Genomic DNA, 60,948 nt, shown 5'->3' with positions numbered 1-60,948 from the left:
ATTTTTGCTAATCTAATGAATGAAGCTAAAACAAATCTTATGTTTATTTTAATTTGTAGTTCTCAAATTATGATTGCATTTCTCTCATGTTGAGCATATTTTCCTAAGTTCATTGGATATTTTGTATTTTTATTTCTGTAAATTGCCTGTTCATTTACTTTGCCCATTTTATTTTTATTTTTATCCTTGGAGACAAAGTCTCACTCTGACATGCATGCTGGAATGCAGTGGGTGATCTAGGCTCACTGCAACCTCCGCCTCCCAAGTTCAAGAGCTTCTCCTGCCTCAGCCTCCCAAGTAGCTTGGGTTAAAGGTGTCCACCACCATGCCCGGCCAATTTTTGTATTTTTAGTAGAGACAGGGTTTTACCATGCTGGCCAGGCTGGTCTTGAACTCCTGACCTCAGGTGATTCACCTGCCTCAGACTCCCAAAGTGCTGGGATTACAGGGGTGAGCCACCATGCCCCATTGCCTATTTAAAAAACTGGGGTTTCAAAAATATTTTTCTTATTAATGTGTTGGAAATTCTTAATTCTAGTTATTAATATGTGTTGTATTTTGGCTGAGTGCAGTGACTCATGCTTGTAATCCTAGCACTTTGGGAGGCTGAGGCAGGAGGATTGCTTGAGGCCAGGAGTTTGAGACCAGCCTGGGCAACAGGCAAGACTCCTATCTTTACAAAATATAAAATAAAAAATTTAGCCAGGCACGTTGGAATGTGTGCCTGTAGTCCCAGCTACTCTGGAGACTGAGGTGGGAGGATTGCTTGAGCCCAGGAGTTCAAGGCTGCAGTGAGCTATGATCTTGCCACTGACCTCCAACCTGGGTGACAGACCAAACACACACACACACACACACACACACACACACGCACACAATTTTATTTTAATTTACTTTTTTATTTTTCTTTAGAGATGGTGTCTCCTCCTCTTGCCCAGGCCAGAGTACAGTGGCATGATCATGGTTCACTGCAGCCTTGACCTCCTGGGCTCAAGCAATCCTCCCACATCACCCTCCCGAGTAGCTGGGACTACAGGCATGCCACAATGCCCAGTTTACTTGTTGTATTTTAGCTGTTTGTCTTTCAATGTCCTTTACCATCTTCTATGATACAGCAGTTTCAAATTTAGATGTAAATATTTTGTCAATATTTTCCTTTATGGCTTTTGTAGTTACTGTCTTATTTTAAATCGCCATCTTTAGCCTGAAATTATTTAATTTTAACTCACAGTTTATCTTAACATTTTTAGAGTCAACTCTTAATTTCCTCTGGAATCTACGTTGTGAATAGTGTGAGATAGAAATAACCCTTTCGTGAAGTTTGGAGGGCCTCCCTGTCACCGTGGGTATCTGGACTATGAGTCTGATTTACTAATATCAAAGCACATCATTAGTGTTTTCATAATTTAGAAGCAAGAGGATGCAAAGCAACAGTGGGCATTGGGTGAGGTGAAGGAAGGGTGTGGCAGAGTGGGAGTGATGGGAGAGGACCCCTCGCAGGACTTGGCTGACTGGAGATATGAAAATGTCTCCCTACAAAGAGAATGGCAGGTGGCCCCCAGGGATCCTGGGGGGCCATCTCCACGTGCCCCTGGTGTACAAAACATCTTTCCAGTACACCCTGTGTCACATCATATAAATGATCTGTTTCCTTAGCAAGCAACCTCCTCCCAACTACAATGTCAGCTGGAGGGCCAGGTGTGGTGGCTCATGCCTATAATCCCAGCACTTTGGGAGGCTGAGGCGGGCAGATCACCTGAGGCCAGGAGTTCGAGACCAGCCTGGCTAATATGGTGAAACTCCGTCTCTACTAAAAATACAAAAAAATTAGATGGGCGTGGTGGCGCACGCCTGTAGTCCCAGCTATTCGAGAGGCTGAGGCAGGAGAATCACTTGAACCCAGGAAGTGGAAGTTGCAGTGAGCCGAGATCATGCCATTGCGCTCCAGCCTGGGCAATAAGAGCAAAACTCCATCTCAAAAATAAATAAAATAAAATAAAATAAAATAAAATAAAATGTCAGCTGGGGGACAGGGACTGTGTCCTCCTCATTTTTGTCTCCCTTGCACCAACACAGAGCCAGCACCCCCGGTTGAATGCGTATACACCTTCCCGTGCCGGGCACATGCCCACACTTCTGTGTGCTCAGGCTGGTGTGTGCGGGGTGTCTCTGGGTGAACATGGGCATGACAAGTGTTGGGAGTGCACATCGACACAGCCCATGTGCTTGCGTCTCAGTGTGGCTGTGTGCATGAAGCTAGCACACCTGAGCCTGTGGGCATGGGAATACACATGTGTCTGCCTTTCTTTCCTCTCCAGTTTTCTGCCCTCTACTTCCTTGGGTCAGAAAAAGCAGGAACTTTTTCTCTTGGCAGGAGGAATATTTAGTAACGGGGACAAAGTGAGGACACTGCAATCCTTGTAGTTTCTCCTGGGAAAGCCTCTTTCTTTCTGAGGCCTCTGCTCGCCTTCTTTGCTCTCTTCTCCCCTCCTTTTTCTATTGCACATCTCTTTGCTTCCCCCCTTCGGGAGGAAGCTCATCTGAGCTCAGCCTTTGCTGACAAGGCCATTTGGGCCCATTAGTTGCCTCCTAATGAGTGACTGCCTTCTCAGCCCCTCCCCCCACTGCAACTGGGAGGGAGGGATCAATTAGCTGCTGTCGTAAACACACACACACACACACACACACAAACACACACACCCCCTTACACATGTATTTATGCTTCCACATATATATGTACACGTCACATACTATATATGATCATAAATACACTCATAGCAAATACAAACACATCTTCTCTTCTTGACCAGTAATATCTCCTAGGGTTCCCTACTCTGCTCCTTGCTCTGTTCACCAAGAAGAACAACCATGGCCAACCCCACAATCCCCAGCTCAAACCCAGATTCCCATGATTCCAAATGAAGTTCAACTCTGTTTTACAGGCAGCCAAATTGAAGCTCAGAGTAGGCAGGTGACTTGTCCAAAATCCTTCAGTCAGAAGCCAAGCAACAAGGCATAACCCTATGCCATCTGATGCCCAGTGCAGTGCTACTGCAGCCAAGAGAGAAACGGGGTGTCCCACGTAGGCCCATCCTGATCATAACAGAGCTGTGGGACTTTGAAGGTAGCACGTCTAGGTTAAGGTGTGCAGACATGATCCTGAAGGTGATGGGGACTGGAGAGGCTCTGCCATGTACCAAGGAGGGAGAGGGTGGGCTTTCAGGGAGGACTGCCTTGTCCCCGGGTTGGCCTGGCCTGGAAATTGTGGAGAGAGGGGTCCAATCTCAGTCCCCCTCTGGCTTCTGCAAGTCTCACCATGGCTGTCTCTCCCTCCACTGAGTACTGACCTCAGGAATCCCCGATTCCTGGCAAGCTCACTCTTGGCCAGAGTACCCTGTTCCAAAGAGTGTCCTCTGGGGGAAGATAGGTTCCATCCTGGCCTTGGCCCTGGCCTGTCCTCCAGATTCCACACTAGGATGGGAGGTGTGAGGACGAGGTCCAGGCCTGAGGCACGCAAGACCCAGCAAGTCCTGCCTGACCAGCCTAGGCCACCTGGGTCAAAATGCCGTGGCACCACTGTGGCCAGCCGCTTGGAGACACTCATAACAAATACACATACATCCTCAGCAGCTGGGGTTATGGCTGCGTCTTAGCAATTTATGTCTCCTAAGGTCCCAGCCCTGCCAGGGACCCAGGCCCTGAATGAAAGAGCTGAGGATGGGTCTGAGGGGCCCTTGGGCCCTTGGGGAAACTTACCCAGGAGGGGTCACGGCAGGGGCAGGGGCTTCCAGAGCCTCCTTTCACCCCAGAAGCTGGAAATGATACTCTCCTTGCCCCCACTCAGTCCCTCTCCCAGAGGCGGATGTTGCGGGAGGGCTGCAGTTCTTGTCTACAGGCCCCTTTTCTCCCTGGGAGCACCAGACCCCACCTCCTCTCCCCATCCTGAGTCCCTGGCTGGGAGGTACTGTGGAGACCGAGGCCTGTCACCTGCCACTCTCCGTAGCCCTCGAGGCCTCAGTGAAGTCTGCCGGGGGCACGAGGGGGCATCCTGGGAGCCCATCACTTGGCTGATCTGGGTCTCAGTCAAGTCCCCAGGCCTGCTCCCTGGCCTCCCCCTCAGCAGGGCTCAGCTCAGCAAGTACTTCCCTAGATTAAGTTTCCAAAGGGAATGTCCTTTTCCAGCACAGCCCTCGCCCTATCCTGAAAGGCTCAGAGCAGCAGAGTCTTGGCTCTGGGGGTGCTGAGCCATCAGGTGCCAGCAGGGTATGGAGGAGGCAATGGGCCCTGGGGCAAGGGCAGGAGGGCACACAGGCTCCAGGTCAGGGAGACTTGGGTTGAAATCCTAACTTCCACTTAGTACCTGAGTGACCTTGGAGAGCTATGCCACTTTTTTCCTAGAGAGCTTGTTAAAATGCAGTACTGGGCTGGCGTAGTGGCTCACGCCTGTATTCCCAGAACTTTGGGAGGCCGAGGCAGGAGGATCACCTGAGGTCAGGAGTTCAAGACCAGACTGGCCAACATGATGAAACCTCATCTCTACTAAAAGTACAAAAATTAGCCAGGTGTGGTGGCACATGCCTGTAATCCCAGCTACTCGGGAGGCTGAGGCAGGAGAATCGCTTGAACCCTGGAGGCGGAGGTTGCAGTGCGCCGAGATGGCGCCACTGCACTCCAGCCTGTGGATGGAGTGAGACTCTGTCTCAAATAAAAAAATAATAATAAAATGAAACGCAGTACCCCACTTTTGAGAGATTTCTTTCTTTCTTCTTCTTCTTTTTTTTTTTTTTTTTTTTGAGACAGAGTCTTGCTCTGTAGCCCAGGCTGGAATGCAGTGGTGCGATCTCAGCTCACTGCAACCTCTGCCTCCTGAGTAGCTGGGATTACAGGCGCCTGCCAGCATGCCTGGCTAATTTTTGTATTTTTTAGTAGAGATGGGGTTTCACCATCTTGGCCAGGCTGGTCTTGAACTCCTGACCTCGTGATCCACCGGCATCGAGCTCCCAAAGTGCTGGGATTACAGGCATGAGCCACCATGCCCGATCAGAGATTTTTTAATGTGTAAAATGAGGAGAACAAGAGCTTCTCCACAAAGACTTCCTCGCAAGGATGAGAAGCCATGTATAATCTCCAATACTATTTACTTACATATGCATTGACCATTTTTGGAAGGGCGTACCTCCGGAAATGGGAGTAACAGAAGGAAGGAGGGAGCCTTTTACTCTTCGCTTTATTCCCTTCTGTCCTGTTTTAATTTTACTTCAAAGCGTGCTTTATTTTTATTTAAAGAAAGGAAGGGAAAGAAAAGATGAACCGCTGCCAGCCAAATAGTTGAGCCCCAGTTGAGTCAGTAAACATAGTCTTAATTGTTATCTGTTAAATAGTTAACAACCCATTCTTCACTGGGCATTGTTTCTGGGTGTGAAAGTGATTTGTAAATAAATTGCTGTATAAATGTTAGTTATGATGAACAACTAGGTAATGATGTATTTCTATGCACAATTATGTATGTATGTGAGGTGGCTTGTCCTAAATATGAGCGGGTGTGTATATCCTTCAGGGTAATTATGCAAATGTAAAGTGGTGGTGAAGAGCACGCTGTCAATGGCCATGCTGCCTGGGTTTGAATCCTGAATTCAGTATCTACTGGAGATACAATCTTGGGCAAGTTACTTAGCCTCTTTGTGTCTCAGTCATTCTGTCTTTAATATGGGGACAATTAGGCCAGGTGTCTCACACCTGTAATCCTAGCAGACTGGGAGGCTGAGGCAGGAGGATAGCTTGAGCCCAGGAGTTTGAGACCAGCCTGGACAAGATAGTGAGACCCCATCTCTACAGAACAAAAATAAATAAATAAATAAAAACAACAGGGATAATTAGCTGGGCATGGTGGGGTACCACTGCACTCCAGCCTGGGTGACACAGCAAGATGACCCCCTCTCTTTTTTTTTTTTTTTTTTGAGACGGAGTCTCGCTCTGTCGCCCAGGCTGGAGTGCAGTGGCGCGATCTCGGCTCACTGCAAGCTCCACCTCCCGGGTTCACGCCATTCTCCCGCCTCAGCCTCCGAGTAGCTGGGACTACAGGCGCCCGCCACCACGCCCGGCTAGTTTTTTGTATTTTTAGTAGAGACGGGGTTTCACCATGTTAGCCAGGATGGTCTCGATCTCCTGACCTCGTGATCCACCCGCCTCGGCCTCCCAAAGTGCTGGGATTACAGGCTTGAGCCACCGCGCCCGGCCAATGACCCCCTCTCTAAAATAAAAAAATTAAAAATAAAAAAATAAAATGGAGATGATACCGACTCCATTGGATTGCTGTGAAGGTTAAAGTGAACTAAGTTATGCAAAACTCTTAGAACATCCCCCAGCACATGGTAAGTGTTCAACAAATATTTTTTATTTTGTGTATCTATGTAAGCATGTTAATCTTTCTCATCCTTTTAACAGGAAGAGCAGGTGGCCAGGCACAGTGGCTCACGCCTGTAATCCCAGTACGTTAGGAGGCCAAGTGGGGAGGATCACTTGAGGCCAGGAGTTAAACATTAATAATAATAATAATAAAAGGAGGAACATTGTCTGACCCTTCCTCCATTAGAGGGGCTTTGTGACTCTGTCCATCCTTTCGGTCTGTTTGTAGACACTTAACTTTGGTAACTGCGAGCATCTGGAGTGCTTGAGGAAGCTGGGCTCGCTCACAGCCAGGGCCCCATTCTCACAGGGAGCCCTGGGAGGGGAGGAGCGACACACATCTAGCTTGCATCCCTCCATCGATGCTTCCAGGACACTCCTGGGGTGGCAACACACCCATTGTGCCCCTGGGTCACTCAGATAAAATATCAGCTGAGCCAGGAGGGAACCATTGAGGGTGGGAGTAGAGAGAAGTAGGTCACTCTCAGAGTCCATCCTAGAGCCAGGGGCAGGGAGGGGCAAGGCAGGGGTGGGAGCGGTTTATAAGGGAGGCTCTGCAAGCTCAGAGTCAGAGAGAGGTGTCATTCCAGCAGCAGTGGCAAGCTTAATTCCCCATCCTCTTCTGCAGGGTCAGCCTGCCCTCCCACCTACCCCACTCCCTTGCTGCTTCTGATGCTGCTGGGAGGGCTGTTCCAGTGCATCCCACCTCTGGGAGGCACCTCTGGGAGATGCTGGGCTGCCAGGCAGGTTGAGCAGGTTTGAGAGAAGGTGGGAGGGGCCCTGACTTGGGGGAGGGACCTGGGCCTGGGATGGAGCAGGGTTTCTCAGGCACCCAGGCAGGTGGCAGCCTGAGGAGGGGTGCACATGTGCTCAGAGCCACAGCATAGCCTGAAGGGGGATAGGGGAGCTAAGACAGGCTGACCTCCACCCCTGGGCTGCACAGCCCCGTTCCCAGTATAGGCCCTATGTCTCAGAGACCTGCAGAAGTCAGAGATTCTGAATGCAAAACTGGGATGTAGGGTCAGGCAAGGGCTTGTAAGACTCATGGGCAATGTAATTTAAAATGAGACCTACCACTCTACCCCCTCCATGAGGCATGAGCACATGCACCTGGGAAATCATCACATGTCAGCTTGTGTGTATTCATCACACAAACACACACTGTCACACACATCACCCACAGGCACGTGTACACAATCGTGAACACATAGATACTCGTGGGCACAGACACCACACAGGGATGGTGCTGGAGCCCAGAGTGCTCTCTCTTGCTTTCCAGGTTCAGAAATCAGATCCTGGGAGTTTAAATAGTGTGACCAAGGGCCACCTTTGGAGGGTCCCCAAAGAGAGGCCCTCTTCAGGCTTTTCTCTCTTAAGAAGCCACTCTTTTTTTTTTTTTTTTTTTTTTTAATTTTAGAGCAAACATCAGCCAGAAGCCACTCTTGCCTAATGCCCTGCAGCCATGCCCTCCCTCCATATGTCTTTTGTCCCTCTGTGGAGTGGCTGGCCTTCCAATACTGCCACATTTGTGTGCACACCTGAGGTCTGACCCCTTCCAGAACTCCGACTTGGGGGTTCCTGGAGGGCTAACTCCTCCCTGATCAGGGTTTTTGCCCCAGGGACACTGCTTTATATATTTATTTATTTATTTATTTATTTATTTATTTTTATTTTATTTATTTTTTTTGAGACAGAGTCTCGCTCTGTCACCCAGTCTGGAGTGCAGTGGTGCGATCTCGGCTCACTGCAAGCTCCACCTCCTGGGTTCACGCCATTCTCCTCCCTCAGCCTCCTGAGTAGCTGGGACTACAAGCGCTCACCACCAGGCCTGGCTAATTTTTTTTTGTATTTTTAGTAGAGACAGGGTTTCACCATGTTAGCCAGGATGGTCTCGATCTCCTGACCTCCTGATCCACCAGCCTTGGCCTGGGATTACAGGCTGTGAGCCACCACACCTGGCTGGGACACTGCTTTAGAAGGGAGTCAGTGAGTTCCGGCGAGGAGGCCAAGAAAGCTGAGGCGGAGGTGGGCAGGAGGGCTGCGGCAGTGAGGAGAGCCTTGGTTTGGGCAGGCGTCTCACATTGAGGCTGGCCACCCAGATCCACATGCCTCCTGCACACAGACACCTCACCTAGAGGGGTGTGAGGAGCAGAGAGGAGGAAGAGCATGGGGCAAGTTGGTGAGATGAGCCATATGGGCACATGTAGGGGAAGGTGCAGGTGACAGTCTTCCTATTTTATTTTGGGGGTAAGTGGATATATGTAATACTTGTACCCAGATACTCATGCGTATACACACACAGGTTCTCACACATATGAAAACATTCTTAAAGCAGACACACCATATGGACCTGGAATTTCACCCACAGATGCCCACTGTCACCCCTCACCCTCAGCCCCTACGCTGCCCTGCTTCTCACACACATGTGCTCACTCTCACATGCAGGCCGATGCCCAGCTTCTCTGGCTCAGGCTCTGAACAGACAGAAGAATGTGATAAAATCGACAGCTGAAAACTGTCCTGAGAGCAAAGCTGTACTTTGTTGAGAAACCTGAGCCCTTATTGGAGGAATACAAGTGTCTGTGTCTGGGGGCTCGGGGAGAGGGGAGGTGGTGGGGTGGTCTCCCAGGGTGCCTGTAGCCACTGGGCTGTTTCCATCATAAAAAAAAAAAAAAAAAATGATGAAAGAAGAAAGAAAGAAAGAGAAAGAAAGAAAGTAAAGACAAGCTGAAAGAAATGAACCTTGGAGGCCAAACCCACATCCCATGGGTCTGTCTCATTAGGGAGGGGCTCCTTAGTCCTACAGATCTAGTTCAGCTCAGCACCAGGGGCCCAAGTCCTGGCTTGGAACGAGGAGCTCATATGAGAACCCCTGTGTGAGGCTAGGGGACCTGTACAGGGAGTAGGGGGTGGAGAAAGGAACAGGGGATGTGGGAGGGGGTTGGATGATATGAAAGAAGGCTCTTGGTCATCAACCCCAACTCTGTCTGGGTTCAAACTTCAAGCACTTATGGCTGGGCCTCCCTGGACTCGTCTCTGTGGGGCCAGGCCAGGATCCTCTTCCGCTCTTGGGCTCTGAAACAAGCATGACCTCTGGGCCCCCTCCCCGCAGGGCTGACATTCACTTTATTCTGTAGTCACCTTGACTCTTACAGGCTCACCTGGTCCAGTTTCAAGAGAAGAAAGCACTTTGTGATGTGGCTCTGAAAGACTCCGGCCCTGCGTGTCTCTTAATCCTCTGTGGAGCCAGCAGCCGCTCCCTTTGTAGCCAGAGGCTACTATGTGGCCACTAAGTAGGTCCTGGAAAGTCCTATTTTGGCTAATTTTAATAAGTGATATGATAATAAAATGTAGCAATAAACAAAGTTTTCACCAAAAGACAAGAAGACTCCCAGGTTTTATATCAGGACATACAGGCAACAGTGACAAGAAACAGATCACTATACTTCCCAACCCTGCCACCCCATCTGTCCCTGACTTAGAAGGAGGAATAGAAAGAGGAAGTTCAAGAAAAGCATCCCTATTTTTCTGTAAGGGTGAGGTTGCTGGAGGAAGCCCAGCACAAGGACACTCCAGGCAAAACAGAGTTAGCAGGAGGCCAGTCCTCAGCTTGGGGGGCTGTCTCTGTCCCATAAGACATGCCTGCAGCCACATGCCCAGAACTTGGCCTTTCTTTATGCCCGAGACCCAGTGCTTATTTTCCTTGAATCCCTGAGAGTGACCTGGCTGGGTCTTTGTCCCTGGGGGAAATAGGGAAGCTGAACCCCCAAATGGGGAGGAGGAATCCAAGGTAGCTGACCCCTGTATGTTCCCACTGGATGCTTGGTCTGCACCAATGGCCCCCTCCTGGCCAAATTTCTCTTGCTGCATCAGATGAAGGAGAAAACCAGATGGGTTCAGCTTCAAAAACCAGCCAAAGACCTAGGAGACAGAGGCATCACAGAAGTCAATCACCATTTTTTGCCTCCCCTGTTAGAGTTCCCTCAACTCAACTCCAGCCTGAATCATCGCCAACTTTTCCTAAGTTACTCTGGGACAGACACTATTCTGTGGGCTTTACATGAATTTAACCCTCACAGGTGCTCTATGAAGAGGTGCTGTAATTATCCCCAATTCCAGATGAGAAAACTGAGGTCTAGAAAGGTCAAGTTACTGGTCCAAGGTCACCCAGTTATTGTTATTATTATTATTGTTATTATTATTATTAAGATGGAGTCTCGCTCTATCGTGAGGCTGGAGTGCAGTGGCGCGATCTCAGCTTCCTGCAACCTCCGCCTCCCGGGTTCAAGCAATTCTCCTGCCTCCACCTTCCGAGAAGCTAGGACTAGAGGCACCTGCCATCACGCCCAGCTATTTTTTTTTTTATTTTTAGTAGAGATGGGATTTCACCATGTTGGCCAGGATGGTCTCGGTCTCTTGACTTCATGATCCGTCCGCCTTAGCCTCCCAAAATGCTGGGATTACAGGCGTGAGCCATGGCGCCCAGCCCAGTTTCTATTTTTTTATTTTTATTTTATTTTATTTTATTTTATTTTATTTTATTTTATTTTTCGAGACGGAGCCGTACTCTGTGGCCCAGGATGGAATGCAGTGGTGCAATCTCGGCCACTGCAACCTCCGCCTCCTGGGTTCAAGCAATTCTGTCTGGAGTAGCTGGGATTACAGGCACACACCACCACACCTGGATAATTTTTGTATTTTTAGTAGAGACTTATTGGGCAGGCTGGTCTCAAACTCCTGACCTCAGGTGATCTGCCTGCCTCAGCCTCCCAAAGTTCTAGGATTATAGGCGTGAGCTACCGCTCCCAGCCTTGCCCGGTTTTTAAGTGGAGGATTGGAATTGGCACCCCAGTCATCTGGCTTCTAGGTGGCTGGCAGGTATCTGAGTCTGGTTTGGGGACAGGAAAGCACAGGCTCCGGATCAGATTGGAAGATGAGTAAGTATCTCCAGCTAGCTTCCCTGGAGCTCTGCTGCCAGGACCCCTATCGGACCCACAGCAGGTAGAGGCGCAGCCCTTTCACGAGCAGCACCAAGGTCTCCTCTGTGCTGACAGAAAGGTACAAACACATCCCTCTCCCTTCCCCATTTTACTGAACTCCTACCTTCTCAGCAACAAAAAACTTCATCAACATTAAACACCACCATGATGTATGTTTACATCAATCATAATGCTTCATCCCTTAATCTTTATTAACGTTAAAACCAGCAGTGGCTCACACCTGTAATCCCAGCACTTTGGGAGGCTGAGGCAGGTGGATTGCTTGAGCTCAGGGGTTCGAGACCAGTCTGTGCAACATGGTGAAACCCTGTCTCTACAAAAAATACAAAAATTAGCCAGACATGGTGGTGTGCACCTGTAGTCCCAGTTGCTCAAGAGGCTGAGGTGGGAGAATCCCCTGAGCCTGGGAGTTTGAGGCTGACGTGAGCTGCGATCATACTACTCCATTCCAGCTGAGCAGCAGAGTGAGACACGCACACAAGCTAAAACCTGTGCTTTTTCTGAGTTTAGCCTGTTAAAGTATACTGTCTTCTTCAAATTTTTAAAAATTTAACATGCTTTTTGTTTGTTTGTTTGTTTGTTTGTTTTTTAAGATAAGATCTGGCTGTATCGCCCAGGCTGGAGCGACGCCACCTTGGCTCATTGCAACCTCCACCTCCCAGGCTCAAGCCATCCTCCCACCTCAGCCTCCTGAGTAACTGAGACTACAGGCATGGCACCACCACACAAAGCTAGTTTTTGTATTTATTGTAGAGATGGGGTTTCGCCATGTTGCCCAGGCTTGTCTCAAACTCATGAGCTCAAGCGATCTGCCCACCTCAGCCTCCCAAAGTGCTGGGATTACAGGCATGAGCCACTGCACCCCACATGCATTGTTGGTTTTTATATTTTTTAAAAAATTGAGACAGGGTCTTGTTCTGTCTCCCAGGCTGGAGTGCAATGGCACAATCACAACTCCTGGGCTCAAGCAATCCTCCCACCTTAGCCTCTTGAGTACCTGGGACTACAGGCATGTGACACCACGCCTGTTTTGCCTATTTCTTTTTTTTTTCTGTAGAGACAGGGTTTCGCCATGTTGCCTAGGATGGTCTTGAACTCCTGGGCTCAAGCAATCTACCCACCTTGGCCTCTCATGGTTCTGGGATTACAGGTGTGAGAATTCCCCAATTCCCTGCCTAGCCTATTTTTATTTTTATATGATATAAAATAACTTAAATTTATTTTTAAACAGTAAAGCTTTTTGCAACACAATTTATTGGTAATGTTCTTTTCCCCATTTTCTAACACCTATATTAAATTCTTAGGTGCGATTATGTTTATTTCTAGGCTCTATTCTGTCCCATTGATTTAAGTGCCAATTTTGATACCTACTCTACATTGCTTCCATTTAATTACCCTAAAGCAAAATGTTTTAACATCTGGCCAAACTTGCTCTTCTTTAGAAAATTATTTGACTGCCGGGCATGGTGGCTCACGCCTGTAATCCCAGAACTTTGGGAGGCTGAGGCAGGCGGATCACAAGGTCAGGCGATCAAGACCATCCTGGCTAACATGGTGAAACGCTGTCTCTACTAAAAGTACAAAAAAAAAATTAGCCGGGCATGGTGGTGGGTGCCTGTAGTCCCAGCTACTTGGGAGGCTGAGGCAGGAGAATGACGTGAACCCAGGAGGCGAAGCTTATAGTGAGCCGAGATCACGTCACTGCACTCCAGCCTGGGCGACAGAGCAAGACTCCGTCTCAAAAAAAAAAAAAAAAAAAAAAAAAGAAAAGAAAAGAAAGAAAATTATTTGACAGGTTCACCGATTTACTCTTTCATGTGAAATGTAGAATCTTCTTGTTTTTCTGAGTTCCAAGAAAATGAGTTTTTGGTTAGTAGGGCATTAAGTCTATGAATTGCCTTGGGAAATACTGATATTTTATAATGCATGGCGTCTTCACCTAGAATGTGGCACACCGCACCATTTTCCTGTGTTGTGTTTAGCAGTTTGATGGGCTGTGTGCTATTCCTTTGTGCTGATGTCCCCTAGTTGACTTAACCATTTCCCCAGTGTTGGGTATTTGGATTGCTTCCAAGGTTGAACTATTATGAATAGTGCTGCTATAAACATCTTTGTACAAATTGCTTTTTCATTTTCTTGGGATATGGTCCCAAAAGTGGGATTATCTGATCAAAGGATATGAACAGTACTGTGGCTTTTGTTACATAACCCAGGGAGGATGGAACCAATTTGCAGCACCACCAGCAACATATGAAGAAATAGCTACTTTTCCCTTACAAACCCTTAAGCAGCATGAAGACTTAAAAGGGTAACTTGTTCCTAAGAGAAACAAACCACAGCTACCTGAGGACAAAAGGGGGAGTTTGAGAGCACAGGGTTTTTTTTGTTGTTGTTGTTGTTTTGTTTTGTTTTTTTGCTTTTTTGTTTTTTTTGAGACAAGAGTCTCTCTGTTGCTCAGGCTAGAGTACAGTGGCACGATCTCCGCTCACTGCAACCTCTGCCTCCCAGATTCAAGGGACTCTTGTGCCTCAGCCTCCCATGTAGCTGGGATTACAGGCATGCACCACGACACCTGGCTAATTTTTGTATTTTTAGTAGAGATGAGATTCGCCATGTTGGCCAGGCTGGTCTTGAACTCCTGGCCTCAAGTGATCTGCCCGCCTCAGCCTCCCAAAGTGCTGGGATTATAGGCACGAGCTACCACGCCCAGCTGAGAGCACAGAGTTCTAAGGAGCACGGATGTCACAGCCAGAGGCAGGTTGCCCACCTCTCTCCCTACCTGTGGCAGCCCTGCTGCCCCAGACCTTTTCAGAACCCAGTTCCTTGTCAGTGTGGGAACCTGGTTTATTCTTATTTATTAAGCATATATTTTATAATATTATATTATGTGATGGGTACTAGTCAAAGCACATTACAAATACTAACTCACTGACTTCTCATAATAAGCTCATGAAGTAGATCATAATTACTGTTATCCCGTTTTACTGATGAGAAAACTGAATCAGATAAATTTTCTTTTTCTTTTGTTTTTGAGACGGAGTCTTGCTCTGTTGCCCAGGCTGGAGTGCAGTGGCATGATCTCGGCTCACTGCAACCTCCACCTCCCAGGTTCAAGCAATTGTCCTGTTTCAGACTCCCAAGTAGCTGAGACTACAGGTACATGCCACCATGCCCAGCTAATTCTTGTATTTTTAGTAGAGATGGAGTTTTACTATGTTGGCCAGGCTGGTCTTGAAATCCTGACCTTAGGTGATCCGACTGCCTCGGCCTCCCAAAGTGCTGGGATTACAGGCATGAGCCACCACTCCCGGCTGAGTTAGAGAAATTTTCTCTGGGTCACACAGCTAGTAGGATTCAAGCTGGGGCAGTCTGACATGAAATTGTTAACCATGTGCACCACTCCATTGACTAGCAACAGGCACTTCAGCTTGTAGTTGCCCTTCTTTTTGTGGGTCCTGCCTTTGTCCCAGCAGCCCCAATCCTAAGGAGGACCCTAAGTCTTCTGGTCCTGGGTTTCAGACCTTCTTACACTGGCCTTCTAGTTACTTCTGTCTCTTATACAGCCACCATCTGTGGGATCCTGCCAAGTGCCAGGCATTGAGCTAAGCACTTTTACATCTTTCGATTTGTTTTAACTTCCACCACAATCATATGGGATAGGTAGCATATCTCCGTTTTATAGGGGAGGAAACAGTAGATCAGAGAGGTTAAGTGCGTTACCCAAGACCACACAGCTAGTGAAGTGGCAGAGGAAGAATTTGAGCCCAACTGGCCAAATATCAATGCCTTTGGTTTTTCAATTATACTTGGCTCCAATCTGGCTCCACTCTGGCTCCCTGAAGCCCCACCGGTTTACCCTAGTCCACTCCTCTGTCCTGATTGGTTTTCTTGAAGTACACAGAGGTAGAAACAAACTCTTTGGTGTAGCTCAGCTGTTCTTCCTAGCCATGGTCAGGCTTTATCAGGCATGGCCAGGCCATGATCAGGCCTGGTTTTATCAGGCCCCAAGTGGCCACACCTTCTGCTTTTTGGAACTGAGAGCTACTCCCTAAGAGAGGCCCAAATAGCTCCTTCCTTTCTTTTTTCAAAGTCCACACCCCACTGGAGCCTGCCCACTATGTTCCTATTTTCTGTTTTAAGCTCTTCAGTTGGCTTACAGAGTGCAGATGATGGGCAGGTTCTGATTCCAATGAATAGGCCACACCCCTCAGCACAGACTTTTGCTCTTCCTACTTCTCTAGGTTCTCCGGGATGACTCATAGCCCAGGTACCTTCTGGGGGGTGGTTTTTACCAATACTGTCATACAATTGCACAAGGCCCAAATACGTTGAACACATTATAATATGTACACAGAATTCCCATCAAGGATAAGAGAAACCACTTTCCTCAATCCTGGCAAACTCTGGGATATTCTGTGGCAGCATCACCTTTGGAAACAATGCTTGGCAGTTGATTGGTTGTGTATTTATGTGTGCGTGTTCTTTTGTGCGGACATGCACACCTGTGTGGTTGTATGCATCTCTGAGTGCATGCTTTTCAGTGGGGGATAGTACAGATGCGTGACTGCATAGCTGGACCCACTTCAATGATGGTCAATGTGTTACGCTTAGGAGTTTGCATACACATTTTTGAGAGTGAGGAGTCTGTATGTACCTCTGAGTTTGTGTGTGTGTGTGTGTCTGTGTGTGTGTGTGTGTCTATATACTATGTACAAGTCATGCGAAAGGCCTGGTTAGGAAGGTTTCCCATACCCAGAGCACTTAGAAAAGACTCAGGAAGAACACTGGCCAGAAGAGGTGGGGTAGAGAGAAGGTCTAATCCTTCATAAATAAGCAGAGGGATGTTGTGGTCAGTCAGAAATGTCCCCAGGTGGATTAAGGCAGGTTTTCAGCATTCAGCAAAGTCACTTGTAGCCCAGGGCAAGAATTGTGGGTGGGAGTTGGGGATAAGTGTGTGCTGGCCAGATTAGGTCTAGCCCCAGTTTTAAGGGGCAAGGGATAGAAGAATATAGTAAAGCATTCACTGTCCCCCCATTCAACAGGCTCTGGGCCCCATCCTGTCCCCTATGGCCTTTCAGAGGCTGGCACAATTCGACCTTGATGGAGAGGTGGTGGCTGCTGGAGAGGGGCTCCAGGAGGCCTACAAAGAGGCCTTGTTAGTGCCCCTCACTCTTCTGCTTGCTCCAAAGGCAGAGAGGCCTCTTTCTTCCAGAAGCTGCTCAAAGGTTTTGCTGACTTCAGAAGCAAGGAGGAGGAGGGAAGAAGGAGAGGAGGCCTCTGAGGTGGGGAAACTTTTGCTGAGATTGCAGGCTCCCCAGCCCCTCCCTGGTTCCTCATTACTGAGTCCTTGGGCATGAAATTTCTTTTATTTGAAGGCCGAGAAGAACCAGGGGTTGTGTTAATGACCAGCAAGCAGCAGGGCAAGAACTAGGCAGGGGGCTGGCTCTCTTGACCTTGAAATCCTGTCTGCACTTTTCTGTTGTGCCCATCTCCTATTTTCCCAGATCTCTGTCACCTTAGCCCTGCCCTCTTAATGGGACCCTAAAGAAGACTCAAGAAGAGGGGTTAGGGAGGCAAGAAAGGCACGCAGTATGTCTGAGGAACTCATCAACTGAGTCCAGAAAATTGAGCAGGACTGAACCAGTAGGGAAGACATACATCTTACATAAAGGTCAGTGCAATCACAAGAAAGATAGGAAAACAGAGATACCCCAAAAAATTAGGAAACATTTACACTGTTTCTTCTTTATGTTGATACTGACAATGGCTTGATGAATTAGAAGACAGAATTCACTATACCTCTCATAAGCAAGAAAAGCAAGAGTTAGAGCAGTTAACTGATCTGTTTACAAACACACTATAAAAGCGGTGTGATTATAACTATAACTCTATGTCCTGTGACTAGACCCATGTCTCTGTGACTCCAAATCTGTGATCCAAAAAAGGACTGTTTTGTTTTGTTGTGTTTTTTGAGACAGAGTCTGGACCTGTCACCCAGGTTGGAGTGCAGTGGCACAATCATGGCTCACTGCAGCGTAGAGCTCCTGGGCTCAAGGGTCCTCCCACCTCAGCCTCTGAAGTAGCTGAGACTACAGGCGTGCACCATCATGCCCAGCTACTCTTTTATTTTTTATAAAGATGAGGTCCTGCTATGTTGCCCAGGCTACTCTTAAATTCCTCGGTTCAAGCGATCCTCCTACCTTGGCCTCCCAAAATGCTGAAATTACACATGTGTACCACTGTGCCTGGCCAAAAACGGTAGTTTTAAAAAATTGTGTGCTCTTGGCCACTTGAGGAGGGACTCATGAACTGTGCTCTGAGAATGTGCAGGGAGGCGGAACTTTGACTTCGTTTTTGAAGTAGGAGTGGAAATTTTCTTTCCTTTTTGTGGGGCTGGGCATAGGGATAGGGGTTGTCAGGGCTTTGGACCCAAGGAATGACTGGGGAAGGTGTGAGCGTTTCTATCAGTTGGTACAACAGGACTAAGGGCAGCCAGCGACTGGGGCGAGGTACTACAGATGGAACGAAAGTGAGTGCAGCGCCTTGAATGGAGGGGGAAGGGGTTTGGATCCCCACCGCCAAGGCAATGCGAAGCCTTGAGCAATTTCCGAGCGGGGGAAGAACAAGGCTTTCTCCCCTTTAGGGGAGAAAACCTGGGCTCCTCCCAGCAGTGTGGATTCGGAAGAGAGGGGCTTAGCACTAGCTGGGACTAAACTGCTGCAGAAATAGACGATAAATGGAGGAGGTGAGGGTGCAGATGAGGCTCCCGGCTTCGGTGAGGCTGCCTCCGGAGAAGGGGCGCAGGGGTAACTCCTGGCCAAGAGGCCCGGAAAGGCTGGGAACCCAGCACCCCTGAAAGAGGGCGCAGGCCGCGGCCCCCAGCGTGAGGAGGCCACGCTTCGCTTGGGCCGTTCTTGCAGAGTGCGCGGCCCGGAAGCCACGGGCTCTGCGTTCTGAGCCTCGTGCCTCATTGAGAGGTTATTAATAGGGAGTTTGTCTGGTGTCAGAGCGCAGACATAAACTACATTAGCATTACCCCATAATCTTATTTAGTAAACGCTCATGCCGTTCCGTCTCCTGTAATTGCATTGGGAAGATGCAATATTTATGAAAGGGGAGAGGGGAATGTCACTGTTCATCTCGGTGCTGCAGTAAAAGTCCCAGGAAATACGGTGCTGGCCGCCCAGGCCTGGCGGTGGGCCTGCGAGCATATCCAATGTTGGTGCCGCATGCCCTCTGGGTGTCCCCCTGGCTGTCCCCAGCCCAGAGCTCCTTCCTCAACCTACCTCACTGAGCCTTGGGCAGCAGTGGAGGATGTGCAGGCATGGGCAGCAGCCACATCTCCCGGTGGTGTTACCCCTCCCAGGTAGTGGTCCCTGGCGAATGGGGCACAAAGACCTCAGAAGCACTGAGTTCTTCTGGTGGGTGGAAGGCTCAGCCTTTGCGTAACTCCCACCCTTAGTCCGGGTTTTCTTTTGCCAGGAGGCAAACTACTCCAGAGTTGAGTGGGGTGGGGCTAGGGGTAGCAGTGGAGGTGAGGAAGTGGGTGATTTGGCAAGTGGGGCGAGGGGGCAGTAGAGGGCAGCAGCAGGTGGGAGGGGTCCTGGCTGGGGCTGTGTTGGCCACTGGGATGATCCTGAATACCCAGTGCAGCCTGGGACTACTAGAATGGTTTCCCTCTTCCACCACCCTAAGAACCCGGAACCTGGATCCCTAGGGCACTTCACATGTACACTCAGTCCAGAACCAGGTTTCTGGCTTCGCAGTGGAGAAGGCAAATTGCCCCGTGGGACTCAGGGGCATGCCCATGCCCACCCCCCCGAACATTCTGGTCTGCACCAATCTTGGGTGGAGTTCAACAGCCAGGGAAGTCTCACTGGTGTCCAGAACACCTCTGGGTGGGTATCTGCGGGTGACAAGCAGAGACTCTGGTCTGCCCCTAGGCACTTGCAGTTCAGGGACAGACACACAAAGTCTCCACCCTAGGAGCCACAGGCCACCTAAGTCAGAGGAGCTATTTCCCAGCCACATATCGGAGGCTTCCTGTGTGTTGTGCAGTGGGTGGGGGAGATCTGTGAGCCTAACCTCAAAAGGGCTACAAGTACTGGAACAGTCCAGATATCAAGGATGTCAGGAGTGGAAGAGCTGAACAGAAACTGCTGGTGCTTCATCCCAGGAAGGTGGAGCCTATGGCAGGTAGGGGAGAATGGGAGAAGTGAGGTGCCAGGAGCCCCACTGTAAATTGCCAGTGGTCGGGTGTAGGGGTGAGGTGGCTGCAGAAATCTGGGCCGACAGGAGGGCAGGTGCCAGGCAGTGACTTTATGTGGGACCTAGGGCAGTGCTGGGATTCAGGCCCAGCTCCCTGGTCTTGAGGCTACTGTGGCTCCCAGGGATAGGAGCTTCATCTCCTTACAAATCCCATCCTTGCCTCACTACACACAGCTCTAATAATTCCTGCCCTGTAGTACTTGTGCACTTTACCTTGTCCACACCCCCCAGCATCCCACCCCACTGACAGGGGCTAACAGCTCTGGATGCTCTTGCACACTCGGGCACATGGCCGCACACCCAGACACACTCGCTCACCTCAGGCTCATACCACACTCAGGAAGGCCCCTAACTGGTCTAATTCCCAGCAGTGACCTTGCCGCACCCGCCCCTCGCCCCTCCCCGTTCTAGCTTCCCGACTTTGGTGGGGAAGGGGCACCGGAACGCAGGGCAGCTGAGAAGGACCGGGCGGAGGAGAGCCACGGCCCTCCCGGTGTCAGCTCCCTTGCCGCTGTCCCATTAATCACAGTGCCGCAGTCCAGTTGGGGATCCCGGGCGCCCAGGGCCGCCCGCAGCCCCCGGGACAATGGGATTATTTCCGGGGGGAGAGGCCGCCTCGGGCCGGAGCTCAGGCGGAGACGCCTCCTTCACTCAATCCGTCCCTCGGCACCCAAGGAGCGCCTGCGGCGGCCGGAGACGGGTGGCAGAGCGGACGCGGGTGGCGCGCGGGTGGCAGGGCCGGGCCGACCTAATTCAATTAGTTGGGCCGCCGTCGCCTCCGTGCGACTCCGGGCCCGCCGGGACTCCAGCTCTGGGCAGCTGCTCTTTGTGCGCGAAGACCATGCATATGGATGCGGTTCATCCCCCTTCGGCGCTCACCCCACCCACACCCACTTCTGGCACCTGCGGCTTGCCCCGCACCCCCCCAACTCCTTCCCCGCGAGGGAAGGCGACCGTGGACTCCCCAGGAAAGTTGGGAAACTGTGGTTGCTTTTGAGCTCCCTGTGGCCGTCTTCAGAGTATGTGTGAGAGGGAAGGGGGTGTTTTTGTTTTGTGTTTTGTTTTGTGTTATCTGAGCAGGAAGATCGGTGTGGAAGTGAGCATGCCTGTAAGTCTGTAGGAGTGTGGTTGGGTGTGTCTGTGTGTACCTGTGCACCAGCGACCCTAGGGCTGTGTGCATGGAGGGAGAAGGTTTCGTTTGGCTCTGGATCTGTGCTGCAGAGACTGAGTGGGGTGGGAGTGTTTGTGGGCATCTGCACATGGGTGCATAAAGGAGGTTTTGTGGGCACCTGTGGGGACTGCACACTGAGGAGTTTCTGCGTGTTCGTGTGCAAGGTGAGTGGGCATCTGTGCGTCTGCGTGTGAGGGTGTTGCCTCTGTGCCAAGCCTGTGTCTGGAAGTCTTTGGGAGTTGGGTATTTCTGTGTGTCACCATTGGTGTATATACTGTGCTTTAGTGTGCAGTCAGGACACCATGGGGAACATGTCGACCTCCCCGTCACACTACCACCGGCCAGCAGCTGTGTCTCCCCATCTGAGGCCATTTTCTCCACCACTCCCCACCCCGCCTTGCTTTTCTGGTGGAGGAGGAGCTTGGCAAGTTAATATAAAACCTGAACTCCATCCACCAGGCTCCGGGTGGAGGCAGAGGCCTGGGTAGCCAGTCCCTCTCATCTTGAGGGGGGGTCCCAGTCGGTTTTCCACACACAGCATAGTCCAGCTCCGGCTCAGCGGGAGCCTGCAGCTTCCAATGTGCAAACAGTCCTGAGCACCCCCTGAAACAACTTAGACCTGCCCATGTCAAGGAGGACCTAGCACCTAGGAGGGACTGCATGACCCCCACCTCCATGTCTTCAGCCACAGTTCAGGACTGGGTCCCCTGGGAGGCTGGGTTTCCTGTGCTTGGGCCTCTCCACCCACCCTTACTCTGAGGCCAAATCTGCACCCCCGGCAGAGGCAAGGAATTGAGATGAGAAATCTGGGTAGAGCTGGCCACTGCAGGGCCATCACCCACCCAGCTGGAAAGTTTGCCTCATTCCTGTTTTACTGTGCACAGGCAGAGTGAGGGATCCGCATACCTGTAGAGGTCCTTTCTGCAGACTGCAAAGGGAGCTTGCCAACCCCAGAAGGGAATAAGATGGCTCTTAGAAGGCAGAGGGGCCCTCAGAGGGCTGGTCCCACAGCCGGCTGGTGCTCTCTTGGCTTCTTTTCCCTCCCCCACACCTCAGTACAGGGCTTAGCTTCTGGACCCAGCACAGACCCACCTGGCCAGTAGAGTGGAGCCAAGGGAGACACCAAGGATGGGAGAGGTTGGGGCCGGTCCACAGCCCTGGGTCCTAGGCTCAGCTGCCCTACTGATGGGACTCACTGATGGGGCTCCTAACTCTGTGCCCAGGGAGCCCTTTGAAAGCCGTCTGGGGAGAGCAGGGCCCTGGGGGTCTGTTCTTCCTTGAACCTTCTCTTAGCCCACTCCTTACCTGCCCCTTTCCAGGTTTCTGGCATCCTTGGAGGTGACTCAGGATGGGAGAGTCCCTAATCAAGGCCACCATGGTCAAGACAGTGCTGGGTGGGTGGTGGAACCTGAGGGTCTCTGGGCCTCCCTTGGGAGGGAATTAGTCAGAGAGAGGCCCGAGGCCTTAACTCAATGCCCAGGGGTAATGAGGCCAACAGGTTCCTTTAGGGTCAGAAGCCAAGCAGGAAGGGGAGACAGTGAAGGGAAGGGATCCCTACAGAAGCACCCTATTTCTGAAGCATCTGCCTGCTGGGCTCTGATTGAGAGGAGTGGGCAGGGGAGGAGAAGAAAATTGCTTACCCCTACACAAGGTGACAGCTAAGTATGGCCTACAGCAGGGACATGTCTGTCTCCTGTCTGTCTGTCCTCTATCCATTCAGGGTCTCTCCACTGATGGGAAAATGTGTGCCTATCCACTGGTGTTGGAGAGGTCTTCCATATCTTATGTAAGAATTGGGCGGAGGGACGGGGGGGCTGGCCTTGGAACACCCCCCCAACCCTGAGGACTCGTTGAGCTGAGTCACTTGACCTACTCACTCCCTCCACCTCCTCAATCTAGGCTCCTAGAGACCCTCCTCCCCAACCCAGGGCTTCTGGAGTTAGAGTGCCTTTTACCGGGTCTTTAAGTCCCTAAGTCACTATAGGTGATTCTGCCTTTCCCATAGTAGGGAAAGTTTTCTGCCCCTTTTTTGAGACAAGTGGGAAGGCAGAGGGAACACCTTTGGTACTAGGAATGCAAACCCCATTGGCAGCACCATGGACCGTGTCATGTTATACATCCCCTTACATATATCTCAGTCCCCTTTCCCTACTATATATCCATTGGGGATACCCTGTGTCCCCCTCCCCATGACCACAGGCCCATGCAGGGCCACTTCTCTGACAATTCCATTGGAATAAAAGACATCCCTCCCACGGTACACACTATCTGCAGCACGCAGTTGTAGCAGAGAGATGCCCTCATCCCATCACAGGCACTCACTACAGAGGAACAGTTGTAAACACATACTCATCCTGTTGCAGAAAACATATTCACTTGCATTCTCACTGACACATACATCCTCACATGACAAAATCCAGTTGTGTAAAATACCCAGATTCTCTTTTTTTCCTCCAATGCTCTTACCGACATGCATTTTGCTTGCAGTTGTATCCCAACAGCCTAACACAGTGCCTGATACATACTAGATGCTCTATAATTATTCATTGAATATATTGTTAAAATTGTTTCTTAAAGACATGCCCAGGACATCTGCACAGCCCTCTCAACCCTGACTGTCACACATGCTTTCCCATCCTGCTTTCCCCTCATGGATGCATGGTCCCACAAACACAAAGTAATTACGTTTCCACACATAACCGTAAGCTAAAGGACAACCCCTGGCCCGGGGGTCTCTTTCAGAGCGGGGAGGAGGAGATTGTGTGGGATCCAAAGGGGCCTCCCCCTGGGCTGAGCCCATCCTTTCCTCCTCCCCCAGCCCTGCCCTGGCCCCAGCTGCTCTTCTTTTAATTGGAGGCACTTTTTTATTCTGCAGGCCAGGGAGAGCTGGTGCTTGGGGGAGGGGTGTTACCAGGTGGCCTCAGAACCAGAGAGAAGGATATGCAACTCACCTAGGTTCCTGCAAGATGGTCCTATGAGGCAAGAGCCAAGTTTAGGCTTAAGGGAAGCAGCTTGTAGTGAGTGGAGTCAGGAAAGCAGTGTTTGCCTCTGGTCTGCCCCTTTCCAGCTTTCAGTGCCTTGGTTTTCTCATCTGTAAAATGGGGATAACATTACAGGATTAAAGATGAGTGGAGAGATCATTCTTCCAATTGAAGGTGGCTCACACATGGCAGGCGCTCTGTGAGTCCCGTTTTCTTCCCCTCCCTCCTCGTTCCTATCAGGGCTGTTTTACAAGGCATGCAAAAGCACGGGGGAAACACAAGCTGCAGCGAATATAAACTTGTGTGAGTCTCCTCTCCTATTTCAGAAAACTTCCCAACCTTGCAACACCGTGCTCAGGTAACACTGCTCCTGGGAGAAGGGGTGGGGGCCACAGCCCAGCAAATCCTGACCCTCCAGTCTCATCTTTCTAGGTAAGGAAGGGACAGAGAGGATAGTCTTGGCCCTCAGCAAATACCCTGTTGGAAGACAAAGGCTGAGATTAAGCTGACTCACACAACCCCAGCACCTCATTGAGGGTAAAAGTTAGGGGTATCCCCAATTGGGATAAAAGTTGACTCTGATAAGCAGAAAAGGTGGGAGGGGAAAAAGGAAGAAATCAGTTAAGGAAGCGGCTATGATAGCAGGGGAAGGTCAGTATATCCCTGGGCTGCTGGATTTTAATAAGAAGAGCTTGACAGTCATAATGGTCCATGTACAAGGTAGTGGTGACCTCTGCCAACCTTAAGTTAGGCCAGCAAGGGTAAAGTCTCCTCCCAAGTACCCTGAACAACTGGCGCCAGATCTGAGGAGTTCAAGAGGTGGATCAGGCAGATGCCAAAAGGGTTGGAAGGCCATCTGAGCTGGAGATGTGCACATGGAAAGATAGGTGTTTTTTTTTTTTTTTTCAGTCTTGTAAATTTTACCTTCAACCAACTCACACCAAAGGATGTGGTTTTAACTGCAGCAGGTAAAACGGTGGTGAGACTAAAAGGAGTGAGGCCACTAGGACCCAGCCTAAAAAAAAGCTGCAGTACCCCTCCCCATAGTTTTCAGCCTCAAACAAGGAAAATAGCTCAGGTTTTGAGATTCCAGATCAGTCTTCTCTGTCTATGGAACTTGGAGCAAGTTTATTCTCTTCACTGAGTCTCAGTTTTCATTTTCTTTTTAGAGATGGGGCATTGCTCTGTTGCCCAGGCTAGAGGTGCAATTATAGTACATTGCAGCCTCGAATTCCTGGCCCCAAGTGATCCTCTAGCCTCACCCTGCGGAGCAGCTGGGACTACAGACACAGGCCACTGCACCCAGCCATTTTTCTCTTTTTAAAAATGAGATAAAATTCATATGCTACAATATTCAGCCCCTTTAAAATGCACAATTCAGTGGGTTTTAATATTTTTACAAAGTTATGTAACCATCCAGAATGTTTTCATCACTCCAAAAGGAATTCTGTATCCGTTAGCAGTCAATTTCCATTCCCTGCTGCCCCCAGGCCCCAGAAACCACTAACCTACTCTCTTGCCTCTGTGGATTTGCCTATTTTGGGCATTTCATACAAGTGGAATTATACAATATGTAGCCTTTGTGCTTGACTTCTTCACTAGCAGAATAGTCTCCTAGGTTCATCCATGTTATAGCATGAACCAGCATTTCCCTTCTTTTCCTTTTTATGGCTAAATAATATTCCATGTGTGGATATACCAAATTTTGTTTATCTATTCATCAGTTGATGGACCTCTGAATTGTTTCCCCATTTGGGCTATTATGAATAACACTGCCATGAACATTCATTCAATTCTCTCAATTATAAAAAATTGGGACATTTCTATTAACTTCCCAGGGTTGTTATAAGTCTTAAATGAGATAAGTACGATGTGGTACCTGGCACAAAGCTGTCTTTCAGTAAACAATTTATTTCTGCTTTAGTTCCCTCAAGATAAGAGCAGGAAGAGATTCATTCAGGTTCAGACGACTTCCAAAGTAAGTTATGGAAGTCCCTGGGTAGGGGTATAGTACCTGGATTCGGTAAGTGGGAAGAAGAGAACTGGTGAGGGAGCAGAGCCCTTCATGTTTCTGCTTAGTGTTTACAAACAACTGCCAATTTCACATTTGGCTTTGTCTTGAGTAGGCCTTTGTCCACCTGGCTGGAGCTCAGACAAGGTTTCTCCACAGATATGAACTTCCAACCAGCACCTAGGTCTCCAGGCTAACCAAAAAAGCAAGTTGAGTCTAGCTCCTCCATATTGATCCACAGCAATCGTAGCTATTGTGAAAGGTGCTTTCCTCACATCTGTAAAATAGAGAGAATACTCATCTTGAAGGATTGATGTAGAGTTTATATTGTTCTCCATAATGCTTAATAACATCTGCCTTGTATTTGCTTCTTTGGTTATTGTCTAACCCCCTCTATAGAACGTAAGCTTCATGAGGTCAGGACCTTTGTTTTGCTCACTGCTATGTCCCCCGTGCCTAGAACAGTGCCTGACACAGTGAGTACAGTACTCAATAAATATTATTGAATAAAGAGATACATTCACTTGTTATTCCCCAAGATGAGCATATTTTGTTGTTTGGGGCTGTATTCTTCAGGAGAGAACAGAAATGAATAAGCCACTCTCTGTCTCCAAGATCTCTTCAAGTGGAGGTGACAGACATGCCCAAAGCAAATAGATTGCAATAAGACTTGATGAGGAGAGAATGTGAGTCTTCACATCCTAGCATCTTTCCAGATAGAGACGGGGAGTACTCAAAAGTCTAATCTGAAACTGAACTGAAATAGACCAGAAATAGATCCCAAGTGATGGAACTTGTGCCTTTCCCAAAACTTGACTTCTAAAAGGTAGCAAACATTTTCTACTGGAGAGGGGGAAGAGAGGAAGAAGAAAAAGGGAGTTTCCTCCTTTTCTCTTGGGCTGTCAGCCAGACTGCCACTGGCAAAACGTTGGAAAGGCCTAAATTTGTCCTGGATGCACTTTCCTGATCCTAGTCCCACCAATCCCAGCCCCTAGGGTCTTAAGCCCCTATGGCTTCCTCCCAAGATTCCAAAAGTAAGAAAATAACACACACCACAGTCCAAAGTCTTCTTGCCTGGAATAGCCAACCCTGGGGTAATTGTTAGGTGGAAAGCAATCTGGTTGAATTCATTCAAACACTGTAGGAATTGCCTCTTTCAAACCCTGTAGGATTTTACTTCTTGAGGCATCTGTTTATTCAAAAGGAAAGGCGTGTGTTGAGGCATGGGCACCCTGGCAGCAGACCCCAAACCAACCCTCTTGACTTGTGCCTGCCTTTCAGGAAATGTTCCCTTCCTGAATTTCTCTAAGAAGGCTGAGTTGGGGGATGGTTGCTGATTTTTATAACATATAGCCAGTTGTTCATAGGCCTGTGTTTTAAAGAAGGACAAGCCTGAACTCACCGTCCTGCCTCAGGGCCTGGGCTCCATACCTGGGGAATAGACAGTCTTCTACTTTCTAACAAGCTGGACTTGAAGTTTGGAGTAAATCTCCTGGTTGAGTGACAGGTGTTTCCCAGTTGAGCCCTTGGGGAGATTCTCCAGTTGGGCAGGGACATCCCTTCCCCAGACGCCTTGTGGGCTGGACTCCTTTGACCCGGTTCAAAGTGAGGGGATGCCTACCAACAGGCCGGGAAGACAGTTGACTTCACCCTCCTTGGGTTTGTCTGTCTGTCCGTCTCTGGGAATGGTCGCTTCTTGTTTTCCCTTTTCCTTTTAAGCGTCTCCTTTTTCCCCTCTTCTCTCTCCTCATGAACTACTCCGAGTCTTGGTCTCCGTCTCTCTATCTCTGGCTCCTGCATCTGTCTCGGCTTCTGGCCTTCCTCTCCCCCTCCCCTCCCCTCCCTCGCGCTGTCATTCACCCCGCTCCTCTCCGCGCACAGCCAATGGAGAGACCCGGCCGAAACCGCGAAGCTCTCTTGCACCGGGCTTTTTCGCCTGGTGATTGATGTCCCAGAGTCAACAGCGAGCGAGCCGGAGCCGGGAAGCAGAAGCCAGAGAGGGGAAGAATAAGGCCCCCCTCTCTCCCTCCCCTCCCCCTTCTACTTTAGCCCTTCTGCGCACTTCGCTTCCAAGTCTCCGCGCAGCCAGGAGCCGCTGTTGCCTCCCAGCCCCTGCTAGCTGCCCCCGGAGCCGAGCGCAGCGAGCGCCGCCGCCCGGGCCCCCCCGTGGGGCCGGGGCTAGCATGGAGCACCTGGGACCGCACCACCTTCACCCGGGCCACGCAGAGCCCATCAGCTTCGGCATCGACCAGATCCTCAACAGCCCAGACCAGGGTGGCTGCATGGGGCCCGCCTCGCGCCTCCAGGACGGAGAATACGGCCTTGGCTGCTTGGTTGGAGGCGCCTACACTTACGGCGGCGGGGGCTCCGCGCCCGGGGCTGGGGCTGGAGGCGCGGGGGCCTATGGCACTGGAGGTCCGGGCGGCCCCGGAGGCCCCGGCGGCCCGGCAGGCGGCGGCGGCGCCTGCAGCATGGGTCCGCTGGCCGGCTCCTACAACGTGAACATGGCCTTGGCGGGCGGCCCCGGTCCTGGCGGCGGCGGTAGCAGCAGCGGCGGTGCGGGGGCACTCAGCGCTGCGGGGGTGATCCGGGTGCCGGCACACAGGCCGCTCACCGGAGCCGTGGCCCACCCCCAGCCGCTGGCCACCGGCTTGCCCACCGTGCCCTCTGTGCCTGCCATGCCAGGCGTCAACAACCTCACTGGCCTCACCTTCCCCTGGATGGAGAGTAACCGCAGATACACAAAGGACAGGTTCACAGGTGAGTCCGGCCTGCGCGCGCGCCTCGCCTGGCCGCGGCCCGGGCTCTGTGTTACCCTTTCCCCGCCGGCTGGCTCCCCAAAGCCGGTTCTGTGCGCCAGGTCGCCCAGCTCTTCTTGGTGCTTCCCCCAAGTTGAGCCGCCCGCCCGATTCTACATCGCAGACTCGCCATGCTTGAAGAGTTCTCTCAGCCTGGACCCCTCTCTGTCTCCCAAAGGACCCCTGCTCAGAGAAGCTCTCCCTGGTCCCCTCTCGGGATCCCTGGGCCCGGTCAGGCAGAAAAGAAGGCCATAGATTGAGGACCACCTTCTGCAGCTACTCGGGGTCCGGGAATCTTAGAGAAAGGGGTGCAATGTGAACAGTTTCTTCCGTCCTGGCTGCAGTTCTAGGACCGAAGAAGCCAGCCCCAGGATCAGACGCAAGAAAAGAACAGGTTCCCCCACCTTCGGTACCCTACACACATGCACTCCGCGCTCCTAGCTCCGGTGCCCGTGGTGCTGCGGGGCAAGCGGGGGCTCTGAGCTCCAGTAAATCAGCAGAACCAGTGGCCCTTTTTTTCCCAGAGAGGAGGCTTCGTCTGGGAGGATGGCAGCGGGGCACAGCCGCCCAGGACAGCTAGCTTTTCATTTTCGTTCTGTCCGGGCTGCGTGTCCTACCCCGGGCCCAGCCCTGTTATCTTGGGCATGAATAATGCACCGGGCAGGCCAGTGATCGGTGGCGGGAGGACTACTCCCGGGACATTAGGTACTAGGTGGTGGCCGCTGCTGCCTTCTCTGCTGCCCACTCCTGCCTTCCTCTGCTGGCCCTGGCTCCCTCTGCTGCTGTTTCTGCTCTGGGCACTCAACTCTCCCTCTGGTGTGGGTCCCTTCCCCTGTTCTCACTTCCTGCTCCCCTTAGGACTCCCTGGATCCCAGACCATGATCCTCCCGTCCCGGCTGGGAAGCAGCCACAAATTGAGCCCAGGTTAGCCAGCTGGCCTTAGAGAGAGGAGGCAGGAGACACTGGCTGCTGCTGGCAGAGACCGGGACTCCTGGGGATCCCCTGGCTCAAGGGCCCAACAGTGGAAGGGGGGTATACATAACTACTTGGGAGAAGCTGCTGAGAGTCAGACACTGGGCCAGGAGACCCCGAGGCACCCCTGACTCCCTGCTTTTGTTCCAGGCAGGAGCACGGTCAGGGAAACTGCTCCTGCAGCTTCTTACCAGACTCGGGGGCCACAGCAGAAGTGGTGTAGGGGCTGGTGTCCAGACGAAGAACAGTTGCTTGGGTCTAGACCTCAGGAAGGGCCCTCGCTGGAGGGGCCCCAGTGGCCCCAACCCAAGTTTTCTCTGGCCTGGGGCAGCAGGGCCTGGTGCCCATCCCATTCCCCACCCAGGCCAGGCCAGTCTTGAAGGGCCCTGCTGGAACTCCAGCCGAGAGTCTACTAATCCTGGGCCTCTGGTGAAAGGTACCCGGTTTAGGGCCTACCTCGGGGCCCTAATACTGTGTCAGGCATGAAGGAGTTTTGAGCGAGTGTATGGCTGTGGCCTTGTGTTGCTCTGTGTCCTGTGTTTTTGTCCCGTGCCTGTGCTTGTCTGGTCCTGTTTGGGTGTATAGATCTGAGTTTGCCCCCGTTGTACGTTGTGTTGGTGTGTGCTGCTGTGGACAGAGGCTCAGGTCGGGTTCCAGAGTCAGGTTCGGTCTCCTACTCTGAGCCTGAAGGTCTGGGGCTGACTGAGGGGAGGGGAGCGTGACCATTAGCTCGCCTTAGACTGCTCCTTGGAGGAGGGGCGGCAGGGAGGTGGTTGGGCTCGCGGGAGCCCGGGGCTAGGGAGGCCTCCGTGGTAGCTGCGAAGGCGGCGTCGGACTGGCGGGCAGGAGGGGGCCATTTCCCGCCGTGGGCTTGGTGCTGAGGGCTAACGGGAGGATCTCGGCCCTGCTCGTGGGAGTTCAGCTGCTGCGCTCGCTGATTCGCGGGGTGTTGGGCCTGGGACGCTTCCTGACGCTCTGCTGCTTGCCTCTGCCGTCTGTCTGTCTCCCGCTCCAGTGGCCCTCTCACCCTTCACTGTAACACGCCGTATAGGTCACCCCTATCAGAACCGGACGCCCCCCAAGAAGAAGAAGCCGCGTACGTCCTTCACACGCCTGCAGATCTGCGAGCTGGAGAAGCGCTTCCACCGCCAGAAGTACCTGGCCTCGGCCGAGCGCGCCGCCCTGGCCAAGGCGCTCAAAATGACCGACGCGCAGGTCAAAACCTGGTTCCAGAACCGGCGGACAAAGTGGAGGTGAGCAAGCTGGGCGGGCCGGCAGCCCGCGAGCGGCGCGGTCTCAGGCAGCTGTCGGTTCGTGGCCTTTTCTGGTGCGCACACACTTTCTCCGCTCGCGGTTTCTGATCCTTTCGGAGGAGCGAGCTCCCGCTAGGTTTGCGGGGAGCTGGAAGCAACGGAGGCAGGCCGATAGCTGGGATGGGGCTGAAGGGCCCTGGCTCTGTTTTACCAGAGGCTTCAGGGCTTTCTGGCTGGCACACTCTCTGCCGGTGTAGATGCGGCAGGTTTCTTCCGCCGCTTTGGCAAACAGGCGGGCTCGTGCACTCCACGCAGTCCAGGCTCCAGGGATCTGTGTGTCCTGGGGAGTTTTTTGTTTGCGCAAACTCTTGCTTATGGAATCCTGCTCTGTCCCGGAGACTGCATGCAGATCGGCCCGCACCTTGTTGCAGCGCTCCAACCGGGCTCTCGGCAGAGGGTCTGGGGGCCCCAGACCGCGGCCGTGTTGACCGTCTCCTCCCCAGACGCCAGGCTTTTGCGCAGCCGGTCCCTACCCTGGAAGGAGAAAATCAATCCGCGCCGGCTGCGGCGGGGTTTGGCGGGTCCCACTGAAAGGGGAATCAATTAGGAGCAGATGGGTGTGTGTGAGAAAGAGAATTTTCCCTTCTCCCATAGCCGCAACTCCAGTTACTACGCACTGGGTTTTTTGTTTTGTTTTTTCACATTTATGCTCAAGGACATGAAGCGTCCCCAACACTTCCAAGCAGCCTCCCTCTCCGCGCGCACTGACGCTTTCTCGGGCTGCTCCCTCTGGCACGCTGCACCCTCCCGCACATCTGGCCCTTGCCCGCCGGAGTTTCTCCCCTAGCTCAGGCCCAGTGCGGCAGCGCGGGAAAGTCTGGGCGAAGTCGGCGGCGCCGAGACGGGCGGGCCTTGGGGCAGGAGGAAGGAATTGGAGTTTCCTCTTTTTCTGAACGAAGGCGAGGAATCTGCCTGGGATTCCGCCTACGGGGCCACAAAGGAAGCCATGGTCCCGCGATTCTACCGCACCCCACAGCATTCCTGCCGCTGGGGAAGGAGTGGGGGATGCGGCCTCAGACCTTGGAACGCTAAAGAGGGAGCCAGGGCTAGCTCAGGAGTTGGGGGGGACTCCGGTTTGCAAGGCCTACCGAGGGCTGCGGGCCTAGGGGAGGAGAGGCAGCCTGGCAGGCCTCCCAGAGAGAGGGGCACAGAGAAAGAAAGAGGCAGGCAAAGAGAGAAACTGAAACACAATCAGTTTCAGGGGTGGGAAGGGATAGGGAGCCCGCTGAAGGAAAAAAAGGAGGAAAACAGGCAGCCTACAGAAGTCTTATTTATGTATAATAAAGAAAAGCAATGGATGACTGAAATCAACATTTTCTTTTCAAACAAATTCCTTTAATTCAGAGAGAACCAAGTGGGTGGGGAGGAGAGAAAATGAGAGAGAAGACACAAAGCATAAAAGAGAAATATTCAGGCCGTTTGAAATGCAGGGGAAAAGGGAAAGACGAAAGACAGAAAGATACACAGTCAAGAAAAGGCGGCCTAGAGCAGGTCAGCAGCCGCTGCTGAAAGAGGCCCTTGCAGGCTTCGCATGGCTTCATCGATCGCCTACAAATTGCTTCTGAAGGCCCCGGGGACTCCCATTAGGTCTGTCCACCTTAGAGACAGACGTTTGATCTCAGTTGACAGGGTGGAGGGGAGGCATTAAATGGAATAAGTGAGTCATTGCCTCCCTGAACTGCCTCAGAGGAAGCCAGTGGGTCCAGCAGGAGCCCCTGCAGGGCACAGGGCTCCACACAGAAGGCCAAAGGCCTAGAAGACATTCGCAGAGAGAGGGAGGCAAGAGACGTCCCGCAGAGCAGATCGTAGCCGCTGGTCCTTGCCTCTCTACCCTGGACTTGTGGGTAGGGTGAGGGCCCTCCGGCTTGGAATGGCACCTGGTCTCCCTCAGGGCGGGGCGGGGGAGGGAGGCGAGATGCCATCCTACCCCTGGCTGCCCCTTGTGAGGCCTGCGGGGTGTGGGCGCTGCTCGTGGATGCGGAATCCCAGCTGTTTGGGCCTCGCAGACTTTCCCACCCCTCCTTCTCTGGGATACCTTGGCACCATCCGCTTTGGGGTTTCTAGTCTTTGTTGGAGTCAGGACTCTCAAAAGAAGGGAACGCATTATAGGGGCCCAAACTGGATTTGGGGACTGCAAAGGCGAGCAGCGCTCGTTCAGTTTATCTCCTGGGAACTCACCCGGAGCTGGGCGCACGCGGGAGCCGGGTCGGTGCTCCTGGCAGGTAACGGCTTGTTCCCGGTGCAGACGGCAGACTGCGGAGGAACGGGAGGCCGAGAGGCAGCAAGCGAACCGCATCCTCCTGCAGTTGCAGCAGGAGGCCTTCCAGAAGAGCCTGGCACAGCCGCTGCCCGCCGACCCTCTGTGTGTGCACAACTCATCGCTCTTCGCCCTGCAGAATCTGCAGCCGTGGTCTGACGACTCGACCAAAATCACTAGCGTCACGTCGGTGGCGTCGGCCTGCGAGTGAGCCTGCCCATTCTGCCCTGTGGGACCCCAGGCCCACTCAGGGGTCACTGAGGCCTGAGACCCAGGACTCCTCCCCACCTTTCCTGGCCTCAGACTGCACCCAGGAGGGGAACACTGCCCTCCCACGGCACCGAAGGGCCCCCACATTTGTGCCGACACTGTTCTCTCTTCGGTGGAAGAAGAGCTCAAGGGATAAGGACACGCACCCCCTCCCAGACGCGTCCCGCACCCATCTGAACTGTTAAGAAATCTCTGTTTTTGTTTATTTCATTTTATTTTAATTTTTAACGTGGGATTCAGAGAGAGGCAAGGGAGGTAGGGGAGGAGGAGCTTCTTAGGTCCCCAGGGCTATCATCTGAATTTGCCCTGGGAAACCCCTTCTCTGTGACCCACTTCTCATCACACACATGGAAACCCATAGGCCCACACAGAGGTGGTGTCACTGTCCCTCCTGGTGTCACCCCAGAGCCACACATGGGCATCTATGGCAGAGTGTCATCCAGACACAGGGTCACAGTGTTTACATATTGGACCTCACGATCAGACACAGGTCACGGGTGACACACACTCATCCTGAACGGCATGGCACTCTCTCCAGCACAAACACAAGGTCAAGGCCACACTGTGGCACACTACACCATGCACAACAGCCACAATAGCCTCATTTGGTCTGCCAGACCCCTACCACACATCCCAGCCCAACCCAGGTATGCACAGACAGATTTTCACATAAATGCAGCCCATTTCTCCAGAACCCATTTAGGGGAGGGTGTTAAGTTATGCACTTATAAGGTGTTTTCTGTGTAACCATTTTATAAAGTGCTTGTGTAATTTATGTGGAAAAAATAAATAAAAGCCTCCGGATCTGGAGTCAGGGCTGCCTGCTCCTTGCGGACCCTAGCGTCCTTCAGCTACTTGGGTTTGGTGTGAGCTGATGCTTCAGGGGCAGCCCTTGGTATCTGAACTTGAGAGACATGTTGAGGGGCAGGACTCTAAGGCTCTGGAGAGAGGAAAGGAGGAGGACAGATGGAGAGAAGGCAGAGTTGAGGAGAGCAGGGAGAGTCAGGCTCTCCTGGGATTGCCAGTGCCTGAGAGGATATGGATTTCTTTGGATGTGAGAGTCGTGTGTGTGTGTGTGTGTGTGTGTGTGTGTGTGTGTGTGTGTGTGTGGTGTTTGTGATAATGTGAGCAATCAGCAATGTGAACAAATAGTGAATATTTGTAATGGTATTTAAGTGTATAATTATGTTTGCAATTCTTGCATGTAAATGCTTGTTTCTGCTTAAGTTGCAAATCGAAACTATCATTGAATGCATGGGCTTGTAGTGGTGTGTGTGTGTAACCCTATGCGAATGAGACTGTTTCTTTTTGGGTAATTGTGTAATCAACCATTGTTTGTGATTATGTATGAATCATGTTAATATTTGGGAGAATATGTTTCTCTTTGTAAATCTATTTTTCTGTGAAATATGTGACTGCTTCTGAAGTGGATCATCTTGAATTTTACGGGTGTAATTGTGTGTAAGATGTAATCATGTGTGAGCTGTGCATTTTCCCTGTATTTACTTGTGTGTGACAGAATGTAATTGGGGGAGTCAATGCAGTGGGGAGTGTGGATCATTGTGGGAGACCATCACTGCAGGTGGGTGGGTGTGGTTCTGTATGAGTGTGTGTAATTGTGCGCTGATGGTGTATGTGTTGGTGGGAGTCTGATGTGCGATACCCAGATACATTGTGGTGGGACCAACATCTGCTGAAGATCTGGGGCTCTAGACGCTTACCCAGCAAGCTGCAGAGACTAGAGCACATTGAATCAGGAATTAGGGCCAGGATCCTCTCTGGTGCTCTAAGTGGGACCTACCAGTTCCCAGCACTAGCGTGGCCTAGGAGGGATCTAAAGAACTGACTTTCTGGGGACCTTCAGGGAGCCCCCAGATCACCCTTGGCAGACCTTCAGCCACAGTACACATGCACACAGGCATAATAACAGCCAGTCCCCAGCCTCTTCGAACTATCCTAGACAAGACTGACTTGGGTCTGCTTTTCTGGAAGAAGCTGGGTGGTGGAGGGTCTAGAGAACTCATCGCCCTAGGGGTGAGTTGAAATGGAGGGATAAGAGGCTTTTTCTCTGGCATGGGACAGTGAGAGAACTTTTCAGCTGGAAAGTAGAAGTTCGTGGTGTGGGGGCCCCTGGAAGCTCTGCAGAAGTGTTTGCGGGACACTGAGGGTGGGGAGCCACCCTAACCGTCAGAGCCACTGTCCCCCATACCTGCCCCTGCCATGGGGGCTGTGACACAGGTCGTGAGCACAGCAACTTCCCATCCCAGCAAGCCCATGGGGAAGTTCGGCTGAGTGGAGGATGGGCTTGGTCATCCACCCCCTCACCTGGGGTCCCCTGGGATATCCGCATGAGAGGGGGCTTCTGTCACTCATTTTGTGTAGACATGAAGAAAAGAGAAAAAAGGGAGGCTTCAGGGTCCGAAGACAGCGGCCAGCCATTCCGCGCCATCCCCACAGGCCCGCGGAGTGCCCAGGTTGGGCCCTGACGAGCTGTGTGGGGCGTAGTGAGAAGGTTCTGGTGGCAGCGCCGGGTCTGCTGCAGGTCTCCCGCATTCACCGGCCGTGGCAAAATCCAGAAATAGCCTCCAGCGCCAGGCCGCGCAAAATCCAGAAATAGCCTCCAGAACCTCAGAAGTCGTCTCCCTCTATCTGGGCAGGTCTGCTCTCCCCTCTGCTCCCGCAGGACTGGAGCCACTGAGCCCGCGCCTTCTTCGCGGGGTGCGGTTTCTCTCCTCTTTTGGACTCATGATCAATGCTTCCCGGCTGCGCGATCCCACAGCAGGACCCCAGGGGAGACTGCCGCCTTCTTCCCGCCTCCCAGTTTCCCAAGACCGCCTCTAGAGGTTGCTGTGTCCGGAGAACCCCGAGCATTTTCTGGACACAGCCTAACAGAAGAACGGAGGTTGGGTGGGGAGAGGCTGGCCGGCCCAAACACAGCAGCCCCAAGCTGGCTCCCAAACCTGGGCTCTCCAACCCTTCTCCCATCCCCTCTTGAGCAAAGTTAGGCCCAACACCGCTGTCCCCCAAAACGCCTCCTACCCTCCCTCCCACTCACCCCCCATCTTTAGGAACGTCATAGGGCTCACACTCACAAACCGCGGAGAGCACATGCAGGCCGGAGCCCTCAGCCGGCAGCTCTCGGACCCTGTCCTGCTCCACCCGGACTCGCGCAGAAGCGGACATTCCGAAAGTTGGGACAATCCCAGCGCTGGGGCCTGGGGCGCCCAGGGCGGGCGGCCTTTGAGCTTCCCAGATGCCGCTCGCCTGCTCCCAGCGCTGCTCGGCCGCCTGCGGCCCGGGTCGTGCACTTTCAGCGGGGCCCCGCTGACGTCCCGCCCTTGGGCTAGGCCTCCCGGGGGTGCCAGACTCCCGGGGACGCTGGGACCTGTGGCGCGGCGGGACACGCAGGACTCCCGTCTCTCCGCCCGAAATTCGTTGAGACCGAATCTCAGTGGATCCCGGGTCCGCCGAGCGCCGCGGCCAGGGAGAAAGGCCTGGGTGGCGGCTGGACCCGCAAACTCCGTCCCACGTGGGGCGGAGGCTGGAGGGGAGGGGGCCTGCGAGAGTCACAGTCAAGGCCAACTACTCACAACAGAAAGCTCGAAACTCTTCCTCCCCTGCCGGAAATGACCGGTCTCTGTTCAGAAATAGAAAAAGAACTATCGAAATAATTGTGTGTAGAGGTGCCGGGAGAGAAGGGGAATTAACAAACCTGTCTGCGCAGAAAGGCCGGCTTCCTTCCTTGGCTTGAGACCCGACGGCAATCACCAAATTCCTGTGGCCAGCGAGCCCTGCCGCTCAGATCTGGCCCTGTGGCTGAGTGGGTGGCGGCCCCAGGGCTGGGGTCCTAGAGGCCCTGTGCAGTGCGGTGGGAGGCACACAGAGAATCTGGCTCAACCTGTTAACTATAATAGCAGCTTTGTGTGGCTGCATCTGTGCTTGGGGGCTGTGTGGCACCTCCTGAGCACTGACTACCCTGTGGTGGCCCCACTACCAGGCAGTTGTGGGGTTTGCCCTGGGCACAGGACTCAGATAGGTGCCCTAACTGTGGGACGACTGACTCGCAGGTGGGCAAGGTAGGTTTCAGGTGCTTGAGACAACTAAGCAAGGACCTCCAGCCAGCTAAAGCAGCTGGGACTCAGCTGCCAGGCTTCAGGGCAGCAGGGAGGCTGTGGCCCTGGGGCTGCCCTGAGGGTCCTTCAGCTCAGGTGCCAGAAAAGACCTCCTCTCTCATGCTTTACTCCTTCTGCTGCCCCCATGCCCACTTTCACATCTATGTCACTCCCACACAGCCCCCCAGTCCTGGTCCCTCCCAGGGCCCCCAGACCCTCCAGATCAGCTCAGAGTTTGAAGTCCCACAGCCAGGCTGTTGTCAAGCAATTGGCAGGAGCTGCCACCACGTTCCCTGCGTGGCTCGAAAGGGCCCATCCAATGCCTTCTGCCCGCATTCAGCCTTGGCCTGGTTGGCCCAGGGAAGCCCCTCCCACCCAGGAACCTTCACCTGGATTTCTTATCCTGGAGAATCTGATAGGAACAGGCTGAGCAGAGGCTGGAGTCAGGTCAGCTTTTCCAAGGACCTCAGAGCAGACTCCAAAGACTGGTTGTGCATGATGGGGGTGAGGGGTGGCAGGTTGGGGTGTGAGGGAGGGCTGGGTGAGTTCCAGGGAGTGGCGGGTTACCTACATTGTGTCGAGGGGTGGGTACAATTCACATGCCCCCGCTCACAGCCTGCATTGCTGGGTACAACCTCACATACCTCCTTCAACTATGCAACAATCAGGGTGTGCAATGTTACACGAGGGGAGCTACAAGTGTGCAGTGCCAGGCACACACACAGCCTTCACTTCTGGCTCAAGCTCACACCCGACCAGGCCGGCTCCTGTAGGTGGTTACCCCTGGACACCCCTCCTCTCCTTCCCTCTTCCCCCACCCCCTAACAGAGGGGAATCTAACTCCATTCTCAGCTGGCCTGGGGGTGGGGGTTGTCTTGGGAGCTGGCTTCAGGTTCCAGCCCTGCAGCTCAGGTGGTAACAGAACCCCATGTGCCCGAGGCTGAGCTTGGGGATAGCAGCAGCCACCCTAGATACTGGCTGAGGACCCTAGCAAGGCCCAGAAGGTCCAGCGGCCGCCACTGCCTGCCCAGAGCCTGGGGAAATCTGGCCTCCTTGTGTGTGAGAAGATTGTGAGGGGTGCGGGGCAGGGAATGGGGGGGCTTCCATTGCTTGCCTCCTTGGGGAAAGGCTTGGGTGGGAGCTGCTCCTGCCCCTCCTGTTTTCTGCCCTACGAACCCAGAGCCCACATTTCTTTGGTTGCTGCCGGAGGAGCCAAAAGACCCAAAAGCTGGAGGCCGCGGCAGCGATTCAGCAGCCACCCAGAAGTGGGAACCGGACCTGGAACTTGGTCACAGAAGCCCAGAACGAGTGAGTTCCGGGCGCCCTCTAGGGGCCGCGCGTGGCAAGGCGCTTCGAGCCGAGGCTCTGGGAGTTTGTATTCTCCGTGGCACCCTCGGAAATGCAGTGGCGGTTGTTACTGAATGGGTTGGAAAATACGAATGGTAATCATACTAGCAAACAATGTTATGGAGCATATGCTGTGTGTCAGGCACTGCACTATGCTTTAAGAGTACTACTTCATGCCTAGCAACCACCTTATGAGGTAGTGGTATTTTTTTCCCTACTTTATACATAAGGAAAATTGAAGTTTAAAGAGGTTAAGCAGGGGCCGGGAGCTGTGGTTTACGCCTGTAATCTCAGCAGTTTGGGAGGCCGAGGCGGGTGGATCACTTGAGGCCAGGAGTTCCTGATCAGCCTGGCCAACATGGTGAAACCCCGTTTCTACAAAAATACAAAAATTAGCCGGACAGACGTGGCGGCGGGCGCCTGTAATCCCAGGTACTCCAGAGGCTGAGGCAGGAGAATCGCTTGAACTGGGGAGGCGGAGGTTAAGCAGCTTGCCTGAGCGCCCGCGGCTGGTAAACAGTGAGGCCAGCATTCCAACCATGAGGTCGAACTCTAGAGACAGGGTCCTTGAGAGGGATGGCCGAGTCCTGGGATGTCATGTATTTAGTGAGAATTGGAGATGAGACCCTACCAGACTCCTGTCAGATTTGGAGGGAGCTCTTAGTCTAGAGGTGGGCAGGATGTTTGCCCTCTAGAGCTCTGGGAAAATCGCCTTCAGTCTCATCCAGTCTACTGGAACCTTCCTCCCCGTGAGGTGCCTGGCTTCCAGGCCCCACTCTGCCAGGCCTCTGAGGCCACCCCCTCCTCCCCCGCACCGACTGCAAGCCTACACTCTAGGTCTTCCCAGCAGGGCTTGGAGCCTTGCAGGATTGGAAGGGGGTTCCATGCACTTTCACCTCTTCCCCTCCCTCCTCTGGGTCAGGAAGGTGGGAGGACTCAAACTGGCAGAAAATTAAAAATAGAAGCCAATGAATCACACTTCATTAGACAAAGGAACAGAGAACCAGAAAGGAAAATCCTTCCTCTCCTTGTCCATCTGCTCCTGGACTGGAGAATGGGGGAGTGAGCTGAGGTGGGTAGGAGGGTGAGACTTGAAGGTCAGGGAGTTACCAGAGGTTTTCATGGTGACCTCTCAGTGTGATTCAATCAAACTACACAAAGAAAGAGCATGGCAGGCCAGCCTTGGTGGCTCACACTTAGAATCCCAGCACTTTGGGAGGCCAAGGTGAATGGCTTGAGCCCAGGAGTTCGAGACCAGCCTGGGAAACATGACGAGACCACCTCCAGCTATATATTTAGGCTGGGCATGGTGGCACATGGCTGTAGTCCTAGCTACTCTGAAGGCTGAGGCGGGAGGATTGCCTGAGCCTGGGAGGTCAAGGCTGCAATGAACTGTGATAGTGACACTACACTCTAGCCTGGGTGACAGAGTGAGACTTTATAAGAAAGAAAGAAAGAAGGAAAGAAAGAAAGAAAGAAAGAAAGAAAGAAAGAAAGAAAGAAAGAAAGAAAGAAAGAAAGAAAAGAAAGGAAAGAAGGAAAGAAGGGCGAGCTTGCCTCCTTCCCTCACTTTCTCCACGATGATACGGGAGGTGGGGGTAGGGGAACATCCCTGGAAGGCTCTGTTGTATGCTATATAAGGTGTATTCATTTATATACAAATAGCCCCTACCAGTGTCTTAAACTTTTGTATGTGCAAAAATCACCCAAGGATCTTGTTAAAATGTGGATTCTCATTCATTAGATCTTGATGGGGCCTGACGAGATGAATCTTTATGAGACTGCACATTTAGAACAATCTTTTGGTATTGTTGACACTGCTTCAGGCATCAAGGTCTTAAACTACTTCCCCACGTCTAAGATCTAATCCTAGGATTTTAAAGTTGCCTGCCAAATACGACTTGTAATCTTGTTTTATTTTCTTAAGAGCATTTTTCCATTTTGTTTAAATAAATGAAAAACAGTGACACATGTAATACCCCCTTCTGATAGACTGTTTTGGCTTTTCTTTTTCCCAGAGCATTGATAAGATGTTTTAGACTGCTCTGTCCACATGCCACAGGACTCACCAATCCCAGTGTTTTATGTCCTGCTATTTTCCCTGTTCCTGGCACTGCTCCTCTGATGCCAGTTCCCCTCTCCTTCTGCACCTTCCCTCTTCCAAAAACCCTCTTTCAGTCCCAAGCAGCTGTTGAAGTGTCTTTGAAGATCAGCCTAAGTGTTAAGCCTGGCTTCTTTGCTGTCCAACCTCGAGTAAGTTCATTAAGTTTCAGGATCTTGCAATTTCCTTGCCCATATTACAGGGCCAACCTGTAATTAACCTGGATTAAGGGGATTTAGAAGATAACTCAGGTAAAAGAGCTTGGCTCTTCACAGATGCTCCAGGAATGGCACCGAGCACCCCAAGGTGTTGTGGCCTGGGTTTTCCACCCTCAGGACTTGCTGGGGCCCTCAGGGTGGGTCCTACAAATCTCAGGGCATCTACCCTCTGCACCTCATTCCCAGACCCTCAATTTCTGGAGGGAAGTTGAGGGGCAGCTTTCCCTTACCTTTGGCCTAGGGAATCTCAGGATCACATGCAATTACCCTGCTGTCAGGTGGCCACACCTGATTGCACAGACTGGGGAGGCCTGTCCCACAGGTTCATAGGAAAATGCATAGGGGTTTCATGGTCCCTCACCATTCACTTGCTGTCAGAGAAAAGCGGCCCTTGCACATTGGCACACCTGTTCCCAAAGCCAGCCACGAAAACTCAGACACACAGTTGTATTCTTGTACCCATTTTGGGAACCAGAGGCTTCACGTCTGCAGACTTTGACTTCTCTCCCTTTCCCATCTCAGGCCAGAAATTGGGTGCTTCCTGGTCAGCGCAGCGCTGGTCTGATTATTGTGGTTATTGCCCTGGGGCGAATTCTGCAGAGGAGTGGGCAAAGGAATATGGAGGGACCGATTTACTAACCCCACAGAAGCCCCAAGGTTTCCAGTGCCTGTGGGACTCCATTCAGCCTGGGCTCTGCAGGACTGGCTTCTCTCCTTCGACATAAGGTGGAGCAGGGGGGTAGGAGTGTCTGCGTGGGAGATGGGCTGAAGAAGCAGATCTTTGGAAGGCCTGGAGTCTTCGGTTGCACTAAATGAGCAGAGCCTCCAGTTCCAGGGAGCTGCCCCTAGCCATCCCTGAGCCTTCCGCCCTGGGGTGGGTTCTACTGTCCCCTCCGCACAGCAGCCCGATGTCCTGGCTTTTCCTGGGGTGTCACCTCCAGAAGAAGCCAAGCACAAACGTTCACAGGGATCCACTGAGCTCCTGAGTTGCCAAGGGACACCTGCATGGAGGTGCCAGGCCATGCGCTGGAGACAGCCCGTAAGTGAGAAAAACTCGCTTCCCTCCAGCCTCACTGTGCCCAGGCCGCCCTGTGAGCCCTGCAGCAAGCTGGTGGGGGGCGGGGGGAGGGCTTGTTAGTAAATGACCCAGAAGCGCCCCACCCCACACCCCGCCACAGGGACTTGTCCGGGCCGGGCTAGATGCCAAGATGCCATTCACCAGATTTGTGAAAATACGAGAAATCCGCTCTCATTTGGGGCCAGCATCCAGGAGGCCGAATATAAACCTCTTCCGGAGGGAAGGGACATCTTGCACCGTCGCCCTACAAATCTGGCCCTCTAGGGTGTGGAAGAGTGCGGCGGGGATGCAGGGAAAAACACACAGCCCATAGCGTAGCCGTAGCCGTCTGCTTGGCTCTGACCAGTCCCCAGCCTCCACTCAGCTCGGACTCCAGACCAGGGCTCCGCGGGGGGTGGTGCGACTCTAACCCCACGGTCGCCACAGCAGCTGGAGAATTCGGCCAAACCTGACTCTCCAGAGGCGAGGGCTCCGCCCGAACGCGTGCAGCTGCGCTCATAGTGCTGCCAGGGAACCCGCCCCGCCGCGCTCTCCTGGACTGCGGAGGCGGCCTGAGAGGTGGTGCCCCCGTTCTAGGCAGAGAAGGGTTGACTCTTCATTCCTGCGCTTCAGGGCCACATGTCCCAGGCGGGTTGAGCCTCAGTGATGTCTGCCGTTGGGTTCGCTTGTGGACCATCCCTTCCTGGGACCCCAGACCCGGGCCAGGGCCTCCAGGACGCCTGGGTCTCGCACCCCTTGCTTTTCCCGACAGGCTCCCGGAGTCTCATTTCTAGAAATGGTTGGGGACCTCGTGACTGTGCGGAGGCCGCCCCAGGGCTCCGAGGGCACCGCATGGGGCACCAGGCCCTTCCCAGCTCAACCTGGGCCCGCCGCGGCAGTGAATTGGCGCCTGCCGATTGCGCGGCAGAGACTGGCGAGCAGCGCTCTGCTGGAGCCAACCCGGCACCGCGCAGCGCCCGGATCCGGAGCCCCCAGCAGAAGAAGGCAGGTGCTAGGGAAGCGTGAAAGGGCTAGGTCCTTTGGGTCAGGATTTGCCCTGCGACCAGAGGATGGGGCTCACGGTTCCAAAGCGCGGACTTCGAAGACGAGAACCTGGAAGGAGAAACACACACTCCCCCTGCCATCCTCCTTGAGTTCTCTTGCCCAGCCCACAGCCTCCCTGAAGGATCCGGGCAAGGGCAAGGCCACGAGAGCTCAGGTGCTGTTAATTTCCGTTGAGGAGAAAGCACCCTGGGGTCCCTGTCACATGGAAATTCCCTGTGGCAGTGCTGTGAGCTTCATCACAGTAGGCCCTGCAACTTCCTCTGCACTTCTTTGGAATCTCCAGGAGTTGTTGGGGCGGGCCGAGGAGCTAACCCAGCCCTGGCTCCTCCTCCCCAGGGAGCCGAAACTTCTCTACTTCTCTGACTTTATGGTCCTTGGAGGCAGGGTAGGGGTTCAGGGGACTGATTCCTTTGGATTTCTGGGCGACAGGTCTGGCAAGTCAATAACCACCCCGGTTGTCCTGACAAACATGTCTTCTTGGTGATCAGAGTCCATAAAATAGGCGTGTAGGAAACGGTGTCCCCTACAACCAATACGGAGACAGAAGCCCCTCTCCTCTGTATAAGGTTTAGAGAGTGCTTCTCCACCCTGGACTGCAGAGAATACTTTGTTCCCTTGAGTCTTTGATTTTCTGCAGCCCCTCAGTGTGTGGAGCATGAGTCCAGCTAACCCGAGAAGAAAAATGAACTGATTCCAGGGATATTCAGTAGTTTACAGGATCAACAGGAAGGCTGAGGAATTAAGGAACATCAGTTTCAGGAAGCACAGGAACGCTTAGTTAGGGCACTGCTGCTAGCACCACAGTGGCTAGACTCTGGCACGAACATCACTGAGAGTAATTTCCTAACCTTTCCTCCATCTTCACTTCACTCCCTCAAGATTCAAAAGTTATGGAGTATCATTTGATGATACTAAGAGTAGGACATGTGTCCAGGCACTGGTTGTCAGAGATGGGAGGGAAGAGCATAGTCCCTTACACCTCCATACTAAAAGCTAAAACTATTCCACCAGTATTTACCCTGTTTGAGGACAGTCTCCCTATCAGGAAGTGTTCAGATGTTAGGTTAAAAAAGGGTGGGGGGACCCACCTGAGGGGACCCACCACTTTGACTGCCCAATATCCACATATTCCTTTTTTCTCAAATGTACAGCCTTTTCCTCCACAAAATGCTCCCACCTAACGTTATGCTACTGTCACTCATTACAGAAAATGTATTCAACTTTCTTGACAATCCAAAGCCTCATAGCTCTAAGTTCACTACCTTTGTTCTCTTCCTTCTCTAGTTCTGTTGGAATCTGGTCTCAATATTCTGCAACTTGTGGATTAGACTAAATTGTAAAGCTAATAATCATCACACATAATACTGTAATAGTGGCCAGGCATGGTGGCTCATGCTTGTAATCCCAAGCACTTTGGGAGGCCGAGGCAGGCGGATCATTTGAGGATAGGAGTTCGAGACAAGCCTGGCCAACATGGTGAAACCCTGTCTCTACTAAAAATACAAAAAAAAAAAAAAAAAAAAATTAGCCGAATGTGGTGGCAGGCGCCTGTAATCCCAGCTACCCGGAAGGCTGAGGCAGGAGAATCACTTGAATCCAGGAGGAGGCGGAGGTTGCAGTGAGCTGAGATCATGCCATTGCAATCTAGCCTGGGCAACAAGAGTGAAACTCTGTCTCAAAAAAAAAAAAAAAAAAAAAAAAAGGTAATAATAATAATACAGTCGCAAGGGAATAAGAACTGGAAGAAAATGTATGAAATTAAAATATAAACTGTCTAATATGACAACAGGTCAGGACGTAAAAGCCATTGTCTTTTTTTTACATATTTGTTATTCATGACATCCTTCCTCCCTTTTCCATTCTGTTTCTTTTGCCTTCAGGCAGCACCTGGGCTGGTTTGGGTTCTTTATACTGGAGAGAGCCAAGCCTTTGTTCCCGAGGGATCTGAGCCCTTGATGGTCCTGGCTAGAAAGGGCTGTCATGGTCTTCCATTAACTTTTAGCCCTGGACATAATAGCACTACAAGGGACCCCAAGGGAGCCCTGTGATTCCATGAATACTCCCTTTTGCCCCATTGTGTAGGAAAAAATTCTACTTGAACTTGCTATCACTCTAGCCAGTTCCATAGTCTCCCTTAACCTTGCTCATCCATTGACAGGAGCAACCAGAAGTGACCAGGTAAGAATTTCTGCTCCCATTTCAGTGAAAACATTGTTTCTCTTGGTGGGAACTTTCTTCCGTTGGTGACTCTAACTCTAATATAGCAGAAACAAGAGTCACAGAAAGTGAGGGGGTCACTGGGGACTTGTAGAAGGTATTGTCCTCTCTTTTTGGGGTCATACAATCAGGCTATGGGGGAAATAGCAGCAAATATTAAGTGCTAGCTCATAGCACATGTTTCATCCTGAAGCACTGCACCACACTACCATAAAGTACAAACCAGGCTGTTCTAATAACACAGTGTCCAGAAATACAGTGGCTCAAACAAGATATAAATTATTTTTTCTCTTGCATCCAGGAAAGACAGATAACTCTGCTCTGTGAAGGCATCGGGAGGCCCAGGCTAGTGAGGAAGCTTTGCCATTCTCTGCAGCCACCTTCCAAACTTGTGTCAATCCTTGACAGAAGGAAGGAAAGGGGGCAGCAACTCCAAGCAACCTCTTAAAAAGATGACCGCAAAGTTGTGCATATTTCACTTAAAATCCAGGGGAGGCTGGGAAATGTAGGCTCTAGGTGAATCTAGTGGATATTGGCCCGTTGTTTAAACTGCAAAATGAATTCTTGTCAACAGCAATGTTGTGTGGAAAACTAGACAATTGTAAGGCCATGGATGAATGTATTAGCAGAAGCTTGATGCTCAGAAAAGGCATGTACAAGCCTACCACCAGATACCTCATTGGTGCTCCTGGAGTTATGGTATAGAGGCACCAGTGAGGTATCTGGTGGTAAGTTTCTACACGGTAGGGGCCTTGAAGCTGATCCCAGTTGCTGGCAAATTGGTTAATTTTGCAGTAAGGTTAGACTTGGGAGATGTTGAGTTTATGCATAGTTTCTTTCATCTTGGTCTTGGGCATATTTCTAATCCCAGCTACTTGGGAGGCTGAGGCAGGAGAATTGCTTGAACCCGGGAGGCAGAGGTTGCAGTGAGCCGAGATTGTGCCACTGCACTCCAGCCTGGGAGACAGAGCAAGACTCCACCTCTGAAATTAAAAAAAAAACAACAACAACAACAATAAAAAACCTTTTCAGGTTCCTTTCAGGGTATAACGTTTCTGACATTGTTACTTTAGATCAGGCTGATTTTAACGATGTAAGAGCACTTATCAAAGACTCTGAGGTTGGTGTTTCAGTTTGGGCAGCTGGGAGTCCAGGTTTCTTTCATTTATCTGCTCCTTTGAACAGAACCACCTCCAGATGCTAGAACCAACCTTAGGCTCTTTGGCAGGTGCTCCTACATATGAAATTCAGTGAAAATTAAAATTTGTCACCTTCCCCATTCCTGTTTTAAAGCCCTGAATTGTTTTGATATGGGGGACTTTTCTTCTCAGGTTTGCTTTTCCGGTTGGCATACTGGGATTTGGTAAGTCTGAAGAACGTGTTGGGTTCGAGGGTGGGGCATGAGGATGCATGATGTCCCCTTGCAAGGGCACTCCAGAAAAAGTCACAGCCTCAACAGACAAGCGAAGAGCTTTGTCAGACATGGGGAGAAGTTGCATAAGCTTGTAAGGGAAGCTCAGTGAGAGTGGGGATCTGAGTTAGTCTGAATCTTCTGGACATCCCTTATATATCCCCAGCCCAATTCTCAAGGTCCTGCTTTTTTCTAATCCATGTTGTGACTTGATAGGACTGTGATTTGTCTAACATTTAGTCCAAGAGCCATTGGGGTCAGATTTCAAGATTGGTTTTCATTTACGTCAGCCCTGATGCTACAAGAGATAAGGTCTAGTTTCAGCAATGATTGAAAGTCCATGGGTTTAATGCATTACTTTGAGCTAATTTAGAGCTTGAGCTTGTTATCCAATTTCTATAAGCTGTCCTATAGCATTAGAAGCAGCACTGCATCCAAGATGGTCTCCCAAAGTCTGGTCCTTACTGGACATGTCATTTTATTTTACCTATTTATTTATTTAGAGACAAAGTCTCGCTCTCTCAACCAGGCTGGGGTGCTGTGGAGTGCAGTAGTGTGATCACAGCTCAGTAAATCATTGAACTCCTGGGCTCAAGGGATCCTCCTGCCTTATCCTCATATCTGTAGCCTGGGACTATAGGCATGCGCCACCATGCCCAGCTCATTTTTTAGAAAATTTTATTTGTACAAACAGAGTCTCACCATCTTGCCCAGGCTGGTCTCAGACTCCTGGGCTCAGACTCCTGCCTCAGCCTCCCAGGCTGCTGGGATTAAAGGCACCCAGCCAGGTTTTCATCCTATGGAATAAGCTACCAAATTCCCATTCTTGAATCCCAATAGACCTACAGCCCTAACTAAGCCAAATAACAAATTCCAATTTCCCCCATTTCTCTGATAATCTTTCACCTGGCATCGTTTTTCTGGTACAATTTTTATGCCAGTTAGAATTCTTGGCAGTAAGCACAAAAAATATTAATCTTGGCTTTCCTAAAGATAAAAGAGTAAAGGGAGTTTTGGGGAAAGATTTTAAGTAGCTCATAGAATCTAAATGCCAAAGAATCACTGCAGAACTGGGAAGGCAGCAAATACAGCCAAAGTCAAACCACAAGAACATCCTGGCTAGGAGTCTCCACTGGTGTCTCTGCCACTGAATACTCAGTGTTGCTGGCACTGTGATCCCAGCCCCATTGCCCCCATGCAGAATAATATTTTTGACTGTCCATATGTTTTTGAGTCATCCTGGGCAGGGGCATACATTGGATCAACTTGGGTCATGAGTCCATAAGCTGCTGCTGATGGAGATGAGATTCTGCCTCCCTCCAAGACGCACACGAGGGAGATTCTTCCTGGTAACTGCATTTAGATGTGGAGAGGCCACACACACACACACACACAAACACACACACTCTCACACACACACACACACACACACAGCTGTTCACTACAGTTGGAGACTTTCAGGCTTTCCTTTCTTTCTCCATACAGCCTAGAACCCCTCACTGATCGCAGCTTTTTCCCTTCATCTAACTCACACGGGAATAGACCCCAGGCCTGGAACCACATCACCACCTCACGTTTTCTCTTGGTCAAGTCACAGAGCACTGCTGGAGAAATTCACACAGCTGCAGGACAGGTAAACCCATGGGGTCCAGCTTTTGTTGAACCTCACCAGGGCTTAGAAACCCTTTTATGTCAAATATAATATTAACTCTAAAAACCAAGGACCTTTTTGTACATGGCTAAAATTCATAATAATAACTTAATAGCATCTAGTATCCAGCCCACATTCAAACCTGTTCCCCAAATCTTGTGAAAGAGATCTTTCTGTAAGGCAAATATAATTATATCACTTCCTTCATTAAATTATTATAATATATAAATATTGTCGGACAAGGTGGCTCACACCTATAATCACAGCTCTTTGGGAGGCTGAGGCGGGTGGATCACTTGAGGTCAGGAGTTCGAGATCAGCCTGGCCAACATGGTGAAACCCTGTATCTACTAAAAAGAAAAATACAAGAATATAGCTGGGTGTGGTGGTGGGCGCCTGTAATTCCAGCTACTTGGGAGGCTGAGGCAGGAGAATCGCTTGAACCCAGGAGGTGAAGTTTGCAGTGAACCGAGATTGTGCCACTGCACTACAGCATGGGCAACAGAGCAAGACTCCATCTCAAAAAAAATTATTATAATATATAAATACTGTAAAATATGCAAATGCAAACAGTACAAAGTGGTTTGGAGTCAAAAGAGGAATCACCCTTTTTCCCCTCTCCCTTTTATTCTCCCCTCTTCTTTCTGGTCCAGGCTGCCTCCCAAGAAGTGCCAATTGTGTTTTTGTTTGTTTGTGGTTTTTTCTGACACGGAGTCTGGCTCTGTCGCCCAGGCTGGAGTGCAGAGCACGATCTCGGCTCACTGTCACCTCTGCCTCCTGGGTTCTAAGCTATTCTCCTGCCTCAGCCTCCTGCATAGCTGGGGTTACAGGTGCCCACCACCATGCCCAGATAATTTTGTATTTTTAGTAGAGACGGGGTTTCACCATGTTGGCCAGGCTGGTCTCAAACTCCTGACCTCAGGTGATCCACCCGCCTCAGCCTCCCAAAGTGTTGGGATTACAGGTGTGAGCCACCGCGCTTGGCCCCAATTTTTAATTTCATGTATTTTCTCCCAGTCATCTCCCAGACATTCACACGCATGTACATATGTAGATATATCCTTAACACAGAATACAAAGGGATCACCCCATACACAATCTCATGTGACTTGCACCTTTCATTTGATGACCTATCTTGCATGTCTTTCCATGTGAGTAAAGATAAAAATTCTTTGGTGGCCCCTGTCTTCTTCCCTCATGTCGAGTTCTGTGTCTATCCAAGTGCACTTTACCCTTTCATAACTCCTTGGCCATGTACACGTCATTTCCTCTGTCTGGAATAGCTTCTCTTTCATGGGACCCATAAATTCTTATTCATCCTCTATAAAACCTTTCCTGTGCTTGGGGCCAAATTAGACTTTCTTCCCAGCTCCCAAAATGCCCATTTATGTCATCATACTTATTACAGAGTTGTTAGTTAGTTAGTTAGTTAATTAGTTAGTTAGTTTCAAGAGGCAGGGTCTCATTCTGTTGCTCAGGCTGAATGTGCAGTGATACGATCATAGCTTACTGCAGCCTTGAACTCCTGGGTTCAAGCGATCCTCCTGCCTTAGACTCCTGAGTAGCTGGGCCTACAGGCACACACCCCCACACCCAGCTAATTAAAAAAATTTTTTTTGTAGAGACAGGATCTTGCATGTTGCCTAGGCTGGTTTTGAATTCCTGGCCGCAAGGGATCCTTCTGCCTCAGTATAGTGAGGGACATGGATAATAATGACCCCAAGCTCACCAGCCTGGCCTTGGCATTTCGGGGGCACGCAGTGGGAATTACTGAACACCGGTTTTACCTGGAAAACTAGGTCACATTAAAAAAAATTTATATATATACATATATACACATATATGTATATACATATATACACATATACACATATATGTATATACATATATATGTGTGTGTATACATATACATATATAGCTGTTTTGTTTTGGTTTGTTTTTCCAACTGCTCCCTGAAGAGCAAGGCTACCCTACAGGCAGTATGCCCAGAGTTGCCACAAGGTCATATTTGGCCAAAACGGATAAGACACCTCTACAGTAGATGGGGTAGGGAAGCTCCTTCCTCTTGAGACAGTCAGGCTGGGGCTGGGGAAGATGGGGGTGGTGGTGGGTGTGGCTAGCTGGGCTGAGTTTATGGAATTCTGGAAAGGAGGATAGATAGAACCTCCACTATTGCTTGGAATGTGCAGGAAATACCGTGAATTGGTTCACTTAGCATTCATCCAACCATCTTCTAGTGTGTGTTACTGTACTGCAGGGGCTAGAAAGCTAAAAATTACATTCCCCAGGCTTCTTTGCAGCTAGAGTGCCAGATGTGACTTTTAGGTTGCACTCATAAGACATATTTATGCAAGGCTTAGATTCAGAGCTCAGTTAACTGGGGAAAGGAGTAGAGCATGAAGCATCATTTAATACATGGTAACATACCTCTTCCTGTCTAGCTAGATGGTCTCTGCTGCCTTCACTGAAACCCTCACTGATACAAGGGGTAGCTCCTTAGCCACCTCCTCCTCGATTCATGGGGTATTTCCAGGTTTGTCTGCAGTGGCTTCTTTTTGCTGCTCTTGAGTGTGGAAGTTCTCTCCTCTACGCAGAGAGCTCTGGGAAGCCTCCATTTGTTTTTTGTCTGGCTCAGCCACCCTCACGGCTACCACGTCTGTGTTCACCTTCATTCCTGCCACGTTCCATCCAAGCTGTGGACATCTGGTCACTGAGACTTCCTTGACTGAGGGATGCCCTGTCCTTGCAGGTCTGGGTCCACATGGGGAGTTGTGACGGAAGTACTATATTTTTGCTAAGTTTTTTTTTTTTTGGTAGAGATGGGGTCTTGCTACGTTGCCCAGGCTGCTCTTAAACTCCTGGCCTCAAGGGATCCTCTCACCTCGGCCTCCCAAAGTGATGGGATTACAGGCATGAGCCACCACACCCAGTCCTATTTTTGCTAACTTCTGAGAGTCGGTATGGTGGATGGAAGTCAGGCCGACTTCAATCAACTGGCCTGGGTCCACTCCTGACTCTTCTGCCTAGTGACTGTCTAGCCTTGGACAAGTGATTTGCCTTTCTATGCCTCGGTTTCCTCATCAGTAAAATAGTAGTGACCATAAATAATAATAATACAATTATAGAATTATATAAATATGTAATAATAATAAAGTGGTGCAGGTTGCTGTAAAAGTTGGTATTGCATGTAGGCTCTCGCTACCAGGGTAGCTACAGACTTCGAGGGGTCTGGATCCGAGGGAATTTCTCAGGATTTTCTGCAGTTTCTGTTCCTGGGTCTGACCAGAGGATCCCCAGGCCTCCCAAGTAGTGAATTATCCTCCTTACCCCCTCATTTCTACACTCTCAGATTTTCCTCGTCTGGAACATTTTACGCAAAGCAATGCATTGACAAATACTTCCTGAATGCCTACTATGTGCCAGGCATTGTACTGAGTACCAAGGATGCAATTCAAATTAATAAAATCAAGCTTTTGTCCACCTGCCAGCCACCACATTACATGAAGATGCTGGAAGGGTTTCATGGATTTGGACGGTATGATGGTGTAACCGAAAACAGTTACATGACATGAATAAAACTCATTTTGGGGAATCCCTGGGGAGATATCTTAAAGAGACAGGAAGTCATCCTCCAGAGTGACCCAAACTGACATACGACAGGTCTGTGTGTCCACCTATGAGGCATGTTATGTCTCACTTACAGAGGGGCAATAGATAGAGAAAGCAACAGTGGCTTAAAATGCAAACTCCAAACCAAAAGTTGTAAGGGAAGCTGCTCTGTTTTGCAGGTGCTGATTTGCTATCTAGCAGTTTTTCAAGGGCACTTCTATGTGTGGAGCTCCAGGGTGAGTGACACCAGGATTAGGATTCTCCTAAGTAACTGGGGAAGGCCACTAGTGATGAATAAGATTTGGTCTTCCAAGAATCTGGGAAAGGAATGCCTTTCCATTATCTACTGCTGCATAGCAAATCACTCTAAAAGTTAGCAGCTTAAAACAACAAACATTTATTTTCTCACAGTGACTGTGAGTCAGGAATTTTGGGGCCACCTAGTTGGGTACCTTTGCCTCCAGATCTCTCAAGGATATGATCAAGGTTTCAAATGGAACTGCAGTTTCATCTAAGGCTTGACTAAGGAAGCATCCACTTCCAAGTTCATTTATGTGGTTGCTGGCAGGATTTGGTTTTTGTTTCTCACTGGCCATGAGCTGGTGGCCTCACCCAGTTCCTTGCCATGTGAATCTCCCCATAGGGCAGCTCACAACATGGCGAGTGCTTCAGAGCATGTACTCAAGAGAGGCTGAGAAAACAAGCAAGATAGAAGTCCTGTCTTTAAGTCACCTAATCTCCAAAGTCACATCTTATCACTTCTGCCATTCATTGGCAGCAAGTCTCTGGGTACAGCCCACGCTCAAGTGGAGGGGATTTCACAAGGGCCTGGGAATTCCACAGCAACCAAGGGTCACAGGGGGTCATCTCAGAGACTGCCTACCACACCCCTCACCTATGGGAGCCCCAGCAGCAGGGGTAACTCCTTCCTCTCCCCATCTCCACCCCCACTTTCTCCCCTAGGACTCTGCCCATGCAAGCCACAGCCTGGCTGCCTTTCCCAGGTGAGGATCCAGGACAGCCTCAGAAGCACATTAGTCTCAGAAGACAGCAACCCAGAACTCAGGAGTCCCGCCTCTTGGAAGGCGTAGATGTATTGGGTCTGGCCATTGTCCTTGGCTAACAGACATGCTAGGTATGGAGGAGAACCTGGGGCCAGACTGGAGCCTGGGGACATTGTCTGTCATAGTGAGGAAGGAGACAGGACTCAACTCTGGAGGCAGGGCTTGGACACTGGACCAAATTGAGGACTAGCTAAAACAGGGACAAGGCAGAAGCACCTTTCCATAAGAGACACCCACCAGTGTGCCATGTCAGTTTACCATTGCCATGGCAACACCCGGAAGTTACCACCTCTTTCTGTAGCAACGACCCACTGACCCAGAAGTTAACACTCTTTTTCTAGAAATTTCTGTAGAACTCACCACTTAATTTGCATATAGTTAAAAGTGAGGACAAATATGACTGCAGAGCTGCCACTCTGGGCACACTGCCTATGGGGTAGCCATGGTCTATGGGGTAGCAGTACCTCTCCTGCTGGTGTACATTGCCATCTCAATAACAGTTGCTGTCTAACACTACCAGCTCGCCCTTGAATTCTTTGCTCTGCAAAGTCAAGAACCCTCCCAGGCTAAGTCCCAAGTTTGGGGTTCATCTGCTTTGCATCACTAGGGCTGGTCAGTGGGACAAGGCCACACAAAACCATAAATCCAACTCACGGTCTTTCCCAAATGGGCAGGGGCCGCAGGGTTGGCCCTGCCTCACTTGGCTGGGTTTAAGCCTCCCTTGCCTTGGTGCTGGTAGGAGTATCACTGTCTTCGTTGCAAAGAAGGGGGTGTCTGGGAACTTCCAAAGGCCTGTGGAGCTAGAAAATACTAACAGAATGGTCTTGGTAATTTTCTCTAGAGGTAGCCCCGTCACATTTTGGTGGAGCCATTTCTCCATCTGTATTCCTCCCTTCATTTTTGTTTTTGCTTTTCAGATTCTCATTTCTCTGACTCCTCTTGATTTTATACTCTAAAGCTGAGGGCACAGGGTACCCCCCAAGTTGGGCCTCCACTCTCTAGTCAGGGGTGGTGGGATTTGGGTGGACTTTTCACCTCTGCTTTTAGGATCTTAGGTAAAGGAGAGGTCTTGAGGCCAGGAAAGGCAGGCAACCTGGGCCTTCCCACACTGCACCCCCAGAGATCCACAGAATGCACTCCCCCCCGCCGTGCTGCGCCTGTTCCTAGCGTCTCTTCCAGAAGCTTTCTTCTGGGTAGCTTCTAGTAGCCTTCCAGAAGCTACCCAAGAGGACATTAACAGGACAGAAGACGGCCACACAGAGAAAGAGTTGGGGAAGGCACAGGGCAGTATGAAGAAGATCGTGGTCTATGTGAGTCCCAGCACCCATCCAGGAGCTTGAAGAAGGTCAGAGCCCTTCCCTGGGCCCACTCTCCATCTCTGCCAAGTGCACACTCCTGCAGGGAGGGGCTATGCTTTTCATCTCTGTGTCCTCAGAGCTTGCATCTACAAATGGGCAAAAAAATGGGCAAAAAAATGAGCAAACCAACAAGGTTTAGTGCATATGAGGCTTTGGTCCAGATACATGTGCATGTGTGTCAAAGGACCTGTGTACAAACATATTCACTTGGTGCATTCATTATACAGATTAGAAACAACTTAATATTTGTGAAGATACTTGCAAAGATTGGAAACAACTTAAATGTCTATGAGTAGAGGACCGGGAAAATTCATGAGAGTGAATCCATCAGTGGGATCGTATGCAGCCATGAAAAGGATGAGTCCACACTGATGTGAACAAACTCTGAGATATTGTTGATGTGCTGGCAATGTGGCTCATGCCTGTGTTGATGCTCCCAACACTTTGGGAAGCCGAGTCGGGAAGATCACTTGAGTCCAGGAGTTCAAGCCTTCCAGAAGCTACCCAAGAGGACATTGACAGGGCAACTTGGTAAATCCCTGTCTCTACAAAAAAAGCAAAAACTAGACGGGCATGGGAGTGCACACCTGTAGTCCCAGCTACTTGGGAGGCTGAGGTGGGAGGATCACTTGAGCCTGGGGGTTGTCGAGGCTGAAGTGAGCTGTGATTGTGCCTCTGTACTCCTGCCTGGGAGACAGAGTGAGACACTCTCGAGAAAAAAAAAAAAAAAAAAGAATAAGATGCAGAACAGGGTGTGTTGGTGTGTTGGTGGGGGGAGAATATGTATGTCTGTTTGTATAGAAAATCTCTGGAGGGACACCCAAGAAAATGACAGCATTAGTTCTCCAGGGAGGACAATAGGGTGCCTAAGAGATAGGGTGGAAGGAAGGCTTATTCATTGCTGTTTTGAAAGGTTTAAATTTTGAATTGCATGAATATACTATTTATTCAAAAAAGTTTAAGAGCACACATTTGGAACCGCAGACTTGGACTGTCATCCCAGCTCTGCCACATCCATCTTCCTCTGTGACAATGACTGCTGGACATCTTCCAAGTGCCCTGAGAGGATGCAGAAGGTGCTTCTGTAGCACTTGGGGAGCTGGAGTTTTGCTGGTACTGCTGCCATCTCCACCAGATGATGAAAGGGGAGAAACCTCTGGCTGGGAGAGGCCAAGGTCACTCATTAAAACCTCACAGAAGGTAACACACTGAGAGATAGACTGTGTGACCCCTGACCCCACTGATGTTGGCCCCAAGTCAGCCAGCCGGTTTACACACCCTCTCAAGGTTCACCTGCTGGATGATGTTAACCAATGGACCCTCTTTCCCAACTTCAGTGACCACACCCAAGACCTGCAGGGACTCCAGACAGTTATGTCATCAAATTCAGCACACAGGGCACAGAATTCCCCCATGTTTCCACTCTCTGTATATCTTACCAGTAAGGGAAGGGCAGAAATATGAAGGAATATAACCTGTAGTCATTTGGGATTTTCCAAGCGGAACTGCTTGTGATTGTGAGGTTAATGGTCTTTGCAGACATTCTCTATAAAGTGAGTATGGCCTTGGGCAGTGCGTGCTCCGGGCTATTCATTTAGGTGCTCCTGTAACCAAGCTCTGCATGCAGGAATGCTTTCTCGTTCATCATTTATTCATTTGACAAACTTTCATTCAGCCCCTTCTCTCTGCTAGGTATGTAAAGGAGAGCCTAGCTGCCGGAAGAAACGAGGGTTCATAGGTGAAGACAGACAATTAAATAAACTCAGACGAAAGTGCAACACGTGCTGGAGAGACAGCCAGCCTTTGTAAAAGAACTGGACCCAGGGGCTGGGGTCAGCGGGACTTCTGGGAGGAAGCAAGCTAGCTTCAGCTAGCACCTGACGTGGAGAGTGAAAGGCAAGCGCCGGTGAAAAGGAGCTGTTTTGAAGGTGGGATATATGTGGCTTAGCCAGGGCCCAACACTAGGTGTGTGTTCCATTGGTTCCCAGCGTTCAGAGGAAGGAATTCCCCCAGATGCCCGAATTCAGGGCTGCTATCACCCTGAATGGCCACAAGGGGGAGCTCGTGCCCTGTAAGTGTGTGTTTCAGTGCCTGTGCCGTCTGCTGCAAAAGGTACCAGTTGTTTTCACTAGAGATTAGTTACTTGCACTTTACAAAGTTGTTAGGAAGTCTCCCGGACGTTTGCAGCCCCTGCTAAGCGTAGTGTGTGCCAGAGCCTAAGTGGCTCTGGTAGACTTGTCCTAATATTTTCTCATAAAGCCCAGGATTCTTTGCTTTAAATTCTCGGAATAGAGCCAATTTCCCCAAGTAACCACCAATCATGTCCTTTTGATCCTTCCTGGTTCTTCACATTCTTTCTGTGCATCCACAGGGCGCATCCCCTAGAGCAGCACCAATAGGGATGGAGCACTGGCTACTGACACGTCTGGACCCTCCAGGCCAGAAGAGCTTCATTTCTCTGCACTTGCTAACCCCCAGCCAAGCCCCCAGTCCTTTCCAAGATGGAATAAAGGGGCATTCTCCCTCAAATGTCCTTCCCTAGTTAGGAATGTACTCTTGTCATTTTGAACCCCATTATCTCTGCCCCACTGGTTTCCAGAAAGGATTTGATGACCACATGCTTTGGAGTGAGACAGACCCGTTGTCCCGTCCTCACTCTGTTGTTGACCTTGGGTAAGCCACATAACCTCCATGGCTGTCATCCACGAAATAAAGATTAAAAGAAGATCTACCATCTTACTTGATGGGATGGTTGAAAGGACCAGGTGTCCCAGGGAAAAAAGAAAAAAAAAAAAAGAATACTCACAAACCACCTTATTCCTTTCCTCCCCTCACCCATGGAAGATCTTTAAGTGCATAATGAGGCTGACATACAGGCAACTCCAAAAAGGAGAGGGAGCGGTTTCCTGACAGATGGCTTCAAGCCAAAGAGATAAACCTGGGTTCAGGCAGGGCTGGCAGGAAGTCAGGCACTCCCTTTCTAACTCTCTCCCTAGAGGAGTTTGGCTGAGGTTGAGAGCTGACAGGTACAGGACCTGACAAGGTCAGAAAAGGGACAGGGGAAGGATTTCCAGTGGGGAAGCACAGACATTGGAGGGCTTCTCCAGTCAATTACTGGGTCACCATCTGCCCCCTCCAGGAAGCAGGATCAAGACCTCACCTGTGCCCAGCTCCATACATGGCACATAGAGGGCAGCCTCCTGGGCCAAGAGTGACCAGGGCCTTCATCCTCTTGGCATGGGTTCCATCAGGAACACATTACAACCAACTGATGATTTATCCATCTTTGGAAGGGGACAGAGGCCATCCCAAAGGTGCCCTATATGAACTGCAGTTTGCTCCTCAGTGAAAATTATTTCACTGAGTTGCAAGCTGTGCATGGTGGTACACATCTGTAGTCTTAGCTACTAAGGAGGCTGAGGCAGGACGATCACTTGAGCCCAGAAGTTCAAGTCCAGCATGGGCAACATGGTAAGATCCCTTCTCAAAAATAAAAAATAAATTTAAAAATTTTTAAATGAGGCCGGGCGCGGTGGCTCAAGCCTGTAATCCCAGCACTTTGGGAGGCCGAGACGGGCGGATCACGAGGTCAGGAGATCGAGACCATCCTGGCTAACACGGTGAAACCCCGTCTCTACTAAAAAATACAAAAAACTAGCCGGGCGAAGTGGCGGGCACCTGTGGTCCCAGCTACTAGGGAGGCTGAGGCAGGAGAATGGCGTGAACCCGGGAGGCGGAGCTTGCAGTGAGCTGAGATCTGGCCACCGCACTCCAGCCTGGGCGACAGAGCCAGACTCAGTCTCAAAAAAAAAAAAAAAAAAAAAAATTTAAATGAATATTTTCATTATCAAACAGGTCAAGAAACAGAACATCAAAGTTGTAGTGAGCTATAATCACGCTGCTGCACTACAGCCTGGGTGACACAGTGAGACCTGTTTAAAAAAAGAGAGAGGAAGGAAAGAAGGAAGGAAGGAAGGAAGGAAGGAAGGAAGGAAGGAAGGAAGGAAGGAAGGAAGGAAGGAGGGAGGGAGGGAGGGAGGGAGGGAAAATATTATCTGCACCCCAGGATCTCCCTGTATATCCCTTCCCCCATCAGCCCCTCCTCTCTCCCTCGATACAATTATGATCTTCACTTATGCTGAAGTTTTCCTTTATAGTTTTACTCTTTGTGGAAGCATTCTTTTTGAATATAGTGTGTTTGTATGTTTTCAAAATTCCCACAAGAGGAATTATACTACATATATTCTTTTATGACTTCCTCCTTTCCTTTGACATTGTGGGATGTTTTTTAGTTTTTTTTATTGTGGAAAATTAGACACCACATAAGCTTATCATATGAACCTTTTTTCTCCCAGGTTTACTGAGGAATAATTGACAAATAAAAATTGTATATATTTAAGGTGTACAACTTGAAGTTTTGATATATGTATATGTCAACTGAAGAATGAAGAGGTTCAGACATTTGGAAAGGAGTGCTTTGTTTCTCATAGAGGGTTGCAGCCTGCAAGCCATTCTGACAGGCTGGGAAGTGTGGCCTCTGGCCAGAAGCCAGAAACAGGCACTTCAAGGGTCAAGGTCGGGAAGAATAATACAAGAATTTATGATGAGTAGGGTGGCCACATATGCATATTCAATAAGCTCTGGGGGGAATCATGAATATTTATGAAAAGATAAACATGTGCATGTGCAATTGAGCTTCATGGATCCCATGTTCAAAAACAAATGGCATGATCCCAGGGTGGAGTTTCAGCTGATGTCAAAAGATGAAGCAGACGACATGAAAATGCTCACTGTGTCTCCTCCGCAGACTGGCCAGAACCACTCTGTGGTCAGTGGTCTCTGATCAGGAAGGGATACTGGTTGTTTATTGCGTCAAACCACAAAAAGGGAGGGGCAGTGTCAGGCAGTTAGTTGATATCAGCTGGTGGAGTCTTCCAAACAGGCTGGTTTCTGTTTAACCCTTAAGAAGAAAGCCTAATGGCGATTAGTGAGGGAAGGGGTGTAATGAAGTGTGTCTGACCTCCCCTCCCTTCATGAAAAGAACTCAGTTTGTAAGCTTTCTCTGGGGTCCCCTTGGCCAACAGAGGGTTGGCCAAGAGTAGGTCTGCAGGATTTCATTTTTATTTCTCATATACATTGTAAAATAATCACCACAATCAAGTTTATTAACATATCTATCACTTCACATAGTTACCAGGTGTGAGTGATGAGGATACTTAAGATCTAGCTTCTTAGCACATTTCAAGTATACAATTCAGTATTGTTAAGAACAGTTGCATCGCTATCATTAGATCTCCAGAACTTACTCATCTTGCAAAACTCAAACTTTGCATCCCTTGACCAACATTTTCCCATTTCCCCCACCCCCAGCCCCTTGTGACCACCATTCTACTCTATTGCCATGAATTTGACTATTTTAAATTCCACATGTATGTGAGATCATAGCATATTTTTCTTGCTGTGCTTGAATTATTTCCTTAGCATAATGTCCTCCAGGTTCATCCATGTTGTCACAAATAATGGGCTCTCCTTCTGGTTTAAAGTTGATAACATTCATATATATATATATATATATATATATATATATATATATATATATATAACATTTTAAAAAATACCATTTGCACCATTTTTAGTTGTACAATTTGGTAACATTCACAATGTTATATTCACAATGTTGTACAATTTAGTGGCATTAAGTATATTCACAATGTTGTGCAATCATCACCACTATCCATTTCCAGAACTTTTCCATTATCCCAAACAGAAACTCTGTACCCATTAGACAGTAATTCCCCATTCTACTCTCCCCCAGCTCCTAGTAAGCTCCATTCTACTTTCTGTCATTATGACTTTGCCTGTTCTAGGTACCTCATAAAAGTGGAACCATGCAATATTTGTCTTTTTGTGCCTTTATGAAGTGTTTATTTCACTTACTACCACGTTGTCAAGGGTCATCCATGGTGTAGCACATGTCAAAATTTCCTTACTTTTTTGGGGGGGGAGGCTACGGAGTCTCACTTTGTCACCAAGATTGGAGTGCAATGGCACTATCTTGGCTCACTGCAACCTCCATCTCCAGAGTTCAAGCTATTCCCCTGCCTCAGCCTCCCGAGTAGCTGGGATTACAGGTGCCCATCACCATGCCTGGCTAATTTCTGTATTTTTAGTAGAGATGGGGTTTCACCATGTTAGCCAGGCTGGTCTTGAACTCCTGACCTCAAGTGATCTGCCTGCCTTGTCCTCCCAAAGTGCTGGGATTACAGGCATGAGCCACCACGCCCAGTCATAA

At 50.6% G+C, this 60,948-nt stretch overlaps 1 protein-coding gene and 1 long non-coding RNA gene across 2 annotated transcripts; one reads left to right on the top strand and one right to left on the bottom strand.

Annotated features, from left to right (window-relative positions):
• Window positions 1-23,670: 23,670 nt before the first annotated feature.
• LOC103887690 lies at window positions 23,671-27,542 on the bottom strand. The gene is made up of 3 exons (XR_002524411.2): window positions 27,458-27,542; window positions 25,840-26,113; window positions 23,671-23,935 (listed from the first exon to the last, which is right to left on the bottom strand). It is a non-coding gene; the product is annotated as an uncharacterized LOC103887690 (long non-coding RNA).
• TLX1 (T cell leukemia homeobox 1) lies at window positions 26,987-34,256 on the top strand. Its single transcript, XM_003904141.5, has 3 exons — window positions 26,987-28,596; window positions 30,658-30,859; window positions 33,165-34,256. Exons 1-3 carry the CDS (start codon window positions 27,783-27,785, stop codon window positions 33,385-33,387), a joined length of 1,239 nt encoding a protein of 412 aa, XP_003904190.1. The 5' UTR covers window positions 26,987-27,782; the 3' UTR covers window positions 33,388-34,256.
• The last annotated feature ends 26,692 nt before the right edge of the window (window positions 34,257-60,948 follow it).

Source organism: Papio anubis, chromosome 11 (genome assembly GCF_008728515.1).
Source record: "Papio anubis isolate 15944 chromosome 11, Panubis1.0, whole genome shotgun sequence".
Taxonomy (NCBI): Eukaryota; Metazoa; Chordata; class Mammalia; order Primates; family Cercopithecidae; genus Papio; species Papio anubis.
Note: the sequence above shows the minus strand (reverse complement) of the source record. Positions and strands in the feature narration are given on the sequence as shown.

What these genes read in the sequence shown, in the direction of transcription:
- TLX1 (XM_003904141.5), top strand. Translation starts at nt 27,783, where the DNA reads ATGTCCCAGAGTCAACAGCGAGCGAGCCGGAGCCGGGAAGCAGAAGCC. An exon ending in CACAAAGGACAGGTTCACAG is followed by an intron (nt 28,597 to 30,657) that starts GTGAGTCCGGCC and finishes CACGCCGTATAG; the next exon opens with GTCACCCCTATCAGAACCGG. An exon ending in AACCGGCGGACAAAGTGGAG is followed by an intron (nt 30,860 to 33,164) that starts GTGAGCAAGCTG and finishes TTCCCGGTGCAG; the next exon opens with ACGGCAGACTGCGGAGGAAC.